The sequence below is a fragment of the Entelurus aequoreus genome, linkage group LG10 (genome assembly GCF_033978785.1).
Source record: "Entelurus aequoreus isolate RoL-2023_Sb linkage group LG10, RoL_Eaeq_v1.1, whole genome shotgun sequence".
NCBI lineage: Eukaryota > Metazoa > Chordata > Actinopteri > Syngnathiformes > Syngnathidae > Entelurus > Entelurus aequoreus.
This window is the reverse complement of record NC_084740.1, coordinates 48,966,331-49,038,419: the sequence shown is the minus strand read 5'-3', so window position 1 is coordinate 49,038,419 and position 72,089 is coordinate 48,966,331. Positions and strand designations below refer to the sequence as shown.

Sequence of the window (72,089 nt, the reverse complement as noted above, 5' to 3'; positions counted from 1 at the left end):
TGTTTATTTATGGATAATATCTTCAATTCTACAGTTTTATAAACTATTTTTAAAAAAATAGATCAATTACAATAGAAATTTAGAGTAAATTAACCATAAAAATAGGATTTTTTTTTTTTACAGTATGTATATATATATATACACTACCGTTCAAAAGTTTGGGGTCACATTGAAATGTCCTTATTTTTGAAGGAAAAGCACTGTACTTTTCAATGAAGATAACTTTAAACTAGTCTTAACTTTAAAGAAATACACTCTATACATTGCTAATGTGGTAAATGACTATTCTAGCTGCAAATGTCTGGTTTTTGGTGCAATATCTACATAGGTGTATAGAAGCCCATTTCCAGCAACTATCACTCCAGTGTTCTAATGGTACAATGTGTTTGCTCATTGGCTCAGAAGGCTAATTGATGATTAGAAAACCCTTGTGCAATCATGTTCACACATCTGAAAACAGTTTAGATCGTTACAGAAGCTACAAAACTGACCTTCCTTTGAGCAGATTGAGTTTCTGGAGCATCACATTTGTGGGGTCAATTAAACGCTTAAAATGGCCAGAAAAAGAGAACTTTCATCTGAAACTCGACAGTCTATTCTTGTTCTTAGAAATGAAGGCTATTCCACAAAATTGTTTAGGTGACCCCAAACTATTGAACGGTAGTATTTAATATATATATATATATATATATATATATATATATATATATATATATATATATATATATATATATATATATATATATATATATATATATATATATATACATACATACAGCCCGGCCCCCGGCCAAAATTTTTTTAACCCAATGCGGCCCCCGAGTCAAAAAGTTTGGGGACCCCTGTTCTTGACCTTGCTCATCTTATACACTCCCACACTGTGAACTACCGTATTTTTTTCATTTTTTTTGCAGATGTATGAGGAGGAATAAAATAAATGAAATTATACAGAGATTATAGGATAATTTAATCAATGTCAGTTAGGGCTGCAACAACTAATCGATTAAATCGATTAAAATCAATTATGAAAATAGTTGGCAAATAATTTAGTCATCGATTCGTTGGAATCTATGCTATGCGCATGCGCAGAGGCAATTTTATTTTTTTTATTTTTTTTAAATGTATTATTTATTTATTATTATTAGAGATGTCCGATAATGGCTTTTTGCCGATATCCGATATTCCGATATTGTCCAACTCTTTAATTACCGATACCGATATCAACCGATACGATATCAACCGATATATGCAGTCGTGGAATTAACACATTATTATGCCTAATTTGGACAACCATGTATGGTGAAGATAAGGTACTTTTTAAAAAAAATAATAAAATAACTAAATTAAAAACATTTTCTTGAATAAAAAAGAAAGTAAAACAATATAAAAACAGTTACATAGAAACTAGTAATTAATGAAAATGAGTAAAATTAACTGTTAAAGGTTAGCACTATTAGTGGACCAGCAGCACGCACAAACATGTGTGCTTACAGACTGTATCCCTTGCAGACTGTATTGATATATATTGAACCAGAATATTGATAACAGAAAGAAATGGGGGGAGGGAGGTTTTTTGGGTTGGTGCACTAATTGTAAGTGTATCTTGTGTTTTTTATGTTGATTTAATAAAAAAAATTTAAAAAGAAAACGATACAGATAATAAAAAAAACCGATACCGATAATTTCCGATATTACATTTTAACGCATTTATCGGCCGATATTATCGGACATCCCTAAGTATTATTATTTTTTATTTTTAGACATTTTTAAATTTTATGTACATAAAACATATTCACCATTAATTAGTTGTTTATTAACATGCAAATTAGTAACATATTGGCTCTTAACTAGTCATTATTAAGTACTTATTAATGCCTTATTCGGCATGGCCTTATTATAACCCTAACCCTCTAACCCTAACCAAATAACTCTAAATTAAGTCTTTATTACCTCTAACCCTAACCAAATAACTCTAAATTAAGTCTTTATTACTTAGAATATGTTCCCTTAGTGTCCAATTAACTCTAAATTAAGTCTTTGTTACTTAGAACATGTTCACCTAGTGTCCAAATAACTCTAAATTAAGTCTTTGTTACTTAGAATATGTTCCCCTAGTGTCCAAATAACTCTAAATTGAGTCTTTGTTACTTAGAATATGTTCCCCTAGTGTCCAAATAACTCTAAATTGAGTCTTTGTTACTTAGAATATGTTCCCCTAGTGTCCAAATTACTCTAAATTAAGTCTTTGTTACTTAGAATATGTTCCCCTAGTGTCCAAATAACTCTAAATTAAGTCTTTGTTACTTAAAATATGTTCCCCTATAGTGTCCAAATAACTCTAAATTAAGTCTTTGTTACTTAGAATATGTTCCCCTAGTGTCCAATTAACTCTAAATTAAGTCTTTGTTACTTAGAATATGTTCCCCTATTGTCCAAATAACTCTAAATTAAGTCTTTATTACTTAGAATATGTTCCCCTAGTGTCCAATTAACTCTAAATTAAGTCTTTGTTACTTAGAATATGTTCCCCTAGTGTCCAAATAACTCCAAATTAAGTCTTTGTCACTTACAATATGTTCCCCTAGTGTCCAAATAACTCTAAATTAAGTCTTTATTACTTAGAATATGTTCCCCTAGTGTCCAAATAACTCTAAATTAAATCTTTATTACTTAGAATACGTTCCCCTAGTGTCCAAATAACTCTAAAATAAGTCTTTGTTACTTAGAATATGTTCCCCTAGTGTCCAACTAACTCTAAATTAAGTCTTTGTTACTTAGAATATGTTCCTCTAGTGTCCAAATAACTCTAAATTATGTCTTTGTTACTTAGAATATGTTCCCCTAGTGTCCAAATAACTCTAAATGTAGTCTTTGTTACTTAGAATATGTTCCTCTAGTGTCCAAATAACTCTAAATGTAGTCTTTGTTACTTAGAATATGTTCCTCTAGTGTCCAAATAACTCTAAATTAAGTCTTTATTACTTAGAATATGTTCACCTAGTGTCCAAATAACTCTAAATTAAATCTTTATTACTTAGAATACGTTCCCCTAGTGTCCAAATAACTCTAAAATAAGTCTTTGTTACTTAGAATATGTTCCCCTAGTGTCCAACTAACTCTAAATTAAGTCTTTGTTACTTAGAATATGTTCCTCTAGTGTCCAAATAACTCTAAATTATGTCTTTGTTACTTAGAATATGTTCCCCTAGTGTCCAAATAACTCTAAATTTAGTCTTTGTTACTTAGAATATGTTCCTCTAGTGTCCAAATAACTCTAAATGTAGTCTTTGTTACTTAGAATATGTTCCTCTAGTGTCCAAATAACTCTAAATTAAGTCTTTATTACTTAGAATATGTTCCCCTAGTGTCCAAATAACTCTAAATTAAGTCTGTTACTTAGAATATGTTTCCCTTGTGTCCAAATAACTCTAAATTAAGTCTTTGTTACTTAGAATATGTTCCCCTAGTGTCCAAATAACTCTAAATTAAGTCTGTTACTTAGAATATGTTCCCCTTGTGTCCAAATAACTCTAAATTAAGTCTTTGTTGCTTAGAATATGTTCATTTAGTGTCCAAATAACTCTAAATTAAGTCTTTGTTACTTAGAATATGTTCCCCTAGTGTCCAAATAACTCTAAATTAAGTCTTTATTACTTAGAATATGTTCCCCTAGTGTCCAAATAACTCTAAAATAAGTCTTTGTTACTTAGAATATGTTCCCCTGGTGTCCAATTAACTCTAAATTAAGTCTTTGTTACTTAGAATATGTTCCCCTAGTGTCCAACTAACTCTAAATTAAGTCTTTGTTACTTAGAATATGTTCCTCTAGTGTCCAAATAACTCTAAATTGAGTCTTTGTTACTTAGAATATGTTCCCCTTGTGTCCAAATAACTCTAAATTAAGTTTTTGTTACTTAGAATATGTTCCTCTAGTGTCCAAATAACTCTAAATTAAGTCTTTTTTATTTAGAATATGTTCCCCTATAGTGTCCAAATAACTCTAAATTAAGTCTTTGTTACTTAGAATATGTTCCCCTAGTGTCCAAATAACTCTAAATTAAGTCTTTGTTACTTAGAATATGTTCCCCTAGTGTCCAAATAACTAAATTAAGTCTGTTACTTAGAATATGTTCCCCTTGTGTCCAAATAACTCTAAATTAAGTCTTTGTTGCTTAGAATATGTTCCTCTAGTGTCCAAATAACTCTAAATTAAATCTTTGTTACTTAGAATATGTTCCCCTAGTGTCCAAATAACTCTAAATTAAGTCTTTGTTACTTAGAATATGTTCCCCTATTGTCCAAATAACTCTAAATTAAGTCTGTTACTTAGAATATGTTCCCCTTGTGTCCAAATAACTCTAAATTAAGTCTTTGTTGCTTAGAATATGTTCCTCTAGTGTCCAAATAACTCTAAATTAAATCTTTGTTACTTAGAATATGTTCCCCTAGTGTCCAAATAACTCTAAATTAAGTCTTTGTTACTTAGAATATGTTCCTCTAGTGTCCAAATAACTCTAAATTAAGTCTTTGTTACTTAGAATATGTTCCCCTTGTGTCCAAATAACTCTAAATTAAGTCTTTGTTACTTAGAATATGTTCCTCTAGTGTCCAAATAACTCTAAATTAAGTCTTTGTTATTTAGAATATGTTCCCCTATAGTGTCCAAATAACTCTAAATTAAGTCTTTGTTACTTAGAATATGTTCCCCTAGTGTCCAAATAACTCTAAATTAAGTCTTTGTTACTTAGAATATGTTCCCCTAGTGTCCAAATAACTCTAAATTAAGTCTGTTACTTAGAATATGTTCCCCTAGTGTCCAAATAACTCTAAATTAAGTCTTTGTTACTTAGAATATGTTCCCCTATAGTGTCCAAATAACTCTAAATTAAGTCTTTGTTACTTAGAATATGTTCCCATAGTGTCCAAATAACTCTAAATTAAGTCTTTGTTACTTAGAATATGTTCCCCTTGTGTCCAAATAACTCTAAATTAAGTCTTTGTTATTTAGAATATGTTCCCCTATAGTGTCCAAATAACTCTAAATTAAGTCTTTGTTACTTAGAATATGTTCCCATAGTGTCCAAATAACTCTAAATTAAGTCTTTGTTACTTAGAATATGTTCCCCTTGTGTCCAAATAACTCTAAATTAAGTCTTTGTTACTTAGAATAAGTTCCTCTAGTGTCCAAATAACTCTAAATTAAGTCTTTGTTATTTAGAATAGGTTCCCCTATAGTGTCCAAATAACTCTAAATTAAGTCTTTGTTACTTAGAATATGTTCCCCTTGTGTCCAAATAACTCTAAATTATGTCTTTATTACTTAGAATATGTTCCCCTAGTGTCCAAATAACTCTATATTAAGTCTTTGTTACTTAGAATATGTTCCCCTAGTGTCCAAATAACTCTAAATTAAGTCTTTGTTACTTAGAATATGTTCCTCTAGTGTCCAAATAACTCTAAATTAAGTCTTTGTTACTTAGAATATGTTCCCCTTGTGTCCAAATAACTCTAAATTAAGTCTTTGTTACTTAGAATATGTTCCTCTAGTGTCCAAATAACTCTAAATTAAGTCTTTGTTATTTAGAATATGTTCCCCTATAGTGTCCAAATAACTCTAAATTAAGTCTTTGTTACTTAGAATATGTTCCCCTAGTGTCCAAATAACTCTAAATTAAGTCTTTGTTACTTAGAATATGTTCCCCTAGTGTCCAAATAACTCTAAATTAAGTCTGTTACTTAGAATATGTTCCCCTAGTGTCCAAATAACTCTAAATTAAGTCTTTGTTACTTAGAATATGTTCCCCTATAGTGTCCAAATAACTCTAAATTAAGTCTTTGTTACTTAAAATATGTTCCCATAGTGTCCAAATAACTCTAAATTAAGTCTTTGTTACTTAGAATATGTTCCCCTTGTGTCCAAATAACTCTAAATTAAGTCTTTGTTATTTAGAATATGTTCCCCTATAGTGTCCAAATAACTCTAAATTAAGTCTTTGTTACTTAGAATATGTTCCCATAGTGTCCAAATAACTCTAAATTAAGTCTTTGTTACTTAGAATATGTTCCCCTTGTGTCCAAATAACTCTAAATTAAGTCTTTGTTACTTAGAATAAGTTCCTCTAGTGTCCAAATAACTCTAAATTAAGTCTTTGTTATTTAGAATATGTTCCCCTATAGTGTCCAAATAACTCTAAATTAAGTCTTTGTTACTTAGAATATGTTCCCCTTGTGTCCAAATAACTCTAAATTATGTCTTTATTACTTAGAATATGTTCCCCTAGTGTCCAAATAACTCTATATTAAGTCTTTGTTACTTAGAATATGTTCCCCTAGTGTCCAAATAACTCTAAATTAAGTCTTTGTTGCTTAGAATATGTTCCTCTAGTGTCCAAATAACTCTAAATTAAATCTTTGTTACTTAGAATATGTTCCCCTAGTGTCCAAATAACTCTAAATTAAGTCTTTGTTACTTAGAATATGTTCCTCTAGTGTCCAAATAACTCTAAATTAAGTCTTTGTTACTTAGAATATGTTCCCCTTGTGTCCAAATAACTCTAAATTAAGTCTTTGTTACTTAGAATATGTTCCTCTAGTGTCCAAATAACTCTAAATTAAGTCTTTGTTATTTAGAATATGTTCCCCTATAGTGTCCAAATAACTCTAAATTAAGTCTTTGTTACTTAGAATATGTTCCCCTAGTGTCTAAATAACTCTAAATTAAGTCTTTGTTACTTAGAATATGTTCCCCTAGTGTCCAAATAACTCTAAATTAAGTCTGTTACTTAGAATATGTTCCCCTAGTGTCCAAATAACTCTAAATTAAGTCTTTGTTACTTAGAATATGTTCCCCTATAGTGTCCAAATAACTCTAAATTAAGTCTTTGTTACTTAGAATATGTTCCCATAGTGTCCAAATAACTCTAAATTAAGTCTTTGTTACTTAGAATATGTTCCCCTTGTGTCCAAATAACTCTAAATTAAGTCTTTGTTATTTAGAATATGTTCCCCTATAGTGTCCAAATAACTCTAAATTAAGTCTTTGTTACTTAGAATATGTTCCCATAGTGTCCAAATAACTCTAAATTAAGTCTTTGTTACTTAGAATATGTTCCCCTTGTGTCCAAATAACTCTAAATTAAGTCTTTGTTACTTAGAATAAGTTCCTCTAGTGTCCAAATAACTCTAAATTAAGTCTTTGTTATTTAGAATATGTTCCCCTATAGTGTCCAAATAACTCTAAATTAAGTCTTTGTTACTTAGAATATGTTCCCCTTGTGTCCAAATAACTCTAAATTATGTCTTTATTACTTAGAATATGTTCCCCTAGTGTCCAAATAACTCTATATTAAGTCTTTGTTACTTAGAATATGTTCCCCTAGTGTCCAAATAACTCTTAATTAAGTCTTTGTTACTTAGAATATGTTCCCCATACTAAAGTGTTACCAAAAACATATAACTTTGTCTTGAATTTGAAAAAAAAAAACATTTTATTTTTCACTAAAGAAGGGTTCGGTGAATGCGCATATGAAACTGGTGGGGTTCGGTACCTCCAACAAGGTTAAGAACCACTGGGTTAATTAAACACAATACAGTTATATCTAAATGCGTGATTTTATCATTCATTACAATAAAATGACAACTACATGCTGTAACTTCACAATTGCAATTTTATTGTGTACTCTCTCCTGTTCACAGTACACCGGCACTTCCTGTACAAGAGTGTACATGATAGAATTTATAGTAATTTGATGTGATAATACGGAGGACTCTGATTACAGTATTTACTGTGAAATACAATTTAATTGCTGTGGAAAAATAGAAATGTGATATTGTTAATGCAATGTACAGTACATTTTGATTACAGTAAAAATTAAAAAAAAATACTGTTAAATGCTGTTAAATCCTGATAATCTTTTCACATAGCATCTTATAATTATTTGTTGCTGAATTCCAATATTAAATATTTGAAATAGGATAATGTCTCAATATCTTCTTATTTTATAATTAAAATTTAACATATTTGCATGCTGCTTGTTGTTATTATTGGAGACATTTTTGCAATCATTGCCGCACAGCTCTGACCCTAAGAGGACCTGCAGTGCACACACAGCAGCGTCTTGCGTTACCTGCTTCATCAATATTGCACTGTGGTGGCCGGCGTGGCGCTCTCCAAAATATTGTGAATAATTAACTCGCAGCTTTATTGACGCTTAAACGGATGTTGTTCCTCATGTCTGTAGCTCTTATAGTGTGTGTGTGCGTGTGTGTGTGTGTGTGTGTGTATATCGAGACATACTGTAATAACTTGAAGTAAATAATGAAGATTAAAAAACAATTACAAACAAAAAATTCATAAATAAATTAACTAAAAGCAGTCTTTTTCCTCACAATGTCGACTTTTTTCTCATAAAATTGGTAACAATTTTTCATATTCTTTCTGTTTCTGTAATATTGCAATATTTTCTCATAAAACGATTACTTTTTCATGTAAAATTATTACTTTTTACTGCAAAATGGTGACATTTGTCGTATAAATTTCTGATGCCAATTTTTTTGTTGTTCTTGTAAAATAGTGACATTTTTTGAGTAAATGTATGACTTTTGTCGAGTAAAATTCTGATTATTATTATAATATTGCCAACATTTGAAAGTTTTCTTATAAAATTGTGACTTTTTTTATCGAGTAAAATTACGACTTTTTTCATAAAATTGCCAACATTTTAAGCTTTTCTCGTACAATTATAAGTGTTTTGAGTAAAATTCCAACTTTTATCATAATATTGCACCAATGTTCAGTTTTTCTTGTCTAATTTTGACTTGTGTTTAGTAAATTTCCGACTTTTATTTTGAAACAGCCAAAATTTTCAGTTTTCTTGTGAAATTGTGACCTTTTTCTTGTGAAATTCCAACTCATTTTTTACAACAAGCTTTTTTATATTTGCATAGTATGTATATATTATTAATGTTGTAAATACAAATGTTTATATATCTAGAAAGGGTGGTACTAAAGAGGTAGGCTTTTTTCTCAGGTCTCAAGAAGGTAACAAATACAAGAGTGTGTGTGTGTGTGTGTGTGTGTGTGTGTGTGTGTGTGTGTGTGTGTGTGTGTGTGTGTGTGTGTGTGTGTGTGTGTGTGTGTGTGTGTGTGTGTGCGTATATCGAGACATACTGTAATAACTTGAAGTAAATAATGAAGATTAAAAAACAATTAGAAACAAAAAATTCATAAATAAATTAACTAAAAGCAGTCTTTTTCTCACAATGTGTCGACTTTTTTCTCATAAAATTGGTAACAATTTTTCATATTCTTTCTGTTTCTGTAACATTGCGATATTTTCTCGTAAAATGATTACTTTTTCATGTAAAATTATTACTTTTTACTGCAAAATGGTGACATTTGTCGTATAAATTTTATTTTATCACAATATTGCCAATTTTTTTGTTGTTCTTGTAAAATAGTGACATTTTTTGAGTAAATTTATGACTTTTGTTGAGTAAAATTCTGATTATTACTATAATATTGCCAACATTTTAAAGTTTTCTTATAAAATTGTGAGTGTTTTGAGTAAAATTCCAACTTTTATCATAATATTGCACAAATGTTCAGTTTTTCTTGTCTAATTTTGACTTGCGTTGAGTAAAATTCAGACTTTTATTATAACACTGCCAAAATTTTAAGTTTTCTTGTGAAATTGTGAGCTTTTTCTTGTGAAATTCCAACTCATTTTTCACAACAAGCTTTTTTATATTTGCATAGTATGTATATATTATTAATGTTGTAAATACAAATCTTTATATATCTAGAAAGGGTGTTTCTAAAGAGGTAGGCTTTTTTCGGAGGTCTCAAGAAGGTAAGAAATGCAAGCGTGTGTGTGTGTGTGTGTGTGTGTGTGTGTGTGTGTGTGTGTGTGTGTGTGTGTGTGTGTGTGTGTGTGTGTGTGTGTGTGTCACTGAACTTATTACTATTTGTGTGTGTACGGTCAAATCTACCTAGCAACAGCGGTCGGTCCTCACAACTACAGAAGTAAAATATTTTTTTTACTTTGTGTGTTTTGCATTCTGAAGTGAGGTTGCAACTTTTTACTCCCATCTAGTGCTAAATATATTTTTTTCATCATTCTAGCTATAGTGGAAAGGGGGGCCCTCACAACCTACTAACCAAACGTGGGTCCACACAAAGTAGGCAAGACATGTATGTGTGTGTGTGTGTCTGTGTGTGTGTGTGTGTGTGTGTGTGTGTGTGTGTGTGTGTGTGTGTGTGTGTGTGTGTGTGTGTGTGTGTGTGTGTGTGTGTGTGTGTGTGTGTGTGTGTTCTGTCAATGCTTACTTAATGGGGACATGGCTCTGTTTACACAGTCACCTTCAGGGGACCTCTGACGGTATGGGGACAAAAAAAACAGTTTCCCTAAAGGGAAACCTTTTTAAATGATAGTCAGATCCATTCTGAAGATGCCTAAGTGATATTTTTTAAGCTTTGGTCCATAAAACATGTTTACTGGTTAGTTTAAGTGTGAGACATTTGCACATATTCCCTTTTTTGTTTTAAATGGTCCTCAGTAGTCACGTACAAATTTGTGTGAATTATGCAAAATTATTTAAATGTGGTCCCCATGAACCATATGAACTCTTTTTCCCCAGGGTCCCCAGTAAGAATGATCAGCACATTACTTCATCAATCCAGAGATTTAAAGACGTGTATGAGCTAACTGGCCAGTGGACATTTTACACCATTTTACCTTTTTATGCCTCTACAACCTGTAGAAAGGGTGGTGCCACAGTGGAGTGTTTTAAGTCTCGTCTTAAGACCCACTTTTATTCTTCGGCTTTTAACACTACAGGAGTTGTGTGGTCCTCTGTTGTCCTCTGTGTTTTTTTTATACATTTTGATTTCTATTTACTAGAGATGTCCGACAATATCGGCCTGCCGATATTAAATGCTTTAAAATGTAATATCGGAAATTATCGGTATCGTTTTTTTTATTATCGGTATCGTTTGTTTTTTGTTTTTGTTTTTTTGTTGGGTTTTTTTATTAAATCAACATAAAAAACCCAAGATACACTTACAATTAGTGCACCAACCCAAAAAAACCTCCCTCCCCCATTCACACTCATTCACACAAAAGGGTTGTTTGTTTCTGTTATTAATATTCTGGTTCCTACATTATATATCAATATATATCAATACAGTCTGCAAGGGATACAGTCCGTAAGCACACATGATTGTGCATGCTGCTGGTCCACTAATAGTACTAACCTTTAACAGTTCATTTGACTCATTTTCATTTATTACTAGTTTCTATGTAACTGTTTTTATATTCTTTTACTTTCTTTTTTATTCAAGAAAATGTTTTTAATTTATTTATCTTATTTTATTTTATTAATTTTTTTAAAATAGATCTTATCTTCACCATACCTGGTTGTCCAAATTAGGCATAATAACGTGTTAATTCCACGACTGTATATATCGGTATCCGTTGATATCGGTATCGGTAATTAAAGAGTTGGACAATTTCGGATATCGGCAAAAAGCCATTATCGGTCATCCCTACTATTTACTGTTTCAATTGGTTTTACCCTTTAAAATCGTTTTTAATTATATTTATTTTTATATTGTTTTTATATTTATTTATTTTTTGTTTTTATTCAGTCATTGGTGGAGCTAAGGATAATATTTGAATCTTGTTTTTAATATTGTTGTGCAGCATTTTGGAAACATTTTTGTTGTTTAAATGTGCTATATAAATAAAGTGGATTGGATTGGGTGTTCCCCACAAGTCATGATCAAAAACTTGGTCCCCATTCCAAATGATAACATGTGTGTGTGTGTGTGTGCGTGTGCGTTTTCTTTCATCTGTGTGGTAAAGTGATCATAGGAGCAGCTGCTTGTTGTCAAAGTGTGTGTGTGTGTGTGTGTGTGTGTGTGTGTGTGTGTGTGTGTGTGTGTGTGTGTGTGTGTGTGTGTGTGTGTGTGTGTGTGTGTGTGTGTGTGTGTGTGTGTGTGTGTGTGTGTGTGTGTGTGTGTGTGTGTGTGTGTGTGTGTGTGTGTGTGTGTGTGTGCGTGGGAACGCAACACATGACTGAGGGCCTGCATGCAACCAACAATGACCCCACGCTGTTCGTGGAACTAATTTATGCACGCATTAATTTAGGCCACTTGTTTTTATTAGTGCACATTTTTTAATCGCATATTTTGTTAGTGCGCTTTTGCACTGCTGATCACCTGAGGCTCCAGGTGAGTGCAGGTGAGTGCAAGTTTTGGTGCGCACGCGTGTCTTTAAATCAGAACTGGGAAAATTAAGGCCCGGGGGCCACATGCGGCCCGTTAAGCTTTTCAATCTGGCCCGCCGGAAATTCCCAAATATTTTTTTTAGATCTTTAAGATGGAAAGTGTATCTGCCATTATAATGTGCAGTGATGTTTTCTAATGAGCGCAAGTCTTCAACTATACTAAGTATTTCAATGCTTGGAATATGCGCTTTTGGATTATATATTAGTTACTATGGTCATCTAATTAGTTACTATGGTCATCTAATTAGTTACTATGGTCATCTAATTAGTTACTTTGGTAATCTACGTCACAGCAGCTCAGACGAGGCACCAAGCAGTGTGGGTGGGGAGTGTTTCCACAGACGCGGAAGGAGATTTTCACAACAAAGTTCTAAAGCTTAGTGATATATCAGATATATCAGATTGTAGGTGGGTTTATTTTGTACCCTTCGCGTTCATGTTTCACTGTTTGTTGCATTTTTGTTGCGTTTCACTTGATTGTAAAATGTGACGTTCATATTTTGTCAATATTCAGTGTTTTATCCTTCATAAAAAAATGTACAATTCCATTACGTTTTTTAAGGCGGTCTGTCAGAACATTTTTAGCATTCAATCAGACATTATTGTGAAGTTTTGTATTGGTGTTCCTAAAAATAGATATACCGGCCCCCAGACACATTTTGTTCTCTAATTGTGGCCCCCGAGTCAAAATAATTGCCCAGGCTTGCTTTAGAGCACGGGTATCAAACTCTGGCCCGCAGGTCAAATTTGGCCCGCCGTGTAATTTCATTTGGCCCTTGAGGCAATATCAAATTAACATTAGAGCTGGCACGCCGGTATTATACACCGCATTCACCGCTAATACTCATACTTGCCAACCCTCCTGATTTTCAGTGCCCCTCTCGAAAGTCTCCCGGGGCAACCATTCTCCCGAATTTCTCCCGATTTCCACCCGGACAACAATATTGGGGGCGTGCCTTAAAGGCACTGCCTTTAGCGTCCTCTACAACCTGTCGTCACGTCTGCTTTTCCTCCATACAAACAGCGTGCCGGCCCCTGTCACATGATATATGCGGCTTCTACACACACACACAAGTGAATGCAAAGCATACTTGATCAACAGCCATACAGGTCACACTGAGGGTGGACGCATAAACAAGTTTAACACTGTAACACTGTTACAAATATGCGCCACACTGTGAACCCACACCAAACAAGAATGACAAACACATATCGGGAGAACATCCGCACCGTAACACAACATAGACACAACAGAAGAAATACCCAGAACCCCTTGCAGCACTAACTCTTCCGGGACGCTACAATATACCACTAAACCCGCCCACCTGAGCCCCGACATTATCAATCAATCAATCAATCAATGTTTATTTATATAGCCCTAAATCACAAGTGTCTCAAAGGGCTGTGCAAGCCACAACGACATCCTCTGTACAGAGCCCACATACATTAATGAACTAGCATCCCAGAAAAGATGGCAGGTATCTGGCTTGGGCACATCAGATTAGATCAGTGTGTTGCAAACTGAGCAGTAAAAAGGCCTGAATGGTTGATTTATTTATTGTTATTTTATTTTCAAATGTATTAGCCTGTGGAAAAAGTTAATGTTGATATTTACCTCAGAAGGCTGCAAATAGAAAAGAGGCATTCCATTTCTTATTTAAATTGTATTTAATATACCATTGATGTTTTTTTGTTTGTTATTTAGAAAGTTGATTTTGCACTATTAAGTTATATAAGCGTTGCTTGTTCCATATTCAGTGTTAAAGCAAATCAGTGTTGCAAACTGAGCAATAATTTGTCAGGACTTGGTCCTTGGCGTGGTTTGTTCTCCCAGAAGGCAACGGAAAATTGTCGCGTGCGAGACGTGAATTTAAATACATGTTTATTTTAATTAATCAAAAAAAGGTGCAAACAAAAGGCGCTCACAGTGGAGGTACAAAACGACTATGAAAACAAAACACTAGCACAAAGGCAGAACTAGGACATAAAACAAAACTTGCAAACTACGGCTTGAAGAAAGAAAACTTACTTGGAACCAGAACAGGACATGAAAAAGAGCAGCATGGATCGTGAACAAGGGGGTGTAGAAAGTGTGTCAAGAGTGATGTCGCCAGGCCGACTGCCTGGCAACAATGGCCTTAAATACTAGTGACATGATTAGTGAAAACAGGTGCGTGACTCAAAATGTGAAAACGTGAGACAGGTGCGTGACATGAGGATGTGAACCAGGTGAAACTAATGGTTACTATGGTGACAAAGCAAGGGAGTGAAGACAAGAACTAGAAAGTGTCCAAAAACCAAGCAAAACAAAAACATGATCAACACAGACATGACATAATTAACGTTTTATTCATGCACTTTTTCTTGTTACTTCAAGGCTTGAATGTTTCTTTGATTCATTGATTATTGTTATTTTATTTTCAAATGTATTATTAGCCTGTGGAAAAAGTTCATTTTGATATTTACCTCAGAAGGCTGCGAATAGAAAAGAGGCATTCAATTTGTATTTAAATTGTATTTGATATGCCATTGATATTGTTGAATTATTATTGTTATTATTTGAAACTGGATTTTGCATGTCACTATAAAGTTATATAAGCCTTGCTTGTTCAATATTCAATGCAAAACTTGTTTGGGTCCCTATTAAAAGGTGAATTTCTTCAACTTTGGCCCGCGGCTTTGTTCAGTTTTACATTGTGGCCCACTCTGTATTTGAGTTTGACACCCCTGTGTTAGATTGTTAGTATGGACATAGACTTTTATACAACAAGCTACATATTTAATGAAAGATAATTACTGTAATGTTACATGAATTTGAAAGTAATTTAAGAAAACAGAAAATGCTATGTATGATTAATTTGGTATTTTTCTGTAAAAAAAAATAGAAATATACATAGTTTGTCATTACTGGCATATTACTTAAAATAACAGGCGGATTTTTTATTTACAGATAATGTCTTCAATTCTACAGTTTTATAAACTATTTTAAAAAATTGATAAATTACCCAAAAAAAATACGATTTTTTTTTTTACAGTGTAATCCTTGCTTGTTCAATATTTAATGCAAAACTTGTTTGGGTCACTATTAAAAGGTTAATTTGTTCAACCTTGTTTTACATTTTGGCCCACTCTGTATTTGAGTTTGACACCCTTGCTTTAAAGCAGGCGTATCCAAAGTGCGGCCCGGGGGCAATTTGCGGCCCGCAGCTAATTGTTTACCGGCCCGCCACACATTCTGGAAATGCTATTGCAAAAATTTAAAAAAACATTTAAAAAAGTGGAATGAGGTGAAATCTAACTAGAAAAAGGTGCAATGTTGATACAAAGCTGCCATGCAGGCTGTTTTTTTTCTTTTGTCTATCTTTATTTTTCTTTTTTTTGCCATTGCTCAAAAAAAGAAAAAAATCCATGTTATAATGGATTATTGACCTATTCAAGGCTCCAATTATTTCAAATATTTCCCTCTAAAATGTTTTATGTGGAAAATATTGCAGAAAATATTGTGTGGTTGCCATACAAAAACATCAACGTTTTCTTTGACTACAGAGCATAAAACAAACAAAATAATAGTTCAAACGTAAAATCGACAGATATATCTGAAGTTCATCTTGTAACTTAAGTGTTGAAAGTAAAAAAACACTAATAAAAATGTATCACTTTATATGAGTGGGGCACCTTTTGGATGCCAAATATATTTAATGGCATTTTATTTATCTTTTCACTGTGATTACTCAAAAATAATAATGAATTAAAATCAATGGTGTCCTGCATTTTTGATCTTTTTAAGGCTCTAATTACTTCACATCAAACATTGCTTTCTTAATGTTTTGGGCAGTGGGGGGAATATTGCATATTTCAGTTTTATTATAAAAAAAACAAAGTTGTCTGACAGAAAAGGCATAAAACCCTTTTGTTTTTTACTTTATATCAACCTGAAGTTGATATACTGAAGAGATTTACTGTAAGCGTTAAATAAATAACAATAATAATAATTTGACTTGTTTTTAACATTTTAATGACTTGTCTTAGACCAGGGGTGTCAGACGTACGGCCCGAGGGCCGGATCAGGCCCGCGAACAGGTTTTATCCGGCCCGCGGGATGAGTTTGCTAAGTATAAAAATCAACCTGAAATTTTTGAATGAAAGAAACTGCTGTTCTAAATGTGTCCACTGGATGTCGCAATAGCAATTATTTGTATCTTTGTAGATGATGCTACATATGTACAAAATAAACCAAATAATGTTAGTACATCAGTGGAGGAAAATGATCAAACTACATAAATAACATACTTTAATTTGATTTTGATAAAATGTTTATCTTGATGGATTGAAAATTAACACCAACTGATGAACATTATCACATAATTTATTCAGAAAATATAAATAACGACAAATAAAGTATATATACTATTAACCGCAACAGGTAATTGTAAAAATAAAAAAAAATCCAACATAAATATTATTTGTACAATTTCAGAATGTGCTTGTTCTATTTTTAGACAAAGAAAACAATCTGAAGTTGTCTTTATTTATTTTTTGAAGTTATCGTGCCGTGATTTTACCAGTCCGGCCCACTTGGGAGTAGATTTTTCTCCATGTGGCCCCCGATCTAAAATGAGTTCGACACCCCTGTCTTAGACCCTTTATGGTCCCCGGAAGCCCTAAAGGTAAAAAAAAAAAAATAATTAATCCATATATTTGTTATGGTTTGAAAATGAAAAATATCAAAATGGCCCCCCGCATGCTTTAATTTTTCCGTGTGCGGCCCTCAGTGGAAAAAGTTTGGACACCCCTGCTTTAAAGGGATGTGAGGAGCGGTGCAACACAAACCGGGTGTGCGCACCCACAGGGTGGGAGGGAGGGAGAGAGGGAGGGAGGCGGCGTCCCATCACTAAAGCAAACATCCCAGCAGCCTCCACACACTCCTCCTGTCCCTCCATCACGGCCCCACGACGGAGGGGAGCTGCGCCAACCCTGAAGGTGACTATTCCATAAAAGCCCGTTTTGACGTGTACGCACTTTGACCCCACTTGTATTGCGCAGACAACATGGATCCCATCCCCGCGGGCCGAGACTCCAGCTCCTCTCCGGCGTCCAAGCAAGAACTTTCCTACCCGAACCTGAAGCCCAACCAGGTGGGCGAGACGGTGCTGTACGGAATACCCATCGTCTCGCTGGTGATCGACGGCCAGGAGCGTCTGTGCCTGGCGCAGATCTCCAACACCTTGCTGAAGAACTACAGCTACAACGAGATCCACAACCGCCGAGTGGCGCTGGGCATCACCTGCGTGCAGTGCACCCCCGTGCAGCTGGAGATCCTCCGGCGGGCGGGCGCCATGCCCATCTCGTCCCGGCGGTGCGGCATGATCACCAAACGCGAGGCGGAGCGGCTCTGCAAGTCGTTCCTGGGCGCGCACTCGCCGCCCAAATTACCGGAGAATTTCGCCTTCGATGTCACCCACGAGTGTGCGTGGGGGAGCCGCGGCAGCTTCATCCCGGCCCGCTACAACAGCTCGCGGGCCAAGTGCATCAAATGCGCGTACTGCAACATGTACTTCTCCCCTAATAAGTTCATATTCCACTCCCACCGCACCCCCGAGTCCAAATACACGCAGCCGGACGCGGCCAACTTCAACTCGTGGAGGAGACACCTGAAACTGTCCGATAAAAGCAGCCAGACTGACGTTTTACACGCGTGGGAAGACGTCAAGGCCATGTTTAACGGCGGGAGCCGCAAGAGGACGATGCCGGGCGGGGGGTCCTGCTCGCCGCTGAAGTCCCACCACGGCCCGAGTCCGCACCAGGAAGTGCCGGCGAAGATCATCAGCTCCGATGAGAACCGGGTCAGCAGTATTAACATGACCCCGCGCAGCTACCCGGTCATCCCGGTACCGAGTAAGGGCTTCGGTATGCTCCAGAAGATCCCCCCGCCGCTCTTCCCGCACCCGTACGGCTTCCCGGCCTTCGGCTTGTGCCCGAAAAAGGACGACGGCATCCTGGGCGAGCAGAGCAAAGCCGGCCTCCTGTGGCCCGGCGCCAATAAGGAGAGCGCCTACCCGTCTTTCCCCGTCTTCTGGCCCGCCGCCGGTGCCTTGCCGATGCCGCCGTACAAACCCCCACCGGAGCTCCTGCCCCTCCACAGACACGCCGACGCGGACGTTTCCGACCACACGTCCAAAGACAGCACGGCGGAGAGCGAGCGCTGCTCCAGCCGCAACGAGGACGACAAGTCCGGGGACGAAGGCGGCGCGGTGGCGCGGAAGCTCGGCTACGTGTCCGCCTTCCGGCCCGTGGTTAAAGACGCGGACTGCATCGCTAAACTATACGGGAACCGCGGCCCGTATACGCGATACTTATCGCCGGACTTTTTAAGCGAGAGCTCCAGCTACCGATCCGTGTCGCCGTGCGTGGACAGCGACGCGGACGCGGACGTGGACGTGGAGAGCAACAAAACGCCGGAGGACGAGGACGACCGCAGGCCGCTGTCCTTGCCGTGTCCCCGGGCCCGGTCTCCTCTTTCCGACGACTTTCACAAAGTCACGCAGGCCCCACGCGTGGAGCCCCAGTCACGGGACCGAGAAGTGCCGAGCAAGCCGTCCGCGGAGAGCCCATTTATCCACGTGAGTGTCAACTACAAAATTATACATTTGATTAAATAATATTTGTAATTTGCGTGTTTATTGTGTTATTTTTAGCAATTGTTTACTTTTTATTCGACCCCTTTTACCGTATTGATTTTGCACTATCAGCTCGTTCATTGTTTACTTTCTTTCTTTTTTTTTGTGTTTGTTGTTTTTTGTTTTTTGCTCTATGCTTTTTTAACCTGTAAAGCACTTTGGTTCAATTTGTGAATGTGTGAATGGGTGAATGTGGAAATAGTGTCAAAGCGCTTTGAGTTCCTTAAAAAAAAAAAAAAAAAGGTAGAAAAGCGCTATACAAGTATAACCCATTTACCATTTACCAATTTAAAAAGTTGTCGTAAACGTGCTATATAAATAAAGATGACTTGACTTGACTTGACTTTATGCGTCCACGCAGGAGGGAAGCGAGCCGCAACAAAGGAGCAGTCCGTACCATTTTAGAGCTGCAAGCTACCAGCCTTTGGGGATTATTATTACCACTCATGGTCAGACATCTCCTTCTAAACCAGGTGTCCCCAAACTTTTTGACTCGGGGGCCATATTGGGTTAAAAAAATTTGGCCGGGGGCCGGGCTATATATATATATATATATATATATATATATATATATATATATATATATATATATATATATATATATATATATATATATATATATATATATATATATATATATATATATATATATATATATACTGTAAGAAAAAATCCTATTTTTATGGTTAATTTACTCTAAATTTCTATTATAATTTATCTTTTTTTTTTTAATAGTTTATAAAACTGTAGAATTGAAGACATTATCTGTAAATAAACAATCCGCCTGTTATTTCAGGTAATATGCCAGTAATGACAAACTATGTATATTTCTTTTTTTTTTTTACAGAAAAATACCAAATTAATTATACATAGCATTTTCTATTTTCTTAAATGACTTTCAAATTCATGTAATATTACAATATTTTTCCCGTAAAACTTTTCATGAAAATCTCTGTAATTATAATGTTTTTTGATCATTATTTGGTTTACAATGTTTTACTTTGATTTTATGGTTTTTGTTTGGCTGCCAGTAGATGACCGTTTTTTTTACAGAATTTTTTTTTACAGTGTTCATCCGTTTTGTCAGTTAACATCAATTAACATTGATGTTCATCAACATTTAACATTGTCATGTTATCGCTGGGAAAAATGCATTTTTAGACAATATGATTTGCCTGAGCGGCTAGGAGACACCGAGAGTAACAAGCGGTATAAAATGGATTAAAAAGGAAAGATAAAATAAATAAAAAATAAAATAATAATAATAATAATAATTTTTAAAAAATTAAACACTTTTTTTTTAAATTTGGGATTTCCCGTGGACCGGATTTTGGATGCTGTGTGGCCGGATCCGGCCCGCGGGCCGTAGTTTGGGGACCCCTGCTCAAAACATTTCATTGTAAAAAGAAAAAATTATAATAATAATAAATTATTTTGCAATTAAATTAAACTGTGCGTGTTTTCCTTGCAAGATGATGCTGCGAGTAAAGAGGAGCCGTCCTCCACCGTGGACGAGGTGGAAAGCAAGTCTTTTAGTGAACAAAGCAGCAGCGAAGAAAACCAACGGGAGCCGAACGACGACGGTAATAATTAATAATAATCAGAGAGTATTAATTCATAGTATTTTCCACGTTAAGTTTTTTGTGTTTATTTTTGTGTCCAGATGAAGACGCGTCAAGACCTCTGCAAGCAAAAAGAAACATTCAGACCCTCGCAAAAGGTATTGTCATTTTTTTATTATTTCATTTTTTCCACCTCATCAATTTATGTATTTTTCATATTTGCATTGATTAGGTATTTAAACATCACCCCAATTATTTCACCGGCAGGCCTATATTATAACCGGCGTTTGAAATGTAGTTGCAGCAAACAAAATTATTTTTTTGTTTATTGTTTTTAAAATGCACAAGTTGAAGTCAAATTATGTACATCCAAAAATCTGACAAGATTAAGGTTTTTTGATGGAATTAGATGTTTTTTTGAGAGATGTGAAATTTTGAAAATACACTGGAAGTCTATAATATTTTTAGCAGATTCTGAACTACAGCCTAACATTAATTATACTAAAAATTATATATATATATATTTATTTTTTTAAAAAGGCAAAAATAAGTTGAAAAAAATATCCTTACCTGCAGTTTTTTGATGGAATTATATGTTTTTTTGGAGAGATGTGACATTTTGAAAATACACTGAAAGCCTATAATAATTTAGCAGATTCTGAACTACAGCCTAGCATTAACTATGCTATAAATTTGATTTTATTTTGTATTTTTTTTAAAAGGCAAAAATAAGATGTAAAAAAAAAAAATCCTTATCTACAGTATTTCTTTGTGTTTTTTTAGAGGAGCTACAGAAGCAACTCTTAGAGCAGGTTGAGCTGAGGAAAAAGCTGGAACGTGAATTTCAACATTTAAAAGGTGAGCTCCCAAAATCTGGCATTTTACTCCAACACTGTAATATTTGATTGATTTATTGCTTTAAGAAACCCCCTTTTACATGTTTGTAATTCAAGCTCCAACAACAGCCTGGTGGATCAGCAGTGACAAACATACACATTAGGGAAACATATTTTACTGTAATAGGAATGTACGTACCTATTTTCTAACAATAGAAAAATATGAGTTTCATATTGTCGACATATTACAAATGCATGTTGAGCGCCATTATAGGCGTTATATCAATGATTTACACTTTTAATTTTGCAGATAATTAAAATATGCTGGCGCTGCACTGTATCATACTGAGTTAGAATTGTAGTTACTTTATGAAAGTCACCACATGTACTTATATATGATGCAGAACTACATTTCTACAACCATCAATCAAAACTCAACATTTGTGTGCTGCAGCTCTTAAGTGTACTTCATACAAAGCATGTCAAAATAAAATTGATTAGTGTTTTCATCGAAAGAGCATCATTACCTAAATCAGGGGTGTCAATCCCAAATACAGAGTGGGCCAAAATGTAAAACTGAACAAAGCCGCGGGCCAAGGTTGAACAAATTAACCTTTTAATAGTGACCCAAACAAGTTTTGCATTGAATATTGAACAAGCAAGGCTTATATAACTTTATAGTGACATGCAAAATCCAGTTTCAAATAATAATAATAATTCAAAAATATCAATGGCATATCAAATCAAATTTAAATACAAATTTAATGCCTCTTTTCTATTTGCAGCCTTCTGAGGTAAATATCAACATTAACTTTTTCCACAGGCTAATAATACATTAGAAAATAAAATAACAATAATGAATGAATCAAACATTCAAGCCTTGAAGTAGCAAGAGAACGTGCATGAATAAAACATTAATTATTGCTCAGTTTGCTACACGGATTTGCTTTAACGCTGAATATGGAACAAGCAACGCTTATATAACTTAATAGTGCAAAATCAACTTTCTAAAAAACAAACGAAAAAACATCAATGGTATATTAAATACATTTTAAATAAAAAATGGAATGCCTCTTTTCTATTTGCAGCCTTCTGAGGTAAATATCAACATGAACTTTTTCCACAGGCTAATAAATTAGAAAATAAAATAACAATGAATAAATCAACCATTAAGGCCTTTTTACTGCTCAGTTTGCAACAAACTGATCTAATCTGATGTGCCCAAGCCAGATACCTGCCATCTTTTCTGGGATGCAAGTTCATTAATGTCGGGGCTCAGGTGGGCGGGGTTTGGTGGTAGCGGGGGTGGTGTATATTGTAGCGTCCCGGAAGTGTTAGTGCTGCAAGGGGTTCTGGGTATTTGTTCTGTTGTGTTTATGTTGTGTTACGGTGCGGATGTTCTCCCGAAATGTGTTTGTCATTCTTGTTTGGTGTGGTTTCACAGTGTGGCGCATATTTGTAACAGTGTTAAAGTTGTTTATACGGCCACCCTCAGTGTGACCTGCATGGCTGTTGATTAAGTATGCCTTGCATTCACTTATGTGTGTGTAGAAGCCGCGTATATTATGTGACTGGACCGGCACGCTGTTTGTATGGTGGAAAAGCAGACGTGACGACAGGTTGTAGAGGATGCTAAAGGCAGTGCCTTTGAGGCACGCCCCCAATATTGTTGTCCGGGTGGAAATCGGGAGAAATTCGGGAGAATGGTTGCCCCGGGAGACTTTCGAGGGGGGCACTGGAAATCGGGAGGGTTGGCAAGTATGAGTATTAGCGGTGAATGCGGTGTTACAGCGACACTGCCGCTGTATAATACCGGCGGGCCAGCTCTAATGTTAATTTGATATTGCCTCAAGGGCCAAATTAAATTACATGGCGGGTCAATTTTGAAAGGACATCACTTTCATTATCACTTCTCAATGCAAAATGGACGAATAAAAAGTACTCAGTGGGTCAAAAGGGCACTTGGTGCACGGTTTGAAAACTCTAGACCCCTAAGGCCTCTCTATGCACTTCATCCAGCTTCTGAGTAGTCAATAATGTGTTTTTTTTTTACCAGGCAGCACCTGTTGGCTTTTAAATATTTCACCTTCTGTGCAGCTGCAGGGAACATTGATTCATTTTCAAAGTGGGGGTGGAGGGTAATTTGCATGGTTAAAAAAAAGTGATGTTTTTCGCCATCAAACTCATTTAGATAAGTGTGTTCAAAGTGGGCCATTTATTGCATACCATTTGCCTTTTTTGGGCAATAAACATGGCCTGCTAAAGCGGGGGGGAAAAACAACAAAAAAACAACAACTATAAAGAGATCCAATTTCAGAAGTACATATTACAAGATTGTCACCTATAGGTAAATAATATTATAAATTGGACACCCTTGCACCATTTCTTTCTAGTGGATCGCAAACTAGTTCGGCATCAAATTGTACCAATGACAATAACCTTTAATTAAACATGTTTGAGCCTATAAAGAGCCATATTGGGCCAAAATTACAACAAAAAATCCTTCTGGAGCTGCAAAAAATTAAAAGCCTTATATAAGTGTTATAATGAAGGCAACACATGATGTAAGTGTTTATATTAGCTATCAACTATTAAAATGACTATGTTTCGCAGGCTGACACAAATCTTCGTTGACAGAAATGTTGAAATGTAATATTTATTCTACACATTTTTGTAACATTGGAAAACATTAGTAAAACGGAGGCTACTAAGAGGGTGAGATAACTCCTGGAAATGACTGGCTTAGAATGGCCAAAGGTATAGATGTGTGTGCCCAAGTTAAAGGAAACGGCAGGCTGTCTTCTTCTCATGGATTTATTACAATCTTTGCAATCTGGGTAACGTTTGCTGTGGTCTGGAACAACATGGCACACAAACAACAATCAGACATGCAGCCAATATTACATACAGATAATGTGTCATGAGACATGTGAATATAAATTAAATACACAGAGGACATAAGAAAATTAAATGAGCTCAAATATACCTACAAACGAGGCATAATGATGCAATATGTACATACAGCTAGCCTAAATGGCATGTTAGCATCGATTAGCTTGCAGTGACCAAATATGCCTGATTAGCACTCCACACAAGTCAATAACATCAACAAAGCTCACCTTTGTGCATTCACACACAGCATAAAACGTTTGTTGGACAAAATGAGACAAGGAGTGGCATAAAACAGGTCTTTCTGTGGCAGCGTCGGAGAAAGTTGTACATGTAAACAAACTACGGTGCGTTCAAGGACCGCCGAAATTAGGACAAAACGGCGCTTGCCAAATCCTCTCATCAGTGAAGCATGTTTGATATAAACCGTGGGATTTTTAACACTAAGGGAGGTTTGTGTCATGTTTTATCTTTTACAGAAAATATATTAAAACATTATATTTTTTCGAACATCTTTTCCATTTTCATACATTTTTGAAAACCGCCACTAGGGCGGCGCTCAACAGAGCCTTACTATTTTGGGTTATATTTATTTACATTTTTGTCTATCAGCTCAAAAACATTTTGCCTTGCAAGTGCATCAACGTAAATATGCGGCTTACACTCACACATTGGTATCAACTCAATGTGCTGATATTTCTGGAAAAAAAAAATCTAATTTGAGCTTTAATTTCAGTAAATCTGGTTGATACTTTTGCATTTGTTGACTGTCCCTGCTGAGTGCCAAGATGTACCGCAGTGATGCCAATTTGAGAATTATTTATCAAACAACAACAATCTATATTTTACATTGATTTATTTTTTCAGTGATTTTTTTGTCTGATATTTAATTTAATTCTAACGTCTTTCTTTAGATAACTTTCAGGATCAGATGAAAAGAGAACTCTCCTACAGGGAGGAGATGGTCCAGCAGTTGCACATCGTTAGAGGTGAGAAAAATAAAACAATTGAGTACAATATTACGGAGCCCCTAAAGGGACTTGGGGGAATTTTTTTTTTTAATCAATCAATCAATCAATGTTTATTTATATAGCCCTAAATCACAAGTGTATAATTTTATTTATTTGTATTTTTTTTTAGACATGTATCTCGTGCGCACAAGAAACTTTCTTGTGCGCACGAGAAACTTTTTATAAAGTTATAAAAAAATAAAAACTTTTTTTTTTTTTAGACATGTATCTCTTGCACACAAGATTTTTTTATTTTTATTTTTTCATGTATCTCTTTTTATAAAAAAAATAAATAAAAAATTATTAATTTTTAATTTTTTTTTTTTTCATGTATCTATTTTTCATGTTTCTCTTTTTATTAAAAAAAATTATAATTTGTTTTTTTTTTGTTTTTTTTTTAATAAAAAGTTTCTCGTGCACACGCACAACTTTCTCGTGTGCACAAGATAGTTTCTCGTGCGCACGAGATACATGTCTAAAAAATGTTTTAAAATGTATTTAAAAAAAAATTCCCCCATGTCCCTTTAGGGGCTCCGTAATAAAGTTATAAAAAAAAAAAGTTTTAAAATGAAATGTTTTTTTTTTTTTTTAATAACTTTATAAAAAGTTTCTCGTGCGCACGAATAACTATCTCGTGCGCACGAGAAACTTTTACATACATGTCTAAAAATTTTTTAAAAAAAACTATAAAAAAGAAAATTTCCCCCATGTCCCTTTAGGGGCTCCGTACAATATTAATGTTTTTGACCAATATGGAAACAAGTGTTTGCTTGTAAAATGGTGGATTTGCTTGATTTAATTAATGATCAAAAAACATGATATTATTCATATATGATATTTTTCACCAGGATTTTGCATGGGCATGGTTGATGGCTTGTTTTGCTTTTTCTCAGAAGCTCACGACGCGTTGCACCATTTCTCCTGCAAGATGTTAACCCCACGTCACTGCACGGGGTCGTGCACCTTCAAGTCCCCTCTGCTTCCACCGTGAACTCTCACTTTACTGCGAGAAACAGACTCACCGCTCCTCATGTCATTTGTCGTATTTATCATTCGAATGAGGGACAAGCGGTAGGAAAACGGATGGATGGATGTATTGCAATATTCAGCATTTCGTTTTGAGACCATTGATATTTATTATTTGTGGCAACGTGCAATTGCAATGTATTGTAAACAGTTATTAGCGGTTATTTATTCCACTCTGTGATTTTACCTTCATTTGGAACGTCACGCACTTTAAATTCGTAAAAACACACAAATAAGTATTTGATGTAATTGTTTGTTGCAGACATTGTGTTTTTGGAGGACATGATCAGCTTTTTTGTTTGTTTGTTTAGCACAAATTCTCTTACAATTGTTCATGTGATTTTTGGTTGCATTTCCCATAAATAAAACATTTTTATCAAAAAAAAGCTTGGCTAATTAGTAGGGCTGCGAATCTTTGGGTGTCCCACGATTCGATTCAATATCGATTCTTGGGGTCACGATTCGATTCTAAATAGATTTTTTCCGACTCAACGCGATTCTCGATTCAAAAACGATATTTTCCCGATTCAAAAGGATTCTCTATTCATTCAATACATTTGATTTCAGCAGGATCTACCCCAGTCTGCTGACATGCAAGCAGAGTAGTAGATTTTTGTAAAAAGCTTTTATAATTGTAAAGGACAATGTTTTATCAACTGATTGCAATAATGTACAATTTTTTGAACTATTAAATGAACCAAAATTATGACTTATTTTATCTTTGTGAAAATATTGGACACAGTGTGTTGTCAAGCTTATGAGATGCGATGCAAGTGTAAGCCACTGTGACACTATTGTTTATTTTTATTTATTTTTTATAAATGTCTAATGAAAATGTCAATGAGGGATTTTTAATCACTGCTATGTTGAAATTGTAACTAATATTGATACTGTTGTTGATAATATTCATTTTTGTTTCACTACTTTTGGTTTGTTCTGTGTCGTGTTTGTGTCTCCTCTCAATTGCTCTGTTTATTGCAGTTCTGAGTGTTGCTGGGTCGGGTTGGGTTTTGGAATTGGATTGCATTGTTATGGTATTGCTGTGTATTGTTTTGTTGGATTGATTCATTTAAAAAAAAAAAAAAAGAGTTCTTTAAAAACGAGAATCGATTCTGAATCGCACAACATGAGAATCGCTATTCGAATTCGAATATAGATTTTTTCTCCACACTCCTACTAATTACATATGAAAAATACAATCTATTTTTTAACTGGAATGGAAAAAAAACGAGTGCAGATGGTTTTGATTGATTGATTGATTGAAACTTTTATTAGTAGATTGCACATATTCTGTACAATTGACCACTAAATGGTAACACCCCAATACGTTTTTCAACTTGTTTAAGTCGGGGTCCACTTAAATCAATTCATGGTTTTCAAATGGAGTCCATTTATATATTGAAATAACAATCTACGGGCACCTTTAAAACACACAACTCCAACATATTATTGACTACATGATGTGTCTGCATATTCTACAACAGTGGTCCACAACCTTTTTGTAACTGCGGACTGGTCAACGCTTGAAAATTTGTCCCATGGACTGGGTTTTTTTGTTTGTTTGTTTGTTTTTTTTGTCATAAAAAAATACAATCATGTGTGCTTACGGACTGTATCCCTGCAGACTGTATTGATCTATATTGATATATAATGTAGGAACCAGAAATATTAATAACAGAAAGAAACAACCCTTTTACTCAGTGGCCTAGTGGTTAGAGTGTCCGCCCTGAGATGGGTTAGGTCGTGAGTTCAAACCCCGGCCGAGTCACACCAAAGACTATAAAAATGGGAGCCATTACCTCCCTGCGTGGCACTCAGCATCAAGGGTTGGAATTGGGGGTTACATCACCAAAAATGATTCCCGGGCGCGGCCACCGCTGCTGCTCACTGCTCCCCTCACCTCCCAGGGGGTGGAACAAGGGGATGGGTCAAATGCAGAGGACACATTTCACCACACCTAGTGTGTGTGTGACAATCACTGGTACTTTAACTTAACTTGTGTGAATGAGTGTGAATGGGGGAGGGAGGTTTTTTGGGTTGGTGCACTAATTGTAAGTGTATCTTGTGTTTTTTATGTTGATTTAATCATTTAAAAAATATATATATATATTTTATTTTTTTTATTCTTGTGCGGCCCGGTACCAATCGATCCATGGACTGGTACCGGGCCGTGGCCCGGTGGTTTGGGACCACTGTTTTAACTTAACTTGTGCAAATGAGTGTGAATGGGGGAGGGAGGTTTTTTGGGTTGGTGCACTAATTGTAAGTGTATCTTGTGTTTTTTATGTTGATTTAATGACATTTTATTTTTTTATATTTTTATTTTTTTAATTCTTGTGCGGCCCGGTACCAATCAATCCACGGACCAGTACCGGGCCGCGGCCCGGTGGTTGGGGACCACTGCTTTAACTTAACTTGTGTGAATGAGTGTGAATGGGGGAGGGAGGTTTTTGGGGTTGGTGCACTAATTGTCAGTGTATCTTGTGTTTTTTATGTTGATTTAATCATTTAAAAAAAAAAAAAAATTATTTGATTTTTTTTATTCTTGTGCGGCCTGGTACCAATCGATCCACGGACTGGTACCGGGCCGTGGCCCGGTGGTTTGGGACCACTGCTTTAACTTAACTTGTGCAAATGAGTGTGAATGGGGGAGGGAGGTTTTTTGGGTTGGTGCACTAATTGTAAGTGTATCTTGTGTTTTTTATGTTGATTTAATGACATTTTATTTTTTTATATTTTTATTTTTTTAATTCTTGTGCGGCCCGGTACCAATCAATACACGGACCAGTACCGGGCCGCGGCCCGGTGGTTGGGGACCACTGCTTTAACTTAACTTGTGTGAATGAGTGTGAATGGGGGAGGGAGGTTTTTTGGGTTGGTGCACTAATTGTAAGTGTATCTTGTGTTTTTTATGTTGATTTAATGAAATTTTATTTTTTTATATTTTTATTTTTTTAATTCTTGTGCGGCCCGGTACCAATCGATCAACGGACCGGTACCGGGCCATGGCCCGGTGGGGACCACTGCTTTAACTTAACTTGTGTGAATGGGGGAGGGAGGTTTTTTGGGGTGGTGCACTAATTGTAAGTGTATCTTGTGTTTTTTATGTTGATTTAGAACTTTTTTTTTTTTTTTTTAATTCTTGTGGGGCCCGGTACCAATCGATCCTTGTGTGAATGAGTGTAAATGGGGGAGGGAGTTTTTTTGGGTTAGTGCACTAATTGTAAGTGTATCTTGTGTTTTTTATGTTGATTTAATTTAAAAATATATATATATATATATATTTATTTATTTATTTTATTTATTTTTTTATTCTTGTGCGGCCCGGTACCAATCGATCCGCGGCCCGGTGGTTGGGGGCCACTGTTTTTACAACGTAATGTGTGATACTGCACCGAGCAAAGCTTTTTTTTTAACGCGTCAACAAATCGAAGCTCAACGTAATGAAAGTGAATACGTCGGCTTCCGTTCGCTTTTTGTACATGACGTCACTTTTACAAACGCAGCAACGACGCCCCCTGCTGTCACTTGTCAGCAAGCGCACCACGGAGACTCTCTCGTCCCCTGAGGACGGCTGTTGCGCCTGCGCATACAATGTCACAAGATGGCGGACAGTACGGAACTGAAGGTAAAGCGAGCCCCTCCACTTGCTTGACAAATAGGCGCTTGTCACTGTCACATTTCAATTCGGGATAACGGATATAATGTCTCCAGACACTCGAGCGCCGAACGGTGCTTTCGTTACGTCACACGGTAGTACCAGTAAAGTGTTAGACACCTGACAAACCGTTAGCTGGCTGGCTAGCCTGCTAGCATTAGCTTTGTTATTGTTGCCGCCGAGCCGTTAGTCAGCTTGTGTTTGTGTTGCTTTCCTGCCATTACTCACTAATGTCGCCCCTAATGATGAGTTGTGATCTCAGGCATGCTAACATCATCACCCCCAGCCCCACATCGCTCTGTGCCGGCTGACAATACGCGGGAGCACCGCTATAGCTGCTATAAACGGGCTCTGTCTACTCCCTGGAAAGCCACCAGCACTGAGCTGTTATTAGCCTCATTTCTTCCTCCTTCTTTTACGATCCATGACGGGGAATGATCGACATCCACACTCCGCTGCACGGTCACGCAGTTTGCACGTCATTTCGTGCCAGTATCGAAACGCTTTGCACCTTTAGATTAGCCCGCCATCAGTCAGCCATTGCTAGCTTAGCTTAGTGTCCAATTTTCGTCGTCTCTTGTCACTTTACTGATGTTTCTAGAATGCAGTCCTCGGTTAAGATGTGTCTAATACAGTGGTTCTTAACCTTGTTGAAGTTACCGAACCCCACCAGTTTCATATGCGCATTCACCGAACCCTTCTTTAGTGAAAAATAAAATGTTGTTTTTTTTTCTAATTCAAGACAAAAGTTATGTGTTTTTACTAGTGCACAAAATGAACCGTGCATGAACATCTCCTTGTTCAAAGAACAAAACCAACACACAGAAATTCGGGAGATGGGGCGCGGTTTGGTGGTTGTGGGGGTGTATATTGTAGCGTCCCGGAAGAGTTAGTGCTGCAAGGGGTTCTGGGTATTTGTTCTGTTGTGTTTATGTTGTGTTACGGTGCGGATGTTCTCCCGAAATGTGTTTGTCATTCTTGTTTGGTGTGGGTTCACAGTGTGGCGCATATTTGTGACAGTGTTAAAGTTGTTTATGCGGTCACCCTCAGTCTGACCTGTATGGCTGTTGATCAAGTATGATTTGCATTCACTTATGTGTGTGTAGAAGCCGCATATATCATGTGACAGGGGCCGGCACGCTGTTTGTATGGAGGAAAAGCAGACGTGACGTCAGGTTGTAGAGGACGCTAAAGGCAGTGCCTTTAAGGCACGCCCCCAATATTGTTGTCCGGGTGGAAATCGTGAGAAATTCGGGAGAATGGTTGCTCCGGGAGACTTTCGAGAGGGGCACTGAAAATCGGGAGGGTTGGCAAGTATGAGTATTAGCGGTGAATGCGGTGTTACAGCGGCACTGCCGCTGTATAATACCGGCGTGCCAGCTCTTATGTTAATTTTGATATTGCCTCAAGGGCCAAATGAAATTACACGGCGGGCCAAATTTAACCTGCGGGCCAGAGTTTGACACCCATTCTTTAAAGCCAGCCTAGGCAATTATTTTGACTTGGGGGGGGGGCACATTTAGAGAACAAAATGTGTCTAGGGGGCCGGTATATCTATTTTTAGGAACACCAATACAAAACGTCACAATAATGTCTGATTGAATGCTAAAAACGTTATGACAGACCGCATTAAAAAACGTAATGGAATTGTACATTTTTCTATGAAGGATAAAACACTGAATATTGACAAAATATGAACGTCACATTTTACAATCAAGTGAAACGCAACAAAAATGCAACAAACAGTGAAACATGAACGCGAAGGGTACAAAATAAACCCACCTACAATCTGATACATCTGATATATCACTATATTTGTAACAGTGTTAAACTTGTTTATACGGCCACCCTCAGTGTGACCTGTATGGCTGTTGATCAAGTATGCAGAGCATTCACTTGTGTGTGTATAAGAGCCGCATATATTATTTGATTGGGCGGGCACGCTGGTTGTATGGAGGAAAAGCGGACGTGACGACAGGTTGTAGAGGACGCTAAAGGCAGTGCCTTTAAGGCACGCCCCCAATAGTGTTGTCCGGGTGGAATTCGGGAGAAATTCGGGAGATTTTCGTGAGCGGCACTGAAATTCGGGAGTCTCCCGGGAAAATCGGGAGTTGGCAAGTATGGAGTCAGGGTCCACGTTAATCAATTCATGGTACAAATATATACTATCAGCATAATACAGTCATCACACAAGTTAATCATCAAGAGTATATACATTGAATTATTTACATTATTTACAATCCGGGGGGTGGGGGTTAGGTTTGGTTGATATCAGCACTTCAGTCATCAACAATTATATCATCAGAGAAATGGACATTGAAACAGTGTAAGTCTGACTTGGTAGGATATGTACAGCGAGCAGTGAACATAGTGATCTCAGAAAGCATAAGAACAAGTATGTACATTTGATTATTTACATATGATTATTTACAATCCGGAGAGGTGGGATGTGGTGGGGGTAGGGTGTTTAGGGTTGAAGTTGCCTGGAGGTGTTCTTTTAGTGCGCTTTTGAAGGAGGATAGAGATGCACTTTCTTTTACACCTGTTGGGAGTGCATTCCATATTGATGTGGCATAGAAGGAGAAAGAGTTAAGAAGACCTTTGTTAGATCGGAATCTGGGTTTAACGTGGTTTGTGGAGCTCCCCCTGGTGTCATCAGACTTCTTCATTAGATTGCGAATTGGGCTCTCTGATTAACATTAAAGGCCTACTGAAACCCACTACTACCGACCACGCAGTCTGATAATTTATATATCAATGATGAAACCTTAACATTGCAACACATGCCAATACGGCCGGGTTAACTTATAAAGTGCAATTTTAAATTTCCCGGCAAATTTCCGGCTGAAAACGTTTCGATATGATGGCGTTTGCGTGTGACGTCAACAGTGGAAACGGAAGTATTCGGAGCCCATTGAATCCAATACAAAAAGCTCTGTTTTCATTTAAAAATTCCACAGTATTCTGGACATCTGTGTTGGTGAATCTTTTGCAATTTGTTTAATGAACAATGGAGACTGCAGAGAAGAAAGTTGTAGGTGGGATCGGTGTATTAGCGGCTGGCTGTAGCAACACAACCAGGAGGACTTACTTGGATAGCAGACGCGCTAGCCGACGCTAGTCGCTGATCGCACGGATGATCAGGTGAAGGCCTTCGTCCTTCCGTCGATCGCTGGAACGCAGCTGAGCACGGGTGTTGATGAGCAGATGAGGGCTGGCTGGCGTAGGTGGAGCGCTAATGTTTTTATCATAGCTCTGTGAGGTCCCGTTGCTAAGTTAGCTTCAATGGCGTCGTTAGCAACAGCATTGTTAATCTTCGCCAAGCTGGAAAGCATTAACCGTGTAGTTACATGTCCAGAGTTTGGTAGTATTGTTGATCTTCTGGCTATCCTTCCAGTCAGGGACTTATTTGTTTTATTTCTATATGCAGTAAAGCCCGATGCTATCACGTTAGCTCAGTAGCTAAAGTGCGTCACTGATGTATTGCCGTGGAGATAAAAGTTACTGTGAATGTCCATTTCGCATTCTCGACTCTCATTTTCAAGAGGATATAGTATCCGAGGTGGTTTGAAATACAAATCCGTGATCCACAATAGAAAAAGGAGAGAGTGTGGAATCCAATGAGCCAGCTTGTACCTAAGTTACGGTCAGAGCGAAAAAAGATACGTTCTGCACTGCACGCTAGTCCTTCACTTTCACATTCCTCATCCACGAATCTTTCATCGTCGCTCAAATTAATGGGGTAATCGTCGCTTTCTCGGTCCGAATCTCTCTCTCTGCTGGTGTAAACAATAAGAAAATATGAGCAGTCCTTCCCCCGGTGTCGTCACGCTACTTCCGGTAGGGGCAAGGCTTTTTTTTTTATCAGCGACCAAAAGTTGCGACCTTTATCGTCGTTGTTCTCTACTAAATCCTTTCAGCAAAAATATGGCAATATCGCGAAATGATCAAGTATGACACATAGAATGGATCTGCTATCCCCGTTTAAATAAAAAAAAATCATTTCAGTAGGCCTTTAAGAGGTTCTTGGATTCAAAGTTAAAGTACCAATGATAGTCACACACACAAGGTGTGGTGAAATGACCCTTTGAATTTGACCCACCCTTGTTCCACCTCCTGGGAGGTTAGGGGAGCAGTGAGCAGCAGCGGTGGCTGCGCTCGGGAATCATTTCGGTGATTTAACCCCCAATTCCAACCCTTGATGCTGCTTGATGCAGGGTCCCATTTTTATAGTCTTTGGTATGACTCGGCCGGGATTTGAACTCACGACCTACTGATCTCAGGGCGGACACTCTAACCACAAGGCCACTGAGCAGGCATTAGAATTGTGCTCTTGGATTTGATTACTAAAAATTAATGTACCTGCGTATAACAAGGGAAGGTAATGCATTCCACGTTTGTCTTTTAATAAGATTATGATTTGTTTATGTTTTGCCAAATATTTTTTAGGCAGAGTTACGTTCACTGCTTTATGGTTTGTTTACTCAGATGTGTGGAATTTTACCTTGTATGCCTCAAAACAATATTGTTTTTGGCTCGTGTACAGTGGACTCTTGCAATTGTTCAAAAGGGTGTGATATAACTTACTGCATGCAGCTGTGCCTAATGGCTAAAGCAGTGTTTTTCAACCTTTTTTTGAGTCAAGGCACAATTTGTTTATTGAAAAAATCTGGAGGCACACCACCAGCAGAAAACATTCAAAAATGAAACTCAGCAGTCGATATTGACAGTAAAAAGTTGTTCTCGCAATTGTTGGATATGAATTTAAACCATAACACACCATGCATCACAATAGTTTTTGTCTCAAAGTAGGTGTACTGTCACCACCTGTCACATGACGCTGTGATTTATTTTGATGGTTTTTTGGTGTTTTCTTGTGCGTAGTGTTTTAGTTCTTTTCTTGCGCTCCAATTTTAGTGGCTTTTCTGTTTTGTTGGTATTTTCCTGTAAGCCGTTTCATGTCTTCCTTTGAGCGATATTTCCCGCACCTGCTTTGTTTTAGAAATCAAAACTATTTAAGTTGTGCGGACGCCATACTTGCCAACCTTGAGAGCTCCAAATTCGGGAGATTTGGGGGGGGGGGGGGAGTTGAGGTGGGCAGGGTCGGGGTTAGGGGTGGAGGATTATATTTATAGCTAGAATTCACTGAAATTCAAGTATTTCTTATATATATATATATATATATATATATATATATATATATATATATATATATATATATATATATATATATATATATATATATATATATATATATATATATATTAGGGCTGCAACTAACGATTAATTTGATAATCGATTCATCTGTCGATTATTACTTCGATTAATCGATTAATAATTGGATAAAAGACAAACTACATTTCTATTCTTTCCAATTTTTTTATGAAAAAGAACAGCATACTGGCACCATACTTAGTTTGATTATTGTTTCTAAGCTGTTTGTACATGTTGCAGTTTATAAATAAAGGTTTATAAAATAAAAATTGCCTCTGCGCATGCGCATAGCATAGATCAGGGGTCGGCAACCCGCGGCTCCGGAGCCGCATGCGGCTCCTTGACCACTCTGATGCGGCTCAGCTACATGCATGCTGACCCCCTCGATTTTCCCAGTAGACTTATGGATGTCAGTGTCTCTCATAGACTACTCCCAGGGAAAAATAATCCTATTAACACTCTAATTACTATATAAAGGGCGTGCCCTAATTGCACTGCAGTAATTATCCTCTATAGCATTTACATACAGCATGCCAGGCCAGCCACATGTTGCATGTTGTTATTACTTGCTCACACAGGAGACAGCAAAGCATACTTACTCATCAGCCACACAGCTTACACTGACGGTAGCCGTATCAAACAACTTCAACATTGTTACGTTACAAATATGCGCCACACTGTGAACCCACACCAAAAAAGAATGAAAAACACATTTCTGGAGAACATCCCACTGTAACACAACATAAACACAACACAACCATTACCCAGAATCCCATGCAGTCCTAACTCTTCCGGTCTACATTATACACCCCCGCTACCACCAAATCCCCCCACACATCAACCCCCCCCCCCCCCCTCTTCGTGGTTGGTTGAGCGGAAGAGTTAGGGCTGCATGGGATTCTGGGTATTGGTACCGTCAGTGTAAGATGTGTGGCTGCTGACTTAGTAGCCTTGCTGTCTCTTATGTGAGCAAGCTAGAGCTGCATTCCACTTGTGGCCGAGTAGGTACACTGATTGGGCAGACTGTAGAGGGCGCCAAATGCAGTGTCATCACACTCTGATATTCGGGAGTCTCCCGGGAAAAATGAGAGGGTTGGCAAGTGTGACACAAGCGACATTCATCCAAAACTCGCGGGCTGCACTAACATCAAATTCCCACATTAAAGTGCGTGCCGGTGCGTGTGTCTGAGACCCCTGGATAACATAGCACAAAGCATGTAAGCTTTGTATGCGGTGTTTTTCATTTTAAATTTAAAATTTTTTTTGTGGCTCCCATTACTTTCTTTAATGTGTGAAACTTGCCAAAATGGCTCTTTGAGTGGTAAAGGTTGCCGACCCCTGGCATAGATCCAACGAATCGATGACTAAATGAATCGCCAACTATTTTTATAATCGATTTTAATCGATATAATCGATTAGTTGTTGCAGCCCTAATATACATATATATATATACATATATAAATAAAATAAATACTTGACTTTCAGTGAATTATATATATATACACTACCGTTCAAAAGTTTGGTGTCACCCAAACAATTTTGTGGAATAGCCTTCATTTCTAAGAACAATAATAGACTGTCGAGTTTCAGATGAAAGTTCTCTTTTTCTGGCCATTTTGAGCGTTTAATTGACCCCACAAATGTGATGCTCCAGAAACTCAATCTGCTCAAAGGAAGGTCAGTTTTGTAGCTTCTGTAACAAGCTAAACTGTTTTCAGATGTGTGAACATGATTGCACAAGGGTTTTCTAATCATCAATTAGCCTTCTGAGCCAATGAGCAAACACATTGTACCATTAGAACACTGGAGTGATAGTTGCTGGAAATGGGCCTCTATACACCTATGTAGATATTGCACCAAAAACCAGACATTTGCAGCTAGAATAGTCATTTACCACATTAGCAATGTATAGAGTGTATTTCTTTAAAGTTAAGACTAGTTTAAAGTTAACTTCATTGAAAAGTACAGTGCTTTTCCTTCAAAAATAAGGACATTTCAATGTGACCCCAAACTTTTGAACGGTATATATATATATATATATATATATATATATATATATATATATATATATATATATATACAGTATATATATATATATATATACAGTATATATATGTATTTTATTATATATATAGGGACGGCGTGGCGAAGTTGGTAGAGTGGCTGTGCCAGCAATCGGAGTGTTGCTGGTTACTGGGGTTCAATCCCCACCTTCAACCTTCCTAGTCACGTCCGTTGTGTCCTTGGGCAAGACACTTCACCCTTGCTCCTGATGGCTGCTGGTTAGCGCCTTGCATGGCATCTCCCGCCATCAGTGTGTGAATGTATGGGTGAATGTGGAAATACTGTCAAAGCGCTTTGAGTACCTTGAAGGTAGAAAAGCGCTATACAAGTATAACCCATTTATCATTTATTTATGTATATACATATACATTAAATAAATACTTGAATTACATAACACTCCTCTCTAATCATTGTTGTATTTCAAAAGTGCAATGCTTTGCAGCCAGTAGCACAGCCTTTGAAGGAGCATAGGTATGGGCAGTGTAATATTCTGGGTTGGAGTCAATAACCAGGCGAGGTGACGAAGTTACGTCTCTTTACTTCATACTTCAGAACCGACTGCCACACTTGCCGTCAGGGTGCGCAATACAACGTAAACCGTTGGCCAACCAAAAAGTAACCACAGAACACTCTACGGTATAGTGTTCTGTGGTTACTTTTTGGTTGGCCAAGCGGACGTGACGACAGGCTGTCCTCACTCAGGTCCGCACGGACCTGGAGTGGGCGTGCCTTAAGTCCGGCTGGAAATAAGGAGAAATTCGGGAGAATGGTTGTCCCGGGAGATTTTCGGGAGTCTCCCGGAAAATTCGGGAGGGTTGGCAACTATGGCGGATGCTATCCTTCTTTGTGGGGACATTGTTGATTGTCATGTCATGTTTGGATGTACTTTGTGGACGCTGTCTCTGCTCCACACGCTGCAAGTCTTTGCTGTCATCCTGCATTCTGTTTTTGTTTACTTTGCAGCCAGTCCAGTTTTTAGTTTCGTTTTGCATAGCCTTCCCTAAGCTTCAATGCCTTTTCTTAGCGGCACTCGCCTTTTAGTTATTTTTGCTTTACCTGCACGCTGCCTCCCGCTGTCGTCTGCATATTTTGATCACGACAAACCGTCGTCGTCGTTCCCGACATCTACAAAGCATCTATTACACGGTTACTCTGCCGAGCTCGAGACAGCACAGACACTCAACAACGGCACATTATGTGCGGATTATAACTACTGGTTTGCAAAAAATACTTTTAACCCAGCTAGGTGAAATTACATAATCTCCCACGGCACACCAGACTGTATTTCCTCGCCATCTAATAAGAGCAGTGCGGTCTTGAACGCACGCCAGACCACGGAAGTGAAGCAAGTGAAATGAAGTGAAACGAAGCGATCGGCTGCAGCAACCCTGAGGAAAAGTTAGGTAATGTTAAAGTTAAAAATAGTAATAATGTTACTGTCTCAGTTTGGCATGGTGATGTAGTTTTGTGCTTATACACAAAGGCTTCTGCGTGGATGTGCTTGTGCTACTTGGGGCTATTCTCTAACCCAGCGGTTGTGAAATAGCTTGGTTTGATATGCTTTTTAAATGTTGATCTCGACGACAATCACCCTCGTTTAATCGTGGCAGCCGAAATGTGATCATGATTAAAATTTGATTAATTGTGCAGCCCTAGCCAAAACTCAGCTTTATAATTTATATGTAATGTAATGAAGACATGCTGATTCTGGAGGTCACAAATCAAAGAATCATATTACAGGCACATGCTGGACAGCTATTTGAGGACCTGTGTCAAAAACCAGCTGATTTGGGGACGGGGAAGAAACGGAGAGGTTAGTAGGAGTTCAATCAGGGTGTGTGCTTGCGTGTGTGCAACGCTCGCCAGGGATGATAATAGTGTTGTGTTGTTGTTTGCTACAAATAGAAAACAAAGTTGTCGTTCTGCAAGGTAAAAAATGTTTTTTTTAATTTTCCAGAAGTCTATAGTCAAGTCAGTGTCGCCACAGACGCCTGCCTGTGGGTACCGTATTTTTCTGACTATACGTCACAGGTTTTTTCATAGTTTGGCCGGGGGTGCGACTTATGTATGAAATTATTAACACATTACCGTAAAATATCAAATAATATTATTTAGCTCATTCACGTAAGAGACTAGACGTATAAGATTTCATGGGATTTAGCGATCAGGAGCGACAGATTGTTTGGTAAACGTATAGCATGTTCTATATGTTGTAGTTATTTGAATGACTCTTACCATAATATGTTACGTTAACATACCAGGCACGTTCTCAGTTGGTTATTTATGCCTCATATAACGTATACTTATTCAGCCTGTTGTTCACTATTCTTTATTTATTTTAAATTGCCTTTCAAATGTCTATTCTTGGTGTTGGGTTTTATCAAATAAATTTCCCCCAATAATGCGACTTATACTCCAGTGCGACTTATGTATGTTTTGTTCATTCTTTATTATGCATTTTCGGCAGGTGCGACTTATACTCCGGAGCGAATACCGAAAAATACGGTATTCATGGACGGCAAAACTTGAGACATTCCGCGGTGTTGCCGTTCAGCCAGTCGTTACAAACATCGTAAGGCAGGACCGAGTTTGTTTGCTGTTGTTCCTCTGGATGGACAGAATAAACTTGTTTGTGGTTCACTTTACCAAAACTCCCCCATCACGTGATTACACTTTGATTACCGTATTTTTCGGTATCTTCCCACTCCCTTTCAGGCAAAACTGAACAATCATGCTTTACATACTATACATGACCTTTTGCACTATATTAATTTATATTATTATGTGTTGTCAACTTTGTACTTTTTTTTAAATTATTATTATTATTTTTGTATGTCATTGCCTGAAATAAATAAATAAATGAAAATGAATGGAAAAAAATGAATGAAATGAGTATAAGTCGCTCCGGAGTGTAAGTCGCACCGGCCGAAAATGCATAATAAAGAAGGAAAAAAACATATACACTACCGTTCAAAAGTTTGGGGTCACATTGAAATGTCCTTATTTTGAAGGAAAAGCACTGTACTTTTCAATGAAGATGACTTTAAACTAGTCTTAACTTTAAAGAAATACACTTTATACATTGCTAATGTGGTAAATGACTATTCTAGCTGCAAATGTCTGGTTTTTGGTGCAATATATCTACATAGGTGTATAGAGGCCCATTTCCAGCAACTATCACTCCAGTGTTCTAATGGTACAATGTGTTTGCTCATTGGCTCAGAAGGCTAATTGATGATTAGAAAACCCTTGTGCAATCATGTTCACACATCTGAAAACAGTTTAGCTCGTTACAGAAGCTACAAAACTGACCTTCCTTTAAACAGATTGAGTTTCTGGAGCATCACATTTGTGGGGTCAATTAAACGCTCAAAATGGCCAAAAAAAGATAACTTTCATCTGAAACTCAACAGTCTATTCTTGTTCTTAGAAATGAAGGCTATTCCAGAAAATTGTTTGGGTGACCCCAAACTTTTGAACGGTAGTGTAAGTCGCACTGGAGTATAAATCGCATTTTTGGGGGAAATTTATTAGATAAAAGCCAACACCAAGAATAGACATTTGAAAGGCAATTTAAAATAAATAAAGAATAGTGAACAACAGGCTGAATAAGTGTACGTTATATGAGGCATAAATAACCAACTGAGAACGTGCCTGGTATGTTAACGTAACATATTATGGTAAGAATCATTCAAATAACTATAATATATAGAACATGCTATACGTTTACCAAAACATCTGTCACTCCTGATCGCTAAATCCCATGAAATCTTATACGTCTAGTCTCTTACGTGAATGAGCTAAATAATATTATTTGATATTTTGCGCTAATGTGTTAATAATTTCACACATAAGTCGCTCCTGAGTATAAGCAAAACTATGAAAAAAACTGCGACTTATAGTCCGAAAAATACGGTACCAAGATCTCATTAAAGCCCGATCTACCTTGCTGCACGGTGTACATCAGCAACAGACACGGGAAATATTTTGTGGCGGTGCTTTTCAGCAGCCATTACGCATTAAGTGGAAATCCAGAGTTACTCATTTAATGTCAGAGACAGGCATAATTGGTTTCTTGCCGAAAGCTGGGATAATGTGTGACACGGTGTTAACCTCTTGACCTCTTAATTTTTCACCAGCAAATGGTAATGAGCCTTCGTGTTTCGGAGCTCCAAGTCTTGCTGGGGTTCGCCGGACGCAACAAGCATGGGCGCAAACATGAACTTTTGACAAAAGCTCTCCACCTCGTAAAGGCTGGTTGCAGTCCTGCCATGCAGATGAAGATTAAAGAGCTCTACAGACGGCGATTCCCCACCAAAATGGTTTCGCCGGTGGACCTCGCACTGCCCGGCGTCCATTCTGCCTCCAGCCTCCCCGCAGGCCTCGCACAGCTTGGCTTTGACAACCATGGGTCGCCCTCGCCTCTGTTGCCTGTTTCGCTGCTCGGGCCCAAGCATGAGCTCAGTCTGCCTCACCTGCCCTCATCCCTGCACCCCGTTCACCCCGACGTCAAACTGCAGAGATTGCCATTCTACGACGTGCTCGACGAGCTCATTAAACCCACCAGTCTGAGTGAGTCCACCACCTCCCACTTATTTATTTTTTTATTATGACTGAACACAGATTTGAGCTTAGACATATCAGTAGATTTTCAATGCTGTTAGTGCTGTCTTTGTTTATTGTAGCCTCCGACAACAGTCAGCGGTTCCAGGAAGCTTGTTACGCCTTTGCATTAACGCCACTACAAGTTCAACAAATCAGCAGCTCTATGTAAGTTGAGACAACTCTCTTGTCAATGTTGTAAATCATCAACAAGACAGAAGGAAATTGTAATAGCAGTGAACTCAATCTAACATTCTCTCCTTCCTTTCTGTTAGGGACATATCTGGGACCAAGTGTGACTTTGCGGTTCAAGTCCAATTAAGGTACAATCAAACCCTTTTTTGGGTGTTTAAAGGAAGGAAAGGAATTTAAATTTGACTCTCTTGTATCTATACTGTAGCATCATGACGTACTAATGGCATTTCAGGGTTTTCACTTACAGGATTTGATTGTGGCGCACCGTCACGGCAAAATAAAAGCCACCACACCTTAAAAATGAGTGTATTTTACATAAAAACAAAGTAACCCTTGTGTGGTGTTCGGGTCTGTGGGACCCGTTTTCATTTTTTTATTAAAAGAAAAATGATACAATTAATTAATTTAGTCAAACTGAGACTCACTGACGTTGGCTCATATTCTGTGAAGAACATATATCAGAAAACATATTTAATGACCACACACCATACACCCCCCCTACACATTTCTATTACATATAATTTGTCCGGGTCCACTGGACCCGGGGCTAATAGAAGTGTGGAGATTGATGTTCTGTGTACCACACGCACCCACCCACCCACACACACAAACACACACACACACATCAGGCCTAGACAGGAGGAGAACAGAGTGTAGGTACACAGAACATCAGAGGGTCAAATGTGCGAGAAAATGAGAGCAGACAGTGTTGACAAACGATGTTGCAACCTTGTGTGGGAACCGCAGGTGCAGAAACACAAAAGAAGAATCCCTGTGGGATGCAGAAACTGGCAGAGAAATTTTCCGCGCAACGTTCATATTGTTGTTACTCAGCCAGCGTTTGTGGGTCTGATGGACCCGTTGTATTTTGTGGCTTTTAATGCCTCACAATCAAACACTTTTATGTTAAAATACTGAACAGATGTTTATTGTGATAAGGTAAACAGATGTTTATTGTGATAAGGTAAACATCTGTTCAGTATTTTAACATAAAAGTGTTTGATTGTGAGGCATTAAAAGCCACAAAATGCAACGGGTCCATCAGACCCACAAACGCTGGCTGAGTAACAACAATATGAACATTACACAAGGGTTAAAGTAATATGAATAGATTAGAGCTGCAGCTATTGAGTATTTTAGTAATCGAGTATTCTATCAAATATCCCGATCAAGTAATCGAAAAAAAATCATATTTTTGCTTTATTAAGTTTTAATTATATGTGTTAAGATGTGCCCTGAATTATTGCATTTGGCCTAATTGTCTTTTTTTTCCTAAATGCCTGTTTTTGATTTTCATTATTAAAGGCTGACACGCACAGCTGAAATGCATCTGTGCTTGATTGTGCCAATTTGTGTGTGCTAATAAAAACAGGTGCGCTCACAGCCCTCTGTGCTGTGTGGTGTGACCGCATAAACGACGTTCTTGATGATTATTATACGGTGCTGTTTAAATGTTGGTTTCTCTACGCAAATCCACTGAGCTGTTTTCATCCTGCCAACAATACATGAACAATATAAAAAGACGAACCACTTTATAATGACAACAACAGTTTCACATTTTAAGAATGCAATACAGTTCATTGCATTCAACATAGTAATCAATGTTCATTTTGCCAATATAACATGTTTGAGATGAAAACACATATGTACAGTACAGGCCAAAAGTGTGGACACACCTTCTCATTCAATGCGTTTTCTTTATTTTCATGACTATTTACATTGCAGATTGTCACTGAAGACATCAAAACTATGAATGAACACATGTGGAGTTATGTACTTAACAAAAAAAGGTGAAATAACTGAACATGTTTTATATTGTAGTTTCTTCAAAATAGCCACCCTTTGCTCTGATTAATTTTTTGCACACTCTTGGCATTCTCTCAATGGAACCTGTAATGGTTTTCACTTCACAGGTATGCTTGGAAGCTCATCGAGAGAATGCCAAGAGTGTGCAAAGCAGTAATCAGAGCAAAGTGTGGCTATTTTGAAGAAACTAGAAAATAAAACATGTTTTTTTTAGTTATTTCATCTTTTTTTGTTAAGTACATAACTCCACGTGTTCATTTGATGCCTTCAGTGACAATCTACAATGTAAATAGTCATGAAAATAAAGAAAACACATTGAATGAGGCGAAGGTGTGTCAAAACTTTTGAGTATCAAAAATAAAACGATAAGAACAGTTTTCATTATATCAAACACAACAAGTGGATTAGGTTGTGCCTTTAAGACTGCATTTGAAATGTGCAACTTCATATTGAGAACCAATATGCTTGACAGGAACGTGGCACACAAGTGCTACCACTGTGAACAAGGACTTGGAACTCCTAAATTCTACAGAGACTATAATGATTGAAAGTGAAAGCTATCCAAGTAGCATGTGCAGTGTTTCCCATAAACGGCCAAGATACCTGTGGCGGTGGGGGCGTGGCAATGGGCGTGGTCACCATGACATAATCGAGTAATTTGCATAATTTACTACAACGATATGATTTTCTCTAAAAAGGCTAAAAAAATGTATACTTACTAATTAATAATAACAGTTTTGTTTTAAACGTCCATCCATCCATCCATTTTACAATATAATTACAACACTATATGTGCATATTTATATACAGATTTGAACAATAAGTTATTCACTGAAATATATTTATTAATTGTGGTTCTTACAAAAAATATATCTTATAAAATATAAAAGCTAAAATGTCTCTTAAAGCTCTGCCCCTTTAATTAGTGCATACTAAATAATTTAACTTTAGCCTACTACTACAACCATATTATTTACCAGCAACATAAAGTGAAACAGAGGCAGAGGTGTCCTGCCACAGTCAGTAACAAATAAACAGAAAACAGTAGTGGTCAAATACAAATAAGGCAACAAGAGAAGTATCCTACACTTCTCTTGTAAAGTAAATCTGAACAGCCTATATGGGCATCTACATCAACTATATGATTTGCCTGAGAAGCTGGACAGGACAAAAAAAAAAAAATATTATTTTATTTTTTTAATTTGTGGCGGACGTAATTCTTTCGTGGCGGGCCGCCACAAATAAATGAATGTGTGGGAAACATTGATGTGGTTGCATGACTTGAATAACCTGAATAACTTTGCACCACTGCTTTCGCGCGGTTAAAATGAAAGGCTAATTGAACACGACAGCTCGGATAGAGTTGTTAGTTTTCAACACCTTTTGGCGGCATTTGATGACTTCGCGGGAGTGAGAGAACACACCCAGGTTATCATAATGAATAACATTTATTTTGCAAACACAACTTTTGCGTTTAAATTCGATAATACGAAGACCTTCCTCAATCTGATGCTGTTCTCGACAGGTGCTGCAGCATCGAACTTGTGCTATTGTGGTATGCGAGCTCCACTTTGCAATGTTTGCATACTACTGCGTTTTCCTTCGATTTTAGTGTGAAGTGTTCCCACACCTTTGACAACTTTTGTCGCTTGTTAATTCCCTCGTTTTGCTATGGATCTTGTCCACTGCTTTCTGCGGCGTCTACCATCGTGAGTTATGTCGGTGAAAACGTTTTCTAAACTCGAGCGTATTTAAAAGACTGGTGTTGTGCAGTGCAGGGGGCGTATGATCTGTGACGTAAACACGCTGTGCAACACCTAAACAGTCTGTGCGAAACGTGAGCTTTGACTACCGTATTTTTTGGAGTATAAGTCGCCCCGGCCGAATATGCATAATAAAGAAGGAAAAAAACATATAAGTCGCATTTTTTGCGGAAATGTATTTGATAAAAGCCAACACAAAGAATAGACATTTGAAAGGCAATTTAAAATAAATAAAGAATAGTGAACAACAGGCTGAATAAGTGTACGTTATATGAGGCATAAATAACCAACTGAGAACGTGCCTGGTATGTTAACGTAACATATTATGGTAAGAGTCATTCAAATAACTATGACATATAGAACATGCTATACATTTACCAAACAATCTGTCACTCCTAATCGCTAAATCCCATGAAATCTTATACGTCTAGTCTCTTACGTGAATGAGCTATAAATAAATGATAAATGGGTTATACTTGTATAGCGCTTTTCTACCTTCAAGGTACTCAAAGTGCTTTGACAGTATTTCCACATTCACCCATTCACACACACATTCACACACTGATGGCGGGAGCTGCCATGCAAGGCGCTAACCAGCAGCCATCAGGAGCAAGGGTGAAGTGTCTTGCCCAAGGACACAACGGACGTGACTAGGATGGTAGAAGGTGGGGATTGAACCCCAGTAACCAGCAACCCTCCGATTGCTGGCACGCGCTAAATAATATTATTTGATATTTTACGCTAATGTGTTAATAATTACACACACAAGTCGTTCCTGAGTATAAGTCGCACCCCAGGCCAAACTATAAAAAAAACTGCGACTTATAGTCGAAAAATACGGTATGTGTTTTCATCTCAAACATGTTATATTGGCAAAATGAACATTGATTACTATGTTGAATGCAATGAACTGTATTGCATTCTTAAAATGTAAAACTGTTGTTGTCATTATTAAGTGGTTCGTCTTTTTATATTGTTGTTCAAATACGGTACGTCTTTTTCCGGCCTAATTTTCGCTGCCTCATTATAATAATAAATAATAATGGATTAGATTTTATATTGCGCTTTTCTATTATTAGATACTCAAAGCGCTCACAGAGAGTTATTAGTCAATAGTGCGTAAATAATTAACTATATACAGCCATTCATACTGTAACTACCTGCTGGTGTTAGTATGTATGTTAGTGTGTTATGATGGTCATCTTTCCAATAGTCTGTGAACACACCGTGTCATCAAAGAATGAAGAAATGTGTGTCTAGGAGTGAAACACTGAGGCAGACATGTGTGCATGGAGGAAATACTTGTTTGAATTGGGCCCGTGGTTAGCATAACATTGGCAATAAAAGTTAAAAATGAGCATCAGACTTTGTTTTCTTCTGGACGCTACAATACATTATATTACTTTATTTTGTGAGGTGTGGCGGCTAAAGTGAAGCTGTTGCGCACCGCCACAATCAAATACATTAAGGGGAAACCCTGGCCCCTCACGTGACTACAGGGCACCATGTTTGGGACCAACTCTTAAACCAAAGTTGTCCATACACTGCTCTGCACACAATGTGAAGCAAAATTGGCTTTCTTGGATTAATTGAGTAATTATATAGACAGCCCACTGGACTATAGAGCACCAGCAAATAGCTAAGCAAACTTTAAGAGGATTTTGAAGTATAATTATTTGCTTTAATGCATTAAAAAAGACATGATTCTGTCAGACATGCATGCCAACTACATACAGTACATGCTAAACACAAGATCAGTTCAGTGTGTCTCGTATGTTTGCTACTTGTAGTTAAGTCAATATTAAGCTATTTAGAGTCAAACCTGATTTGTTTATGTACCAATCAGATTGTAGAAGTCCACCAGTTTGTTTGAAACTGTAATATGGTAAATGGTAAATGGGTCGTACTTGTATATCGCTTTTCTACCTTTTTTAAGGAACTCAAAGCGCTTTGACACTATTTCCACATTCACCCATTCACACACACACATTCACACACTAATAAGACCACATTCACTTAGTGTCCAGGTTGTTTTGCTTTGCACTTGATTTCTTCCAGTGTTTCCCACACATTCATTTATTTGTGGCGGCCCGCCACGAAAGAATTACGTCCGCCACAGATTTAAAAAAAAAAAAAAAAATGTTTTTAATTTTTTTTTGTCCTGTCCAGCTTCTCAGGCAAATCATATAGTTGATGTAGATGCCCATATAGGCTGTTCAGATTTACTTTACAAAAGAGAAGTGTAGAATACTTCTCTTGTTGCCTTATTTGTATTTGACCACTACTGTTTTCTGTTTATTTGTTACTGACTGTGGCAGGACACCTCTGCATCTGTTTCACTTTATGTTGCTGGTAAATAATATGGTTTTAGTAGTAGGCTAAAGTTAAATTATTTAGTATGCACTAAATAAAGGGGCAGAGTTTTAAGAGACATTTTAGCTTTTATATTTTATAAGATATATTTTTTGTAAAAACCGCAATTAATAAATATATTTCAGTGAATAACTTATTGTTTAAATCTGTATATAAATAAGTACATAAAGTGTTGTAATTATACCAGGGGGTGCTCCACTAACCACGTTAAACCCAGATTCCGAACTAACAAAGGTCTTAACTCATTCTCTTTCTATGCCACATCAATGTGGAATGCGCTCCCAACAGGTATAAAAGAAAGGGCATCTCTATCCTCCTTCAAAACCGCAATAAAAGTTCACCTCCAGGCAGCTACAACCCTAAACTAACACCCTCGCCGGATTGCTAATAATCAAATGTAAACAATCAAATGCAGATACTTTTTCTTTTTCTTATGCCTTCTGATCTCTCTCTCTCTCTCTCTCTCTCTCTCTCTCTCTCTCTCTCTCTCTCTCTCTCTCTCTCTCTCTCTCTCTCTCTCTCTCTATGTCCACTACTTGATGTCCATACCCCCCCAACCCCCCCCCCACCCCTCCACCCCCCTGATTGTAAATAATGTAAATAATTAAATGTGATTATCTTGTGTGATGACTGTATTATGATGATAGTATATATCTGTATCATGAATCAATTTAAGTGGACCCCGACTTAAACAAGTTGAAAAACTTATTCGGGTGTTACCATTTAGTGGTCAATTGTACGGAATATGTACTTCACTGTGCAACCTACTAATAAAAGTCTCAATCAATCAATCAATCAATATTGTAAAATAGATGGATGGATGGATGGACGTTTAAAACAAAACTGTTATTATTAATTAGTAAGTATACATTTTTTGAGCCTTTTTAGAGAAAATCATATCATTGTAGTAAATTATGCAAATTACTTGATGGTGTCATGGTGACCACGCCCATAGCCACGCCCCCACCGCCACAGGTATCTTGGCAGTTTATGGGAAACACTGGATAGTATCTCAATAGCCTAATTCTGTAACATCTTTGCCACCCTTTTAGGTTTTGTTTATCAGAGACGAGCTGTCCACAGGAGGACCATTTCCCTCCAAATCTGAGTGTGAAGGTGAATGGAAAGCCCTGCAATCTCCCTGTGAGTTCAAACATGTCCATCAACAAACTGTGTTTTGTATTTGAGTGTGTCGTCCGTCACTGAGGTAAAACATGTTTTTTCCCCTTGCAGGGCTATCTTCCTCCTACCAAAAATGGAGTTGAACCAAAAAGACCAAGTCGCCCCATAAACATAACCTCCCTTGTGCGACTGTCCACTACAGTCCCCAACACAATTATTGTGTCATGGACTTCAGAAATTGGAAGGGTAAGGAGAAAGAATTGAACAAAAGGATGACAAGACCTTTTTAAAACAACCTAAGGAAGCAGATGCTTTGAGTCACCTCAGCATGACATTTTGTTCATGTCTCTTTTGTCAGAGTTTTTCCATGGCTGTTTATTTGGTCATGCAACAGTCCTCTGCGGTGTTGTTACAAAGGCTACGAGCCAGAGGAATCAGGAATCCAGACCACTCAAGAGCGCTGAGTAAGTTTAGTTGTTGCAAATAATTTTGAAATTCACTGGATGTGTTGTATTACCACACGTAATTTATATAATTAATAACTGTATTTTTAATGTATGGGTTGTTTTTTGATGGGGATGTTGCTGGCGATAAGCCAGTCTTGTGACCCTGTCTGCTTACATACATTTTGTTATGTTTGCAAAGTTGTGCAATAGTGCGTATATAATCACAACTATACACACGTCTGTGTGTGCAAGTTAAAGGCAATAGGGAAATGTGCAGTTTAAGTTTACACCAGCACTTTACAAACTTTCGAATTAGCACTTTGTAACAGGCAATGTGCAATTCTCTTCTTGTATATCTTAACACTCAAGCACTTAAGCACTCTTACACTATCTACTGTCTATTATTATTGTTTTATTGTTGTATATGGCCTTGTCCGGTTGTTTGGTACTGTCCTGTTCTTATATGTTTGGCATTAATTGCCGCAGGGACCAAAGATGGAAATTAGTCACTGGCTACAATTACATTTAGACTTGTATCTTCATCAATATGTACTGTCCCTGTTTTGAAAATAAAGTCAAATAGCAAATAAGGAAAAAAGGAATTTAGCTAATGAGGATTTGTGTACCGTATTTTTCGGATTATAAATGCCTCTGTAGTATAAGTCGCACCGGCCGAAAATGCATAATAAAGAAGGAAAAAAACCTATTTAAGTCGCACTGGAGTATAAGTTGCATCTTTTGGGGGAAATGTATTTGATAAAATCCAACACCAAGAATAGACATTTGAAAGGCAATTTAAAATAAATAAAGAATAGTGAAAAACAGGCTGAATAAGTGTACGTTATATTAGGCATAAATAACCAACTGAGAACGTGCCTGGTATGTTAACGTAACATATTATGGTAAGAGTCATTCAAATAACTGTAACATATAGAACATGCTATACGTTTACCAAACAATCTGTCACTCCTAATCGCTAAATCCCATTAAATCTTCTCGGTGTCGCTTCTAAACAACTGCCAACTCCAAAGGTAGACAATGCGCCGCTTCCTCTTCTATCGTCAGAGTCATCGTCCGTTGCAGTTCCAATTATTCCAGCCTTTCTGAATCCGAACAGGATGGTTTCGGTTGTCACTGAAGCCCATGCGTTTTCAATCCATCCAATGACATCCAGAAAACTTGCATGGCGCATTCTCCCGGTACGGAAGTAGTAGCAGGTAGTATCTTTTTTTTCACAATGCACTTCTGCCATGACCCGCCCCCACCAAATTTTTATTGGTTGACGTGTGTGTAACGATTGCTGATATACGCCTAGTCTCTTACGTGAATGAGATAAATACTATTATTTGATATTTTACGGTAATGTGTTAATAATTTCACACATAAATCGCTCCAGAGTTTAAATCGCACCCCCGGCCAAACTATGAAAAAACTGCGATTTATAATTCGAAAAATACGGTAATCTTCATTCACATTTGGCAACACTTCTTGGTGTTGATGCACATTTCCCAAAACTAAAATTCAGCCGACAACCCTGTTTGTTTGACTGTCCCCATATCATTGCAGCACTTGCACACACCAGCTTCTAAAAATGTTGTCCTAAAAAAACTTTTAGCGAGTGATATTTGTCAGTTGCTATATAAATATTCTTCTCTACTTTTTCCTGGCTGTTAAACACTGCCTTGCCTCCAAACCACACTATTTACACTACCCGTTAATTATTCGTCATCTTCTTCAGGTCAGGGCTCAGAGACTAAACAGCTTTTTGTGGTCACGCTTTTCATTCATACTTTAGACGCTTTGGGTGCTTTGGGGATTATTGAATTGATAATCGATACGCTGATACTAACGTGTGGTGCGCAGCCTGTCCGACTGTCTTGCGATCACAACTCCACAGTGACTTTTCACAAAGCACTAGAAAGACTCCATATTAGTACTCAAAGCCAAAATAAAGCTGTGGTATTTAATTAAAGCGATCGCTCTGCAGAGAGCTATTAAGATATAACCATTCAACCATATATGGCCTAATCCAGTGTTCGGCAACCCAAAATGTTGAGACCCCTATTGGACCAAAAATACAAAAAATAAAATTGTCTGGAGTTGCACAAATTAAAAGCCTTATATAAGTTTTATAATGAAGGCAATACATTATGTAAGTGTCTATATTAGCCAACTATCAAAATGACTGTGTCGCAGGCTGACACAAATCTTCGTTGACACAAATGTTGAAATTGAATATTTATTCTACACATTTTTCAACATTGGAAAACATTAGCAAAATGGAGGCTTCTCAGGGGGTGCAATAACTCCTGGAAGTCACTGGCTTAGTCAGCCAGGGGTATAGGTGTGTGTGTCCAAGTTAAAAGAAACAGCAGGCTGTCTTCTTCTAATGGATTTATTACAATCTTTGCAAGCTGTTTAACGTATTGTGTGGTTTGGAACAACATGGCACACAAACAACTATCAGAAATGCAGCCAATATTACATACAGATAATTAGAGATGTCCGATAATATCGGTCTGCCGGTATTATCGGCCGATAAATGCGTTAAAATGTAATATAGGACATTATCGGTATCGGTTTTTTTATTATCAGTATCGTTTTTTTTTTTTTTTTTTTTTGTTTTCTTTTCTTTTTTTATTAAATCCACATAAAAAACACAAGATACACTTACAATTAGTGCACCAACCCAAAAAACCTCCCTCCCCATTTACACTCATTCACACTCATTCACACAAAAGGGTTGTTTCTTTCTGTTATTAATATTCTGGTTCCTACATTATATATCAATATATATCAATACAGTCTGCAAGGGATACAGTCCGTAAGCACACATGATTGTGCGTGCTGCTGGTCCACTAATAAATAATACTAACCTTTAACAGTTAATTTTACAAATTTTCATTAATTACTAGTTTCTATGTAACTGTTTTTATATTGTTTTACTTTCTTTTTTATTCAAGAAAATGTTTTTAATTTATTTATCTTATTTTATTTGATTCATTTTTAAAAAAAGTACCTTATCTTCACCATACCTGGTTGTCCAAATTAGGCATAATAATGTGTTAATTCCACGACTGTATATATCGGTTGATATCGGTATCGGTTGATATCGGTATCGGTAATTAAAGAGTTGGACAATATCGGCATATCGGATATCGGCAAAAAGCCATTATCGGACATCCCTACAGATAATGTGTCATGAGACATGCAAAACTAACTTATATACAAGGAGAATAAAAGTAAAGGATATTAAATGAGCTCAAATATACCTACAAATGAGGCATAATGATGCAATATATACATACAGCTAGCCTAAATAGCATGTTAGCATTGATTAGCTTGCAGTCATGCACTGTCCAAATATGCCTGATTAGCACTCCAACAAGTCAATAACATCAACAAAGCTCACCTTTGTGCATTCACGCACAGCATAAAACGTTTGGTGGACAAAATGAGAAAAAGAAGGAGTGGAAGATTTTACATGTAAACAAATTATTGCCTCACAGCAAATTAAATTATATACAAAGAGGATAGAAGTAAAGGATATTAAATTAGCTCAAATATACCTACAAACGAGGCATAATGATGCAATATGCGCATACAGCTAGCCTAAATAGCATGTTAGCATCGATTAGCTTGCAGTCAAATATGCCTGATTAGCGCTCCACACAAATCAATAACATCAACAAAGCTCACCTTTGTGCATTCACGCACAGCATGAAACGTGTGGTGGAAAAAATTACACAAAGGATTGGCTTAAAATACATCTTTCTGTGGCAGCGTCAGAGAAAGTTAAACATGTAAACAAACTACGGTGAGTTCAAGGACTGCCAAAATGAGTAAGAGAACGCAGCACTCGCCAAATACTCTCATCAGTGAAGCATGTTTAATATAAACAGTGGGATTTCTAACAATTAGGGAGGTTTGTGTCATGTTTGTCCTTCTACAGAAACCCTATTAAAACTAAAAATATACCTTCCCCCACATTTTTCCATTTTCATATATTTTTGAAAAAGCTCCAGGAAGCCACTTGGGCGGCACTAAAGAGCCGCTAGAGCCACGGGTTGCCGACCCCCGGACTAATCTAACAATTAATGCAAAGCTATATAGTTTGGTCAATAAAACAATGTGTATAACTCTTGTCTCCGCAAGAGTTATACACATTGTATATTACATTCTATTTGTTGTTATCTGGCAGTGTACAAATAATATAACGTTCAATTAATACTGCATTACATAACATTTTGTATAAAAAAAACATTCATTGGCTTTTTCATATTTCCTAGATTGATGAAATCAGAGCACATCCTAAAATCACATACAGGAACTGATCTAAGATGATAACAAAAGTAGTAACACTTTTCCTCAAATAATTATTTTTGCCTCAATCTTCCACCTGAACAAATGAACACCCCACTTGAAATAATGCCTTTTTCGCCATAGTTAAAAAAACAACAGCAACAGCTGCAATCATAATAGATAGGTGCCAAAAGATTCACACTTGATTCGATTCAATTCGGATTGCTGGGGTGAAGAATAAGTTCTCGATTGAGAAGCGAGTCTCGTTTCAACATGATTCTCAATTCAATACAAATTCTCAATGTATTATTTTGTATTAGAGATGTCCGATAATGGCTTTTTTGCCGATATCCGATATTCCGATATTGTCCAACTCTTAATTACCGATTCCGATATCAACCGATACCGATATATACAGTCGTGGAATTAACACATTATTATGCCTAATTTTGTTGTGATGCCCCGCTGGATGCATTAAACAATGTAACAAGGTTTTCCAAAATAAACCAACTCAAGTTATGGAAACAAATGCCAACATGGCACTGCCATATTTATTATTGAAGTCACAAAGTCCATTATTTTTTTTAACATGCCTCAAAACAGCAGCTTGGAATTTGGGACATGCTCCCAAGGGGTTAGCGGGGTGTGTATATTGTAGCGTCCTGGAAGAGTTAGTGCTGCAAGGGGTTCTGGGTATTTGTTCTGTTGTGCGGATGTTCTCCCGAAACGTGTTTGTCATTCTTGTTTGGTGTGGGTTCACAGTGTGGCGCATATTTGTAACAGTGTTAAAGTTGTTTATACGGCTACCCTCAGTGTGACCTGTATGGCTGTTGACCAAGTATGCCTGGCATTCACTTGTGTGTGTGAAAAGCCGTAGATATTATGTCACTGGGCCGGCACACAAAGGCCTTTAAGGTTTATTGGCGCTCTGTACTTCTCCCTACGTCCGTGTACACAGCGGCGTTTTAAAAAGTCATACATTTTACTTTTTGAAACTGATACCGATAATTTCCGATATTACATTTTAAAGCAATTATCGGCCGATAATATCGGCAGTCCGATATTATCTGACATCCCTATTTTGTATAATAATTATAATACAACTTTTTCAAAACAAGTTGCATGTTATCAAAGCTCCTGCTGGTTGCATGCAGATGGCCTAAAAACCTTTTTTAAAATGTATTCTTATTAAAAAATAATAATTTGAATATGCATTTTTTTGTCTATTTTTTTTAAATCTATTTTTGAAAATTATGAATCGATTTAGATCGGTATGAATAAGCATCGCGATTTGGTTGGGAATTTTTTTTTTGTGCCGCCCTAACTAAAATAGATGTCATTACTAAATAAAGGGAGTGGTGTTTTTTATCATTTTGGTCAATTATGGAAAAAAAAAAAAAACTCATGTCAGACACATTAAAACAAAAATCTCCAAAAGCCTCTCAATTATAAACAAAGCAAAACTATACCTCAATGAAAATGCACTCCGTACTCTATACTGCACCTTGGTACTCGCATACCTTACATACTGTGTTGAAGTATGGGGGAAATACTTACCACAACACAATTCATCCTCTGATCATATTACAGAAAAGAGCAGTGCGGATCATTCACAACGTTAGTTATTTAGAACATACTCATAATCTGTTTATGCAATCAAAGTTTCTCAAATTTGATGACCTTGTTAATATAATACATTAATAATCTTATATAAAGCATTTAACAAATTATTGCCGCCTAATCTACAACGGGTTTTTTTAAGACGAGTGCAGGCTCATAACTTGAGAGGCTTTGGATATTTCTCATTGCTGAGAGCTCAAACCACTCGTAAAAGTTTTTGTGTCTCTGTATGCGGGGTAAAACTATGGAACAAACTGGATTTACAACACAAGCAATGCCAAACTATTAATCCCATTTAAACTTATACAAACATGGGGTCTGGTTCAAATATAGAGATGAGGGTCTTTAATTTGACCTGCTGCTGTACTCTGTCTCAAAGTGTTAACATGTGCTCAATGTTTCCTTGCCATTATTGCTATGTTGTCTATTACCATTATTGCTATGTTGTCTATTACCATTATTGCTATGTTGTCTATTACCATTGTTGGTATATTCATTATTCCTACGTTGTTGATACAAATTATTGTTACAGTGTAATAATTATTGTTACCTGTGGTAATGCCACAAAGAGAACATTTGTATTATAATCCTTGAATAAAGTAACAGTGAAACTCATGTGAATAATCACTGAATGGAGAACTGGGGGTGGGATTAAATAAATTATCTTCTTCCCACTCCCTTTCAGGCAAAACTGGACAATCATGCATTACATACTATACATTACCTTTTGCACTATATTAATTTATATTATTATGTGTTGTCAACTTTGTACTTTTTTATGTCATTGCCTGAAATAAATAAATAAATGAAAAACATGAAACAGTATATTAAATATCCATTTTCTATAATACTTTTATTGTTGGCGTTATTTGTCAAAGCAATGTTTTAAAACACGTTTTAAAATGCCTCCCTTTACCTTAATAAAAGCATGGTACCCTATGTTGTTGTGTAAATGAACAGGAAATGCTCTTTGTCTTGCCCACAATTCTGATCATACTCTGTCTTTGTTTGCAGTCAAAGAGAAATTAACAGCTGATCCAGAGAGCGAGATTGCCACCACCAGTCTACGCGTGTCTCTTCTTTGTCCTGTAGGTTTTGTTACTGTAATTAATATTATACTCTTTCAAGGAGAAGTACCTAACTTCCTGTTGTTGTGTTTTTTGTAAAGCTTGGGAAGATGAGGCTGACAATCGCTTGCCGAGCGTTGACATGCTCCCACCTCCAGTGCTTTGATGCTACACTTTATATCCAAATGAATGAGAAAAAGCCCACATGGGTGTGTCCGGTATGTGACAAAAAGGCACCCTATGAGCATCTAATTATTGATGGGTGAGCACAATTTCTCATCTGTAGATTTTTTTTAATTGTCAGAGTGCGTGCCGTGAAAATTTGTTGCTATTTTTTCAGGTTGTTCATGGAAATCCTGAACAGCTGTACTGACTGTGACGAAATCCAGTTCAAAGAGGATGGAAGCTGGGCGCCCATGAGGTCAAAAAGGGAGGTGCAGGAGGTGTCGGCCTCCTACTACGGCGTCGACAGCGGTACAGAGTTTAAAGTTAAAGTACCAATGATTGTCACACAAACATTTAGAGTTTTCTAGGGGTGTAACGGTACACAAAAATGTCGGTTCGGTACGTACCTCGGTTTAGAGGTCACGGTTTGGTTCATTTTCGGTACAGTAAGAAAACAACAAAATATACATTTTTGGGTTATTTATTTACCAAATTTGCAAAGTCTTCCACCAAAAATATTTTTCTTAGTGGAATATTTGATGTGAAGTAATCGGAACCTTGGCTAGGTCAATAATTCATAATAACATTGATTTTGATTCAATATTATGTTTTGAGCAATGACAGTTTGAAAGAAAAAAAAACAGCTTTGTTTTATTAGTCAACATTGCAACTTTTTCTAAATTACATTTCACCTTTAAGCTTTTTTATTTCACTTTTTGTTTATTTTAATAGTATTTTTAGAATGTGCCGTGGGCCTTTAAAACATTAGCTGTGGGCCGCAAATGGCCTCCGGGGCACACTTTTGACACCCCTGCTATAAATAATAAAAAATTAAATGTGATAAATCTATGGATAAAAAGCAGAGCCTGACGACGCATGCGCGTTTATCATAACTCTCTCGCTCTCTCTGTCTCTGCCCCTCCCTCACCAATGCTGCTGCGCGCACAATTTGTTTTGTTTTTAACCCCTTCTTAACCCTGAACGTACATTGAAAATACACGCAACCCTAACTCAAAATGCCGGACATTTGAGGCATTTAAGAAACTCCGCCCTGACAGCTCCGCAAAAGAGGACATGTCCGGTGAAAAGAGGACGTATGGTCAGTCTATCGTAGCCCGTTAGCAGCTAGCATGCCATGTGTTGTGCCTCGGTGTGCATTGTTTACACAACGTGCGTTACGCTACTTAATATGTCCGTGTGGAAACTTGTTCGGTACACCTCCGAACCGAACCGGAACCCTCGTACTGAAACGGTTCAATACAAATACACGTACCGTTACACCCCTAGCATTTTCCCATCCTGTGTGGTCTCCTTTGTTTTGTGTAAACACTTTGTGACTTTGTTATGTCTTCATGCGCAGATGTGCCTAAAACGGAGAGCCACGAGCAAAAACGAGGGTCGTCCAATGACAACAGTAAGAAAGTGAATGTGATTGACCTGACACTGGACAGCTCTTCCGATGATGAGCTGGACGATGAGCCTCCTCCTAAAAGGTCATGTCCGTCAATGTCACCTATCTCTCCTCCTCCAACCAAGGGGTAAGTCTGCAACACAACAAAGAACTGAGTTTCTTCTTTAAATTTGATGCGATTATTATTATTTTTTCCACAGAGTACTTAACCTTCACAACCAGGCATCACCAGTGACCAGAACCCCCAGTATGCCCCCAATAGAGGCCAGTTATATTCCTCCTCCACCACCACTTATTCAGGACTACCGACACTTTTATCACTCAACTAGTGAGCTGCCAGGTAAGCTTTGCACCAATTTCTTTGTTACACACTAGTTATTGTCTGCCAACAGCCTACTTGACTTCAATTTGTTCTGAGTTTTTTTTTTTAAATAATTCATTATAGGATATAATACAGTGGTATAATATAAATATAATATTTATAATAAAAAATGTTAAAAGCTGTAGCAATAAAATTCCTATTAATTTCTTCCAAACACCCAAAAATGTTAACACAAAACATTTTATAGAGATGTTTTTGTGACATGTTTTCCTAAAAGTGCAGTACCATTGTATTATAAAGCCTCTATTAACTGTGCAGGCCGTGTTTTAAGTAACATTTGAACATTCTTAACTCATACATGTTGGCAAGTGTAAATATTACACAAAAACACACTCCTTAGCCTTAACTTTAAGGCCATGGGCTAATTCAAAAGTCAGGTTGCAGATGCCCTTAACATATTTTTTACTTAACATTCTTACCTGTCACTCAAGTGTAGAAAGAATAGTTATGGACTGGGTTTCCGCAGGGCTTTAAAAAACGCACTAAATGGATATTGAGAAAATTAAGGCCTTAAATGGCATTAAAAAGCATTAAATACGATGTCCAGAGGCATTAAAAATGTAATACAGTTGTAGGACTTGGCGGATAGTCAATACTGATAATGATTCATTAAATGAAAATTAATTTAAGAACATTGCGGTCATTGATAAATTTCTACGTCTGTGTGTTTCTTTTCTTCGTCTCGGGCTTTCAAACTGGATACAAGAGGTCTTGTAATGTCAGAAAACGAGAAAAGCGCTGCCTTCATAGCGGACACTCCGCTCGACGCTAAATTAAAGGGCTCAGGGGCCCAAACTTTGCCATTCTTTGGTCACCGTAGGCATACTGTATATATGCTGAATTTCCCCCAGGGATCAATAAAGTACTTTCTATTCTATTCTATAGTCCTTAAAGGCCTACTGAAATGATTTTTTTTTAGTTAAACGGGAATAGCAGATCCATTCTATGTGTCATACTTGATCATTTCGCGATATTGCCATATTTTTGCTGAAAGGATTTAGTAGAGAAAATCGACGATAAAGTTTGCAACTTTTGCTCGCTGATAAAAAAAAAGCCTTGCCTGTACCGGAAGTAGCGTGACGTCACAGGAGCTAGTATTCCTCACAATTCCCCATTGTTTACAATGGAGCGAGAGAGATTCGGACCGAGAAAGTGATGATTACCCCATTAATTTGAGCGAGGATGAAAGATTCGTAGATGAGGAACGTGACAGTGAACGACTTGAGAGGCAGTGATGGACGTATCTTTTTTCGCTCTGACCGTAACTTAGGTACAAGCTGGCTCATTGGATTCCACACTCTCCTTTTTATATTGTGGATCACGGATTTGTATTTTAAACCACCTCGGATACTATATCCTCTTGAAAATGAGAGTCGAGCATGCGAAATGGACATTTAAAGTGACTTTTATCTCCAAGACAATACATCGGTGACACACTTAGCTACTGAGCTAGCGCGATAGCATCGTTCTCAAATGAAGATAGAAACAAAATATATAAACCTCTGACTGGAAGGATAGATAGAAAATCAACAATACTATTAAACCGTGGACATGTAAGTACACGGTTAATGATTTCCAGGCTGGCGAAGTTTAACAATGCTGTGCTAACGACGCCATTGAAGCTAACTTAGCAACCAGACCTCACAGAACTATGTACTCTCTCCTTTTTCTATTGTGAATCACGGATTTGTATTTTAAACCACCTCGGATACTATATCCTCTTGAAAATGAGAGTCGAGCACGCGAAATGGACATTTAAAGTGACTTTTATCTCCAAGACAATACATCGGTGACACACTTAGCTACTGAGCTAGCGCGATAGCATCGTTCTCAAATGAAGATAGAAACAAAATATATAAACCTCTGACTGGAAGGATAGATAGAAAATCAACAATACTATTAAACCGTGGACATGTAAATACACGGTTAATGATTTCCAGGCTGGCGAAGTTTAACAATGCTGTGCTAACGACGCCATTGAAGCTAACTTAGCAACCAGACCTCACAGAACTATGTACTCTCTCCTTTTTCTATTGTGAATCACGGATTTGTATTTTAAACCACCTCGGATACTATATCCTCTTGAAAATGAGAGTCGAGCACGCGAAATGGACATTTAAAGTGACTTATCTCCAAGACAATACATCGGTGACACACTTAGCTACTGAGCTAGCGCGTAGCATCGTTCTCAAATGAAGATAGAAACCCATCAACAGCCGTGCTCACCTGCATTCCAGCGATCAACGGCACGACGAAGGACTTCATCCGTGGGTTTGGCGGCAAGCATCGGCTAGGCGTAGTAAGTAGTCCTTGTTGTGTTGCTGTAAGTATTGTAATGCCCCGCAGTGGAGAAGGAGTCACACAGACGAGGAAGCGCTGCTCAATCGCTTTATTAAAAAGCGGTAACTGGTTGTAGTTCAAAAAGTAACGCACACACATACACGAGCTGCTGTTAGCCAAAACTCACGCTCACACACAAGTTCTCCGCCAACTCACTCGCGCATGCGCGTTCCCCAAACCCTTAAAGACAGTACACTAATGCAAATATCACAGATATTACAGTATTGTACTTAGCCGCTAAGACACCGATCGATCCCACCTACAACGTTTTTCTTTGTAGTCTCCATTGTTCATTAAACAAATTGCAAAAGATTCACCAACACAGATGTCCAGAATAATGTGGAATTTTGTCGAAGAAAACAAGAGGCTTTTCTATCGGGTCCGATGGGGTCCAACCACTTCCGTTGCTTTTGTGACGTCACGCGCATAAATCATATCCAAAGGAGTTTTTCAACCGGAAGTGTGGCGGGAATTTTAAAATTGCACTTTATAAGTTAACCCGGCCGTATTGGCATGTGTTGCAATGTTAAGATTTCATCATTGATATATAAACTATCAGACTACGTGGTTGGTAGTAGTGGGTTTCAGTAGGCCTTTAACTCTGACACCATGTCACGTTAATGAGGAAGCCGAGCTGGTTTCATGCACAACTTCTTTATTTCAGTCGCCAGTTCAACACAAATGAGCTAACGTGGCTAACATTAACAACTCTCGTGACACAGGCACCTCACATGACCTACGGTGGCCTAGGATGGACAACCAAGGCAGTTCTCACACAGACCACAACTCTTACTTTCTGACATTCCCACAGTAAATGAATTTGAGTTATTTCTGCTGCCTGACACTTTATACATAACTTGCTATCTACTGTACCCATTTTAAACAGCTGGAAGGGAGTAAAATATAATCTCTTCATGATGTTAAATATACTCATTTTATTTTCAATGCATTATTGGCTTATTGGAATTTTTCCAAATATCATTCCATGACATGTCTTTTCCTAAAATGTTGCAATCAGTCATCCATTTCCAAACACATGCATCATTTGCATTCCTAGTATGATGTTCATTTATCATACCATAAAACCAATTTTTTTTTTTTTTTTATTGTATCCTGATTAAAAATGTATACCAGTTTGTGGCTGTTATAAGTCCTACTTTTAAAGAGATACAAGGTAAACAATGACTTCTGGGTAGATTATATTGATCAAGTAATTCAAAATTGGATGTTTATTTAGAGGGCTTAAGTGCAGTTCCTCTTTAATCATTTTGATTGGAGGTACAGTGTGATGATTTACAGGCTGAACTTTTAATTGGCTATTGTCTACAGTCAGAACGTGTTACAAATTGAGGACAAACAAATGTGTTAAAAACTGCTATGACACGAAAAGTGAACATTGAATAAACTCTGCTTTCTCCTCCTTTTCGGCATACTTGCCAACCCTCCCGATTTTCCCGGGAGACTCCCGAATTTCCGTGCCCCTCCCGATAATCTCCCGGGGCAACCATTCTCCCGAATGTCTCCCGATTTCCACCCAGACAACAAAATTGGGGGCGTGCCTTGAATGCACTGCCTTTAGCGTCCTCTCTCACCTGAAACCTTCACCCCTTAACGCATGCTGTCCTCACTCAGGTCCGCATGCTACCTGAGTAAGGACAGCCTGTCGTCACGTCCGCTTTTCCTCCATACAAACAGTGTGCCGGCCCAGTCACATAATATCTACAGTTTTTTACACACACGAGTAGGGATGATGTTTGATAAGAAATTATGGAGTTCGAGCCCATTATCGAATCCTCTTATCGAACCGATTCCTTATCGATTCCAGATAGGTTGTTGTATATGGAAAAAAACACAATATTTGGTTTAACAAAAGCTCCCTTTTATTTTATAAGAAAAAAATAAAATAAATAAATAAATATTGACTGTTACCCCCCTAAGAAAAGAAAAAAAAATTGACTGTTGTTACCCAAAGTATATTAAGTGGGATTTTTCAGAAAAACAAATACTGTATATACAGTAACACAAATACAACCTGTCTCTGTGATCACTTTAGGTGTATAAATAATAATATAGTGTTAAATAAAATCAGTCCCTTGGGCACAAAACTGAAAATAATACAGCTCTCCAAAAAGTGCACTTCTGCTGCTATTGGAACATACTAACTACACACACTATGACACTAAGAACACCGCACTCATCAATCAACAATTCTTCCCCCCTTACATGAGAGCGAAGCCTGGCAATAATTGCATATTGTCTGTTCTGCCCTCACTATACGTGTTGAGGTTATACAGCTTGGCAGAAAGCTAATAAACAATCCAAACCAGATTAATCCATTTAGGCTCTTTATTGTTGTTGATCTTGCTTTGTCTTTTCCTATCTTTACTATTGTCTTGCACTGGACTGTTATTTTATTTTTTTAAACTGAAATACACACAATGACAAATGTATAAGCTATGTGATTCAATTAACATACTGAAATGTAATACACAATATGTAAATATTAGCTTCACACATATATACAGTACTATCATCAAACAAATACTTCTGAGTGTTGAAACTATTTCGATGGTGGAAATATAACCCGGAAGTGCCCAAACTAATGACGCGTAGTATTTTCATATCGCCACAAGGTGTCAGTAAGAGTCTAAAATCAAAAGGGCATAACATTGCAGGTTCCACAGGGCATTTCCTGTACATGGTAAGGGATTCGTTCCCAGGGATTCGAATAAAGAACCAACTCTTTTTCTTTACTATAGTGGCCTCGATAACGGAAACTGGTTCTCAAAAAGGGATTTGAGTCCATGGAATCGGTTCTTTTCTTATCGAACAACCGGGAGAACCGATTTCTAACGTCATCCCTACACACGAGTGAATGCAAGGCACCCTCAGGTCACACTCAGGGTGGCCGTATAAACAAGTTTAGCACTGTTACAAATACGCGCCACACTGTGAACCCACACCAAACAAGAATGACAAACACATTTCGGGAGAACATCCGCACTGTAACACAACATAAACACAACAGAACAAATACGCAGAACCCCTTGCAGCACTAACTCTCCCGGGACGCTACAATATACACCCCCCCCCCCCTACCTCAACCCCGCCCCCCAAACCCTCCATCTCCCGAATTCGGAGGTCTCAAGGTTGGCAAGTATGCTTTTCGTGATGTATTACATTGTAATTATATGTACAAACCCTGTTTCCATATGAGTTGGGAATTTATGTTAGATGGAAATATAAACGGAATACAATGATTTGCAAATCCTTTTCAACCCATAGTCAATTGAATGCACTACAAAGACAAGATATTTGATGTTCAAACTCATAAAGTTTTGGGTTTTTTTGCAAATAATAATTAACTTAGAATATCATGGCTGCAACACGTGCCAAAGTAGTTGGGAAAGGGCATGTTCACCACTGTGTTACATCACTTTTTCTTTTAACAACACTCAATAAACGATTGGGAACTGAGGAAACTAATGGTTGAAGCTTTGAAAGTGGAATTCTTCCCATTCTTGTTTTATGTAGAGCTTCAGTCATTCAACAGTCCGGGGTCTCCGCTGTCGTATTTTAGGCTTCATAATGCGCCACACATTTTCGATGGGAGACAGGTCTGGACTGCAGGCGGGCCAGGAAAGTACCCGCACTCTTTTTTTACGAAGCCACGCTGTTGTAACACGTGCTGAATGTGGCTTGGCATTGTCTTACTGAAATAAGCAGGGGCGTCCATGACAAAGATGGCGCTTAGATGGCAGCATATGTTGTTCCAAAACCTGTATGTACCTTTCAGCATTAATGGTGCCTTCACAGATGTGTAAGTTACCCATGGCTTGGGCACTAATACACCCCCATACCATCACACATGCTGGCTTTTCAACTTTGCGTCGATAACAGTCTGGATGGTTCGCTTCCCCTTTGGTCCGGATGACACGATGTCAAATATTTCCAAAAACAATTTGAAATGTGGACTCGTCAGACCACAGAACACTTTTCCACTTTGCATGAGTCCATCTTAGAAGATCTCGGGCCCAGAGTAGCCGGCGGCGTTTCTGGGTGTTGTTGATAAATGGCTTTCGCTTTGCATAGTAGAGTTTTAACTTGCATTTACAGATGTAGCGACAAACTGTATTTAGTGACAGTGGTTTTCTGAAGTGTTCCTGAGCCCATGTGGTGATATCCTTTAGAGATTGATGTTGCTTTTTGATACAGTGCCGTCTGATCGAAGGTCACGGTCATTCAATGTTGGTTTCCGGCCATGCCGCTTACGTGGAGTGATTTCTCCAGATTCTCTGAACCTTTTGAAGATATTACGGACCGTAGATGTTGAAATCCCTACATTTCTTGCAATTGCACTTCGAGAAATGTTCTTCTTAAACTGTTTGACAATTTGCTCACGCAGTTGTGGACAAAGGGGTGTACCTCGCCCCATCCTTTCTTGTGAAAGACTGAGCATTTTTTGGGAAGCTGTTTTTATACCCAATACTGGCACCCACCTGTTCCCAATTAGCCTGCACACCTGTGTGATGTTCCAAATAAGTGTTGGATGAGCATTCCTCAACTTTATCAGTATTTATTGCCACCTTTCCCAACTTCTTTGTCACCAAATTCTAAAGTTAATGATTATTTGCAACAACAACAAAAAAATGTTTATCAGTTTGAACATCAAATATGTTGTCTTTGTAGCATATTCAACTGAATATGGGTTGAAAATTATTTGCAAATCATTGTATTCCGTTTGTATTTACATCTAACACAATTTCCCAACTCATATGGAAACGGGGTTTGTAATTATATGTACACTACCGTTCAAAAGTTTGGGGTCACCCAAACAATTTTGTGGAATAGCCTTCATTTCTAAGAACAAGAATAGACTGTCGCGTTTCAGATGAAAGTTCTCTTTTTCTGGCCATTTTGAGCGTTTAATTGACCCCACAAATGTGATGCTCCAGAAACTCAATCTGCTCAAAGGAAGGTCAGTTTTGTAGCTTCTGTAACGCGCTAAACTGTTTTCAGATGTGTGAACATGATTGCACAAGGGTTTTCTAATCATCAATTAGCCTTCTGAGCCAATGAGCAAACACATTGTACCATTAGAACACTGGAGTGATAGTTGCTGGAAATGGGCCTCTATACACCTATGTAGATATTGCACCAAAAACCAGACATTTGCAGCTAGAATAGTCATTTACCACATTAGCAATGTATAGAGTGTATTTTTTTAAAGTTAAGACTAGTTTAAAGTTATCTTCATTGAAAAATAAGGACATTTTAATGTGACCCCAAACTTTTGAACGGTAGTGTATGTTTGAAGTAAACTAACACCTAAACGAAGTCGACCCCTAATCGGAGGGCCGAAACAAATAGACAGACAGACATTTACACACTCGAGCCATATTAGTGTTGCAAATATTTACTATTCATTCAAAACCGTTATAGATGCTTTCCTTTTTTTCAGATCTAAATTTCTTCTCCTTCCTCCAAGGCGACAATCAGGTACATGAATTATGAGCAGCGTGTACGTCGAACACCACAATGACTCCTCGTCTTATGTACTTGGCTCCGCTAGCATTACAACATGGTGATGGCTGCCGCGGCGGCCGCGTCGGCCTCGGCCTCGGAGGACCCGGACCTGCTCCTCAACCGCTTCCTCCCCTACGGCTCCTCCCCCATGCTACGGGAGGCACCCGGCACCCCCTGCAGCAGCACGCTCGCCGCCACCAACGGAGGCAGCAACAGCGGCAGCACCAGCAGTTTGGTGTCCTCCAGCAGTCTGAGGGACCGGGACAAAGACCGAGAGCGTGACAGAGACAGCAACGCCATCTCGGGACTGTCGAGGTCCTCGGTGGAGGCCGCGGCGGCCATTTACGGCTCCATATCTGACGTCATTTCTCTTGATTAGAATCTCCCCCCCCCCCTAAAAAAAAAACTGATGCACAAGGGAGACGAGAAGATGTTTGTAAATACGTAAGCGGGACATGAGAGAATACAGTACTATGTACAGAGAGGAAAATCTATTTTCAATGGACTTATCGTGTGTATATAAACTTAGGACGCTTCCTGTCCGCTGACTTACTTCAGTTGATATTTTCTGTGAATACTGAAGGTTTTTTCACACCTCTTCATGTGGCCCTTTTGATTATATTGTACCTTTTGTACTTGGTTTTTACTCTTTTGTTTTGGAAATATTTCACGTCAATGGCATTAGTTAATTATGATCTGTGCACAGAAGCCTCCTTTAGGAACGTGATATTTAGCATCGTGGGCATTGTCAGAGATGTTCACCAGGCAAAGGAGGAATGGAAATTGCACAGCTGTAAAAAAAGAAAGGTATGGCCGTTATCGTCATCACTGTAGGGCTTTCGCTTAAGAAATTCATGCTGTGGTCACATTTTTAAGGACTTATTTATGATGTAACTTATGTTGGATGTATACTGTTTTTAAAGAAGCATTCCCTATGCCTCTGAATTGTTGCCACTAGAAATGCAAAGCAGATCCTTCTATTGTCATCACTTTTCCTCTCGCTTGCCGTTTTAAGTCGGATCAATTCTTCTTAAATAGCATACAATTGAAGCTAAGTATATATAATCAGTATTGTAGGGAGAGTATTCCTCTGTTTGGTCCAGTGAGCATCACATGACAAGCTACTGTTTATTTTCTCCTTTTAAGGTCGTGCTATATTTTGGATCAAGTCGATGTCGGCAAAGATGGAAAAGGTAGTTTGTGGTTACCTTTCAGGTGTAACTGAAATCTCTTAAATAGATGTGACGCATTAGGACATTTAATTTTTGCCGCTTGCTTTTTCCATGCACACAAACGAAAGGGTTCACTTTGTGCACCCCGTTTGTTAAATGGGGTTTTTGCATCAGCCCACAGGACAATTGTGGCATCCTGGATTTTAGCCTAGAAGTTTAAAACTATTGAAGTCATCATGGACACCCTTTTATATATATTTTTTGGACTTAACTCACAATTACTATTATTTATTATCATACATGTTTTCCGCATTTGTTTGATTTGTGGTTATGCATTGCTGTCATTGTATGTGATACTTCTTTTGTAATTATATAATGCTATTTAAAAAAAAATGTCATTGTTGCTCGACATGCATTGTAACATTTTCAGTTTTTTCTGTCTGTTTTACCTATCAGATGATGTCAATAACTCAATAGAGGCTTTGAGCATTTTGAACTGCTAAAAGGTCTACTGTGCTGTTTGATATTTATAAGAATTAAACAGTAAAATGTGTCTTGTGTTATGGAATTAATTATAGGGACATCAACTGCAGTGAAAGGTGTTCAATACATTTCTAAAATGTTTAAAAATGCATACGCATTGTTTTAAAGTGACTAAATTATAGGTTCTTTGCATTTTTTTAACAAATCTGCAACATTAAAAAAATGTTTCTATTAATTGTGATTGCCATTAGTGCAGGGGTGTCAAACGTATGGCCCGAGGGCCGGAGCAAGCCTGCAAAGAGGTTGCTAAGTATAAAAATGTACCTGAAATGTTTAAATGAAAGAAGCTGCTGTTCTAAATGTGTCCACTGGATGTCGCAATAGCAATTCTTTGCATCTTTGTAGATGATGCTACATATGTACAAAATAAACCACACGATGTTAGTACATCAGTCGAGGAAAATGATCAAACTACATAAATAACATCAGTGTTTCCCATAAACTGCCAAGATACCGTGGCGGTGGTGGCGTGGCTATGGGCGTGGTCACCATGACATCGAGTAATTTGCATAATTTACTAAAATGATTTGATTTTCTCTAAAAAGGCTAAAAAAATGTATACTTACTAATTAATAATAACAGTTTTGTTTTAAACGTCCATCCATCCATCCATTTTACAATATAATTACAACACTTTATGTACATATTTATATACAGATTTGAACAATAAGTTATTCGCTGAAATATATTTATTAATTGTGATTCTTACAAAAAATATATCTTATAAAATATAAAAGCTAAAATGTCTCAAAGCTCTGCCCCTTTAATTAGTGCATATTAAATAATTTAACTTTAGCCTACTACTACAACCATATTATTTACCAGCAACATAAAGTGAAACAGAGGCAGAGGTGTCCTGCCACAGTCAGTAACAAATAAACAGAAAACAGTAGTGGTGGTAGATAGACACAGAGCTTAATCAAACATCTGATCCACTGAACAAAGAGTTCCAAAAATCTTGAACTTTAGACTGCCATCAGTTTTACTCCCTACACTTAACCATGTGTTTCCTACTGCCTGCAGACTTTGCACCCTTTGTTATATACACATGTTGTGTTTCTAATATAAATACATTTAATAAAGTCAAATACAAATAAGGCAATACGAGAAGTATCCTACACTTCTCTTTTGTAAAGTAAATCTGAACAGCCGATATGGGCATCTGCATCAACTATATGCTTTGCCTGAGAAGCTGGAGAGGACAAAAAAAAAAATGTTTTATTTGTTTTTATTTATTTATTTATTTTATTTGTGGCGGACGTAATTCTTTCGTGGCGGGCCGCAACAAATAAATGAATGTGTGGGAAACCCTGAACATCCTGTAATTTGATTTTGATATCATTTTTTTATCTTGATAGATTGAAAATTACCACCAATGAGTTGACTGATGAACATTATCACATCATTTATTCGGAAAATATAAATAACGACAAATAAAGATAGAACACTATTAACCGCAACATGTAAGTGTAACAAACCCCAAGAACATTATGATTGTACATTTTCTGAATGTGCTTGTTCTATTTTTAAACAAATAAAACAATCTGAAGTTGTCTTTATTTTTAAGTTATCGTGCCGTGATTTGACCAGTCCGGCCCACTTGGGAGTAGATTTTTCTCCATGTGGGCCCCCTAATCTAAAATGAGTTTGACACCCCTGCATTAGTGCATACATTTTATGTGTATATATTTTCTTTAAAAATATGAATATACAGTGAATTTTAATTCAAATACAAGTGTAAACCTACACAGCAGTCTTCAGTTGTATCTTAAGTCATTTCACAAACAGTGATTTGAAAGGGACAACCGGTAGAAAATGGATGGATGTATTGATGATTTAGAAATGCACAAGTCAATTTTCATTAATTCCAATATTTGTGGCTCAGCAGCTGATATATCCGTATTAAAAAAAATACAGACAGGGATGGATTCAATAGTAAAGAGGGCTTCCGCCCGAGTGCAGCTGGGATAGGCTCCAGCACGAAAAGGGACAAACGGTAGAAAAAAATTAATGGATGGAGAAGGGATAGTCTAAATGAAATAAAACCTATTTAATAAAGACCAAAACTCTGAGGGCATTCTTATCTCGTTCCACTTTTCTTGTTTTGCCTAATAGTTTAAAATCAATATATGTGACAAATAAGGTTTTACTTTGAAGAATCTACTCCTATATGATTTTTTTTAAATCCTAAAAATATATATATTATTTCCATGTCGCCGTATTCTTTTTCCACGTTTTGTGTTATTAACATTACAAAAAGTGTCAACCGTAATGTTGCATTTGTGTTCAGTATTTATTGGAAAGCTTTTTTTTTTTTTTTTTTTATTTTTTTATTGAACAAACGTACATTAATAATGCACACAATAGTCAAGGCACTTTCAACATCAGCGAAACATGTCAAGGAAAGAAAACAGAAGCAAATACAGGTAGAGTATTAAATAATAATAATAAAAAATGTGAAAAAAATATATACGAAAAAAAGGGGCTACCTAAATCACTTTATTATTATTTTTTTAATTGTATTTATTTATTTCAGGCAATGACATAAAAAAGTACAAAGTTGACAACACATAATAATATATAGTGCAAAAGGTAATGTATAGTATGGAATGCATGATTGTCCAGTTTTTCCTGAAAGGGAGTGGGAAGAAGATAACTTTAAACGTTTTCAACAAAGATATCAATTTAAGGGCTTTTGTACTTGTAATCATTCTCCAAGATTTGATTGATAATTGTAACCTATTAAGCCAATTAGAAAATGTAGGCCTTGCTTTCATAAATCGACATTTATGTAGACAACTTTTTTTCCTGGAGCATAATAATAAATAATAAATAATAATAATGTTGACAAACATTTCTGTTACAGTCGTTTACAAAAATACCAAATGTGATCTCTTCTATAGAGAATGGGGACCCTTGTTTCTCAGCCAATCTCTGACCTCCTCCCAAGACACATGTCCACTCTCACATTCCACAGCCAGATGAGTGACATCCTCTACAGCATGGGTGTCAAACTCTGGCCCGCGGGCCAAATTTGTGGTTAATTTGGCCCTTGAGGCAATATCAAATTAACATTAGAGCTGGCCCGCCGGTATTATACAGCGGCGGTGCCGCATTCACCGCTAATACTCATATTTGCCAACCCTCCCGATTTCCACCCGGACAACAATATTGGGGGCGTGGCTTAAAGGCACTGCCTTTAGCGTCCTCTACAACCTGTCGTCATGTCTGCTTTTCCTCCATACAAATAGCGTGCCGGCCCCTGTCACATGATATATGCGGCTTCTACACACACATAAGTGAATGCAACTCATACTTGATCAACAGCCATACAGGTCACACTGAGGGTGGCCGTATAAAACACTTTAAAGGCCTACTGAAATTAAAGTTTTTTATTTAAACGGGGATAGCAGATCCATTCTATGTGTCATACTTGATCATTTCGCGATATTGCCATATTTTTGCTGAAAGGATTTAGTTGAGAACAACGACGATAAAGTTCGCAACTTTTGGTCGCTGATTTAAAAAAGCCTTGCCTGTACCGGAAGTAGCGTGACGTCACCAGAGGAAGTGCTCCTCACATTTTCCCATTGTTTACAAAGCAGCGAGAGAGATTTGGACCGAGAAAGCGACGATTACCCCATTAATTTGAGCGAGGATGAAAGATTTGTGGATGAGGAAAGTGAGAGTGAAGGACTAGAGTGCAGTGCAGGACGTATCTTTTTTCGCTCTGACCGTAACTTAGGTACAAGGGTTCATTGGATTCCACACTTTCTCCTTTTTCTATTGTGGATCACGGATTTGTATTTTAAACCACCTCGGATACTATATCCTCTTGAAAATGAGAGTCGAGAACGCGAAATGGACATTCACAGTGACTTTTATCTCCACGACAATACATCGGCGAAGCTCTTTAGCTACTGAGCTAACGTGATAGCATCGGGCTCAAATGCAGATAGAAACAAAATAAATAAACCCCTGACTGGAAGGATAGACAGAAGATCAACAATACTATTAAACCATGGACCTG

The 72,089-nt window shown here is 37.5% G+C and overlaps 2 protein-coding genes across 3 annotated transcripts; both read left to right on the top strand.

The window, feature by feature from the left end:
• The first annotated feature begins 17,227 nt into the window (after nucleotides 1–17,227).
• skor1b (SKI family transcriptional corepressor 1b) lies at nucleotides 17,228–26,634 on the top strand. 2 transcript variants are annotated; one of them, XM_062062183.1, is made up of 8 exons: nucleotides 17,228–17,268; nucleotides 17,332–18,908; nucleotides 19,327–19,414; nucleotides 20,438–20,548; nucleotides 20,629–20,685; nucleotides 21,311–21,385; nucleotides 25,167–25,241; nucleotides 26,159–26,634. In XM_062062183.1, the coding sequence occupies exons 2-8, from the start codon at nucleotides 17,337–17,339 to the stop codon at nucleotides 26,251–26,253; spliced, it is 2,073 nt and encodes a 690-aa protein (XP_061918167.1). In that variant the 5' UTR covers nucleotides 17,228–17,268; nucleotides 17,332–17,336; the 3' UTR covers nucleotides 26,254–26,634. The 2 variants fall into 2 exon arrangements, with proteins under 2 accessions (XP_061918167.1, XP_061918166.1); XM_062062182.1 differs by having other exon boundaries at nucleotides 26,156–26,634.
• Nucleotides 26,635–29,763: 3,129 nt separating this feature from the next.
• pias1b (protein inhibitor of activated STAT, 1b) lies at nucleotides 29,764–68,082 on the top strand. Its single transcript, XM_062061085.1, has 14 exons — nucleotides 29,764–29,916; nucleotides 41,364–41,796; nucleotides 41,910–41,994; nucleotides 42,102–42,149; nucleotides 49,016–49,106; nucleotides 49,197–49,331; nucleotides 49,444–49,549; nucleotides 56,468–56,541; nucleotides 56,622–56,782; nucleotides 56,861–56,994; nucleotides 58,046–58,223; nucleotides 58,297–58,436; nucleotides 66,280–66,317; nucleotides 66,391–68,082. The coding sequence occupies exons 1-14, from the start codon at nucleotides 29,893–29,895 to the stop codon at nucleotides 66,721–66,723; spliced, it is 1,980 nt and encodes a 659-aa protein (XP_061917069.1). The 5' UTR covers nucleotides 29,764–29,892; the 3' UTR covers nucleotides 66,724–68,082.
• Nucleotides 68,083–72,089: the final 4,007 nt, after the last annotated feature.

What these genes read in the sequence shown, in the direction of transcription:
- pias1b (XM_062061085.1), top strand. Translation starts at nt 29,893, where the DNA reads ATGGCGGACAGTACGGAACTGAAG. An exon ending in GAGCATCTAATTATTGATGG is followed by an intron (nt 56,783 to 56,860) that starts GTGAGCACAATT and finishes CTATTTTTTCAG; the next exon opens with GTTGTTCATGGAAATCCTGA. An exon ending in TCCTCCAAGGCGACAATCAG is followed by an intron (nt 66,318 to 66,390) that starts GTACATGAATTA and finishes TGGCTCCGCTAG; the next exon opens with CATTACAACATGGTGATGGC.
- skor1b (XM_062062182.1), top strand. Translation starts at nt 17,337, where the DNA reads ATGGATCCCATCCCCGCGGGCCGAGACTCCAGCTCCTCTCCGGCGTCC. An exon ending in GATTATTATTACCACTCATG is followed by an intron (nt 19,415 to 20,437) that starts GTCAGACATCTC and finishes TTTCCTTGCAAG; the next exon opens with ATGATGCTGCGAGTAAAGAG. An exon ending in TGAATTTCAACATTTAAAAG is followed by an intron (nt 21,386 to 25,166) that starts GTGAGCTCCCAA and finishes GTCTTTCTTTAG; the next exon opens with ATAACTTTCAGGATCAGATG.